The sequence below is a fragment of the Myotis nattereri genome (assembly GCF_964212035.1).
Source record: "Myotis nattereri genome assembly, chromosome: 13".
NCBI classification, from domain to species: Eukaryota; Metazoa; Chordata; class Mammalia; order Chiroptera; family Vespertilionidae; genus Myotis; species Myotis nattereri.
This window is the reverse complement of record NC_138088.1, coordinates 28,918,834-28,990,922: the sequence shown is the minus strand read 5'-3', so window position 1 is coordinate 28,990,922 and position 72,089 is coordinate 28,918,834. Positions and strand designations below refer to the sequence as shown.

General features: G+C 38.6%; 2 protein-coding genes across 3 annotated transcripts; one reads left to right on the top strand and one right to left on the bottom strand.

The window, feature by feature from the left end:
* Positions 1-20,364: 20,364 nt before the first annotated feature.
* On the bottom strand, positions 20,365-49,279 carry IPMK (inositol polyphosphate multikinase). The gene is made up of 6 exons (XM_081104474.1): positions 48,794-49,279; positions 36,121-36,206; positions 30,646-30,742; positions 27,969-28,141; positions 23,571-23,652; positions 20,365-21,613 (listed from the first exon to the last, which is right to left on the bottom strand). The coding sequence occupies exons 1-6, from the start codon at positions 48,981-48,983 to the stop codon at positions 20,991-20,993; spliced, it is 1,251 nt and encodes a 416-aa protein (XP_080960600.1). The 5' UTR covers positions 48,984-49,279; the 3' UTR covers positions 20,365-20,990.
* Positions 48,844-71,775, top strand: CISD1 (CDGSH iron sulfur domain 1). Of its 2 annotated transcripts, XM_081104476.1 has the most exons (5): positions 48,844-49,000; positions 50,190-50,377; positions 50,590-50,853; positions 58,819-59,024; positions 71,373-71,775. In XM_081104476.1, the coding sequence occupies exons 3-5, from the start codon at positions 50,829-50,831 to the stop codon at positions 71,460-71,462; spliced, it is 321 nt and encodes a 106-aa protein (XP_080960602.1). In that variant the 5' UTR covers positions 48,844-49,000; positions 50,190-50,377; positions 50,590-50,828; the 3' UTR covers positions 71,463-71,775. The 2 variants fall into 2 exon arrangements, with proteins under 2 accessions (XP_080960602.1, XP_080960601.1); XM_081104475.1 differs by lacking the exon at positions 48,844-49,000 and having other exon boundaries at positions 49,812-50,377.
* Positions 71,776-72,089: the final 314 nt, after the last annotated feature.

Below are 72,089 nucleotides of genomic sequence, written 5' to 3'. Positions count from 1 at the left end.
GGCCCATGCACACCAGCACAATTCTCTTCCATCCAGTGGGCCGCCGCCGCCACACCTTCTCCAACAAAATCTGACACCCGCCCTTCAGGGTGAGCCCCCTTCCAAGTTTGCATTCCTTGGGCACTTTCTCTCGACCCAGGGTACCCTATAAGGTTTTCTTATATTTATAGCAGTGGTTCTCAACCTTCCTAATGCCGCGACCCTTTAATACAGTTCCTCATGTTGTGGTGACCCCCAATTTCATTGTTACAAATTGAACATAATTAAAGCATAGTGATTAATCACAAAAACAATATGTAATTATATATGTGATTTCCGATGGTCTTAGGTGACCCCTGTGAAAGGGTCATTCAACCCCCAAAGGAGTCGCGACCCACAGGTTGGGAACCGCTGTCTTATAGTGTCTCTTTCATCATAATTTAATACTTCGTTGTATTATACTTCCCCTGGTTAAATCATTTTATGGTTTCTGTCTCTTGATTGGACCCAGAAGAATACACCCTGCCAGAGTTGGAGTCATAGCCTGTCAAACTAAGAAGCCTAGCGGCAAGACAGGAGTAAACAGACCTGGCCAGTTGCTCAGTGGTTAAAGCATCCGCCTGCACACCAAAGGGTCACGGGTTCGATTCCCGTTCAAGGGCATGTACTTTGGTTGCAGGTTCAATCCCCAGCCCTGGTTGGTGTATGCGTGCAGGAGGCATCCAATCAGGGTGTCTCTTTCACATTGATGTTTCTCTCTCTACCTACCTCCTCCTCTCCCTCCCTTCCACTCTCTCTAAATATCAATGGGGGGAAAAATCCTTGGGTGAGGATTAATAACAACAACAAAAAAGAACAGGAGTAAACAAAAAAACTCCCTTTGCGGAAGCTGTGGACTGAACCACGTCCCCCAAGGTGCCTGGTCACTATTTAGTTACGTGCAGGGGTTCTGTGTTGCTGAGCGGAGTAATGAGTTGGGAGAGAAATGACTTGTTCAGGATCACAGAGAGACTATGGGTTAAAAGAAATGAAAGAAGGATGGAGCATAACGGAGCTGTGAAGGTAAAGAACAAGTCAACAAACACAGAATTTGATTATTCTGCTGTGCCATGTAAATCCTCACCCATGTATCCTCAGTAGACCGTTCCATTCTCATGAACGCAGGAGAAAGGTGGGTACTAGTATATCTGAGGATTGCCCCGAGCTGAATCCTGCCTCAAGGCAGGCTCATGGGAAGAAGAGAGTCTGCCCTCGGGAGCCCTGCTGCCCCGGAATTCCATAAACCCAGATTCCCAATCCCTGTGCAGAGGCAGTGGTGAGCTACACCTGGGGGATGGGTAGGCTGCCACATGGATCCCCTCAGTCGTGGTTTTTGTCTAATTCCCACCGGAGGATATGTTTTTATTGATTTTTAGAGCAAGAGGAAGGAAGGAGGCAGAGACGAAGAATGAGAAACATCAGTGCAAGAGAGAAGCATCGATTGGTTGTTTCACATATGTGCCCCGACCAGGGATCAAACCCACAACCTAGGTATGTGCCCTAACAGGGAATCAAACCGCAGTCTTTTGGTGTATGGGATGATGCTCCAACCAACTGAGCCAACCAGCCAGGGCTCCGCTCAGGTTTTGATTGGAGCCTGAAGCAGCCAGAGCCTCAGGCAGTAGCCTCTGGTTGCAAGGAGCCATATTCAAATCTTGAGGGGTTGTAAGAGGAGCGAGACAGGAGTGATAAAACAGAGCTCTGCCATCTAGCTTACCAGCTAAAATGAAGTTTTAGAAACTTACCAAACGGCAGCACTTCAGAGATGAGCATAGTTTCAAAGAGTACAAAATAAGAGCAAAATGAGTAGGTAAGTTGAATTGGTGGAGAACAGAAAGATGTGGGATTTTTTAAAGTGATGTTATACACCTGAAACTAATACAACATGAAATTAATTGTAAACTGCAATTGAAAAATAAAATTTGAAGTTCCTTTCAGAAAGAATTAATGGTATTATAGGAAGGGAGGAAAGACACGAGCAAATGAAAATTAGGTGAATTTTGGGCAGTGTTGTTCTGTGAAAGCGTTATAAAAACATGAGTTCTCACCTGCCTGGCATGGCTCAGTGGTTGAGCATCCATCTATGAACCAGGAGGTCACGGTTCAATTCCCAGTTAGGGCACCCGTTGTGGGCTCGGTCCCCAGTGTGGGGCGTGCAGGAGGCTGCTGATCAATGATTCTCTCTCGTCACTGATGTTTCGATATCTCTCACTTCCTCTTTGAAATCAATTTTAAAAAAACATATTTTTTAAAAATTAAAATGTGAGATCTCCAAGTCTGATCTATGTCATGGGGTTTGAAATAACAAACCAACAAACTTTAATTTGGGCCTGAGGGACAAGCAGGACAGGCTACTGAATGCTTCTATGACGACTCAGAAGAGAAGCTGTGAGATCTTTAAAAGACTTGCTTTGCCCTAGCTGGTTTGGCTCAGTGGATAGAGCGTTGGCCTGCGGACTCAAGGGTCCCAGGTTCGATTCCGGTCAAGAGCATGTGCCTTGGTTGCGGGCACATCCCTAGGTGGGTGTGCAGGAGGCAGCTGATCGATGTTTCTCTCTCATCGATGTTTCTAGTTCTCTATCCCTCTCCCTTCCTCTCTGTAGAAAATGAATAAAATATATTTTTTTAAAAAAATACTTGCTTCCTCATTGGTGAAGGGTTGGTCTTACCTGCAGACGTGTGTGCCTGGCATGTGATGCCTCTTGACTTGCTCAGCCCTAAAAGCTTTCCCTGAAGTAAACGCCTCCGGTTCTGCCCACAGTCTGCAGCCTGAGCTCTTCCAAAAATTTCCTGCATCTCTGTTTGCAGTAGGTTCAGTGGAGAGAGGTTCTGTAACTTGTGCTGGATCCTACAGCCAGGAAATGATGGAAGCAAACACAGAGATGCCTGTTAGCACATTACATCTGCCCTCCCTTCACCTCCCGACTACCTGCGTCTAGACCAGCCGTGGGCAAACTACAGCCCGCTGGCCAGATCCGGCCTGTTTGAAATGAATAAAACTATTGAAAAAAAAGACCGTACCCTTTTATGTAATGATGTTTACTTTGAATTTACATTAGTTCACACAAACACTCCATCCATTGCTTTTGTTCCGGCCCTCCGGTCCAGTTTAAGAACCCATTGTGGCCCTCGAGTCAAAAAGTTTGCCCACCCCTGGCCTAGACCCCTGCCCTCACTGTGGCCCTGGTCTTGTTTCGGGTGGTCTGCTTTAAAACCCAGCAGCAGCCTGGCCCATCCTTATCTTTACGGCACCACAGAGGAGCTGTCTTTTACATGCCTCGATCACAGACAAGTTCAGCCACTTCTTAAGCAGGCAGACACACAGTGTTACAGAATGTGACAGTGCTCCACAGACAGTCACCACTGGGAAATTTATTTCATCGAGTGGTAGCGAAGAAGCCGGTAAAATGAAAGCCTCCTGCCCAGAGTGCTAGCTGTCCTTTTAAACAACAACATCCACCTCTATTTGCAGAGAACAGCATGTGCACCCATCAGGACACCTGACTCATTGCCTCTATTGCAGTCTCTGGATTAGTCAGAGAAGTAAATAGACTACGATGCTATCAGAGAACCCTGAGTCTTTGTTACCCTGAGGTGTGCTGGCTACTGATTATCTCCATTGATGCTCAAGGTAGGAATGAGATACTCACTCCTTTTCTCTGTTGGATCTCCTGGGAGACTTTCAAATAGATAGCAAATGGTGAGTCCAGCACAGTATGTGCCCGAGGCACTTTCCAGAAGCTCATTTTCAAGAGAGAACTGAATCTATTACTAGAGGCACACCCTAGAAATATGCAATGTCGAGCAAGTAATAGAAAAAGATAAGATGAAAATTAATAAGATCCCCCCAAAAAAGGACAAACCTGTTGATTCAAATAAAATAGTCATGTCAGGAAACTACACACTTGCTGAAAAGAGACAGACCGTGTGCCTGCTGGGTGGCTGTGGTGGCTCCACCTGCACCAGAGCCCTCTGTGTCCCTCACATGCCTGCCCTCTAGACAGTCTAGCAAGGAGCTGGCTCAGCGGGCCTGGCTGACACTGACGACACTAAAGTAACCAGCTCGCTCAGGTGTGGCTAGTGAACTCCCCAAACTATTGACCTCTGGGCTCCAGACACGCCCTTCTTTCAGCAAGGCCCCTCTGTGACCAGAAGAACCGGCTCAGTCCATTCAAGCTGCTAAAATAAAATAGCACAGGCTGGGTTGCTTATAAACAACAGAAATGTTTCTCACAGTTCTGGAGGCTGGAAGTCCAAGGTCAAGGCCAGCACGGTCAGGGTCTGGTGAGGGCCTGTTTTTGGGCTACAGATGGCCAACATTTTTACTTTTCACTGTGTGGGCTAGCTCTGTAGAGCCTCTTTTATTCTGGCTCTAATCCCATTCAGGAGGGCTGTGCCAGATTTGTGGCTAATCCCAAAAACCCACCTCCTAAATACAGTACTTCCTCAAATAACGTTGTTGTATTCAGTGTTGTTTCCTTATAACATTGAAAAGAAGAAAAAAAAACCACTTCCCTCCGGGGTCACCATCTGTGTGGCGTTTGCACATTCTCCCCATGTGGGCGTGGTTTTTGTCTGAGGACTCTGGTGTCCTCTCACATCCCAAAACTGTGCACGTGAGGTAAACTAGTGTCTACCTTGTCCAATCTGAGTGAGTGTGGGTGGGTGTGAGTGGCCCTATGGTGGAGGGCATTCTGTCCAGAGTGGACCCCACCTTGCGGCTCCCTGAGCTATCAGGGCAGGCTCCAGCCACCCGTGACCCTGAACTGGAATAAGTGGGTTGGAGAATAATGATTCATTCATCTTTCTTAAGTGTATGTACAGCTCACATTTATTTTAATGTTGACCATTAGGAGGGCTTTGGATCTTTATTTAGAAGTTTGGTGATGCTTTTGTGACTATAAATATGCCCTAGGAAATTAACTCATGCTTATATCAATTAGCCTGTAGTAAAACTGGCTTTGTTATGTGTCCTTTCGCTTAAAGTCTCCATTTCCAAGAACCTATCAGTGATGTTAAGCACAGACTTACCGTACTATCACCTTGGGTATTAGCTTTCTAACATATGAATTTTGGAGGGCCAGAAACATTCAGACCACAGATTTCTCTCTAGATATGTGAAGTGGCACCAAGGCAGGATTCTTCTCGTGGAGCACATCCTCAAGGTGCATCTGGCTGTGCCTAAACTAAGCACCCGACACTCACGAGCTGACCGTTGCTAAATCTTCCCCAATAATCCTCACTTTGTCACAAACCTTACCCATTGTGTTTGCTCCAGACTGATGGCATGACACTTATCTGACAAAACTCAAGAGGAATGAGTCTCCTCCCTTTATAGTAGTTTCTATTCCAAATAAAGTCAACTGTAAGGAGTCAGAAGGATAGAAAGGAAAAGCCCAGTCTTTGGAGTGAGACAGATCTGGGATTGAGTCCTGGCAACATGGACTCTGTATCCTCAGACCATTCATACAACGTCCCATAGGTAATCCAGAGATAATAATGCCTATTAGGTTTTTTAACAAAACCTAAGAAAAGTTCATTTCCTTTCTACTTCCTCTTATTTCACTTCTACCCTTCAGCCTCTTTCTTTCCAGACTTAGCAGACTTAATTTCAACAGAAGTTTAGCTATGTATAGAAGTCAAGTCATTTTCATAGGATGAAGATTTATCACTATTGAATTGCAAAGAAAAAAAATGCCTCATATGTGGAAGGTAATTCATAAGACTATTTCTCCAGGTATACTACTCAGTAGCAGTAATATTTATTGAAAGATGTTTAAAGAGCCCAAGATAAATACTCTGAAAATAATAACAGGCATTCTATGAGTGCTAGCCAGTTGAAATAAAATTAGATGTGTGACAATTGTCGATCATGCCATTGTTCATGTAAGCATCTGCTCTTTTGAAGAAACAGTGCTCTGCCCGGTGAGAAGTATGAAAATGAACAAGATTCAGTCTTTGTTTGCCCACCTATTTGATAGATATGTTTTGAGAATTAAAGTAAAACGACACATATGGAACATTCGTAACAATCTAAATAAATAGGGGATATAGTAGTCATATGAAAAAATTTTGTGTCCCTCCAAAATTGTTTTATTAGTCTTTTTGCCACAATAACTGAAAAAAAAAACTAATCAAGACAACCTATAAATGCAATTTCTGTAATTGTTTGAAAAAACAAAATTAAGTATCAGATGCTTGTCAAGATAAATGTGAAAAGAACACCTATAATTCTAAAATTATGTTGTAGATTTATAACATAATCCTCTCAGAAACTGATATAACAAGCAGACAAGATTAAGGCTATTATTCTTCAATTCAGACTATTTACTCCAACCATATTGCAATAAAATTAGAAATTAATGCCACAGATATAGCTATTAATATGTTTCATATGTTTGAGAACCAAATAACATATGACCAAGCAAGCCATGGGGTTAAAAATAAATCCTAAAGGAAATTAAGATCTACTAGAACTGAATAAAATGAAACACTGTTCATGTAAAAACATGTTTGACATAGCTAAGAGAGACTTAGGAAAAAATTACTGTTTTACATGTACTCATTAGAAATGAATAAAGGTTAAAAATAGACATCTTTGTTATTTCTTTCCTCCTTATCTCTTTGGATGTGCTTTTTCTTTTTCAACTCATTTAGTTCAATGCTGTGCTTGAATGACTATTAAGTACATGAAAAAAGATGCTCAACTTTGCTAGTATTCAGAGATAAGTAAATGAAAACCATGAGATAGAGGCTGGTTTGCTACATGCATCCGAATAGCCCAAGTTAGTTGGTACTATAGTGTTTGCAAACCTGCCATCAGAAAAAGAAGGAAGTGGAGAAGAAAAGGAACCCTTCCTTTTAAAGGGGCATGGCCTGAAAGATACATACCTAACCACAGCTCACATTCTGTGGACCAGAAGTTGGTCACATGACCACACCTCACAGCTTTCCAAGTGTCTGGGAAATGTATACTTCGTTGCAAGGCTCCCATTTCCCAGGTGAAAATTGAGGTTCCTATTACTGTAAAAAGAAAAGAGAATAGGTACTGAATGGATAGCCAACATGCTCTGTCACATATGACATGCTTAAGTGAAATTTTTAATTCTCACACTTCCCCCAAAATTTGTATGTCGAAGCCCTGAGCCTTCGGGAGGCAATTAGGGTTAGAAGATGCCATGGGGGTGGTATCTGCATGACAGGATTAGTGTCCTTCACCAGTATCCTGAGGTTTCAAAACAGGCTTGCACTGCTGAGTAATGGTAGTTTCAGAACCAAGGACAGCGCCCGTGCCCCACCTCTCCCTTCGTTTCTATCTACACCTACAGGAGTTGTGTGATCAAATTTCCCCCAAGTCACAGGTTAAGTCAGATCTCTCACAAATCACTCTAAGAAAATAATGCTAGTAATATAAAATAATAGAAGCAATACATGTATTGGTTTTTTTTTTAATTCTCATAACAACCCTGTAAGTTTCCCAGCTTATAGTTGAGAAACAAATTCAGAAGGAGGTCAAGTGGCTTGTCTAAGGTCACATGGGTAGTACATATTAGAGCCAGAATTAAAATCTAAATTAGGCATCTATTATTTTTATTGAATTTGACATCTCTAATTACATAATTGCTTGCCAAAATTATTCTCTGCATAATTTTTCTGTAATAAAGCACTGTTTTCTAGTAACACTATCAGAATTATGTGCACTTTACCATATGAGACCGTTAGTTAAAATATAATTAATCTTGAGATATTGAGCTCCCATGAAGCCAGGTAATAGGTGGAGTCCCAAGCAAGGAGTCATACTTTAAGACTGAGGCAGGCCCTAGCCAGTTTGACTCAGTGGATAGAGCTTCGGCCTGCGGACCAAAGGGTCCCAGGTTCAATTCTGATCAAGGGCACATGCCTGGATCAAGGGCAGGCTGGGTCGAACGTGCACAAGGCAGTCAATCAATGATTCCCTCTCATTATTGATGTTTCTAGCTCTCTCTTCCTCTCCCTTCCTCTCTGAAATCAATAAAAATATATTTATAAAAAAATAAAAAGACTGAGGCAGGATCCCCCACTTAATCACTGCCTTCAATCTTACCCTGTGAGTTACTGCCACCAATAGGGAGGAATCCAAGAGGGGAATGAAAGTCAAGGAAAATTACTATCTTTCGGAGACTTTGCTAGGCATTTTTGCAATGTTTTGAAATTTAATATTTACTTTTAAAAACAAAGTATTTTCCATTATAAATACATATTCAAGAGGGAAAAAAAGCCAAAAGGAAAAATTCATTTTTTCAATACCCAAAGATAACCACTCTATTTGTGTTTATTCAACCATAGTCTTCTCTATAAAGTTAATTGCAATAAGTGTGGGAACAAGTAGGTCAAGGTCCTGACCCCTTCCCCTATCCCTGCTTCGAACAAAGTTGTTAATTAAGCATTGCCCTTGGCCAGTGTGGCTCAATTGGTTGAGTGTCTTCCCTGCACCTAAAGGTTGCCTGTTCTGAATGCAGAATCTTAGAGGGAAGGTGGGGAAAGGTGGGTGGGTGGGAAGTGATCAACCAAAGAACTTGTATGCATATATGCATAATCCCTGGACACGGACAATAGGGCGGTGAAGGTCTGGGGTGCGGGGGTGGAAGGGACTTGAAGGGGTCAATAGGGGGAAAATGGGGACCTACGTAATACTTTCAACAATAAAGATTTTTTAAAAAGAAGAAGGAAGAAAGGTTGCCTGTTCAGTTCCTGGTCACAGCACATGCCCAGGTTGTGGACTTGATCCCCAGTAGGGGGCGTGCAAGAGGCAGCTGATTGATGTTTCTGTCTCCCTTCCCCTCTCTCTAAAAATCAATAAAAACATTTTTTTTTAAGTTAAGCATTGATTAGCTAAACATATTGGGGCTTCAAGTAAACTCTCATTTGAAGAAAATGTATCATTAGTTTTTTAAATTAAAGCTTTAAATTTTTATCAGGTAAAGATTTTAGCTGAACTTGTGGATATTTTTAAGTTTAACTTCAATTGTAAACCATAAGTATTTGCAGCTGATCTATTGAGCCCCTAGGAAGAATCTCACATATGGGAATTTCAGCAATTCTAGTATCAACTTGCTATCTACTTAAACAACACTAGGTGGTAGCAGGTGATTTTTCTTTTCTCTTCCTGTAGTAAAATCATTGTGTGTGACTGTGAGTGTTTTCCTCCCTCTAGGCTATTAAGAACAGCGAAAAACTGGAAATAGGCTTGGGGGAAATTTAGGGGGGTGATAGAAAAGTTCTAAAATTGGATTGTGCTCATGACTCGCAAATTTAAATCACAAACTTACTAAAAAGCCTTGAATCACAGCGAATAAAAGTATAAAAAGAAAAAATTGCTAAAATAAACTTTTCTATTCATGGTATATTTTGAGAGCATTCTTATACTACTTTACATATTCAGAACAAAAGCTCTCCACTTAGCTATAAAATTTTAAATTCATTTATATAATCTGAAATGCTTCAACCACTGTACTTTTATTCCTTTAATCTGCATCTTTTCAAAGTTGCATGACAACATCAGAAAATCACCATAATGCTACATGTAACTAATTAACCAGCATAATACATATTTAGTGTCGCTTTTCCTGAATTATATACTACTATAGAAATTGCAACAACCTGATTTTTAGTTCTAGGTCGGATGAACTTGTAATAAGCTCTATGAACTTGCACAAGTTACTTAACCTCTCTGGCTCTTTACCTAATCTGTAAATTTGGAATAAAACTTTCTCATAGAGATTTTATGGGGATTTACTGGGTTTGACATCAATAACATGAGAAGTGGGGGGGAATGTTACTGAAACTACATGGCAATTACGCTTCTCAAAGAGTGTTATCATAATTCTCTTTAGTAAAACTAAATCTCTGTGCTCTATTTACAGATACTATTGGGAAAGAGGAAACAAACAAAGTCCTAATGCCTTGGCCAGTGATGTTAAGTTTACAATCTGAAGTAGGCAAATAGCCTCTTATTTTAAATAAAGACACAGATATAACAACTATTACAAATTCCAGGGGTTGGGGTGGAGGGACTAAAGCACTTGAGTTTAAGACAAGGATGTTTCATATTCTATTCTTATCTGTTTGTTATTGTATCGTAACCAAGTTTTTCATTCCCAAGCCTCCCCTAAAATCCGCTATACAAACAAAAGCCCTGTGTGAGTAGTTTCAGAGAAAATCAAGGCAAAGAAGTTGAGTCCCACCCCTGGCTTTGTGTGGAGCAGAAAGAGCAGCTGCAGAGACAAACAAGATCAGAGTCTTAGGAGGAAGACCATCTCGGGGCTAGCTCTTACTGAACACAAGCCTTGAGAAGCACATTGAACTTATGATTTCACAGAAGTCTTGGGAAGCACATTACACTGTTTAGATCCCAAACTAAAAGAACTGGGTTATAGATGGAATAATATGTAAATTATTAGTACAGTGGCTAACACACACACACAATATGTATACAGTTGAGCCTAATTATTCATGGTTCTGTACTTGTGAATTCACATATCATTAAAATTTATCTGTAGCCCCAAACAATACTTATGACATTTTGCAGTCATTTGCAGACATGCACAGAGCAGCAAAAAATTTGACTCACCCAATACATGCGTTCCAGCTGAGGCTGACCGTGGCAACGCTCTGCCTTCTTGTGTTAGCTCTCATAATATAAACATCTTTTGCAGTTTATTTAGTGCTACATTTTTCACATTTTTGTGCTTTCTTTTTTGGTGATGCTGCTGTTTAAAATGGCCCCCCAAGTGCAATACTGAACTGTTGTTGAAAGTAGCTAAGTGAAGAAGGCACAGAGGCATGACACAAAAAATACCTGTTAAACAAGATTTGTACTGGTATTAGTGATAGTGCTGTTAATGAAGCAACAATATATATTAACTAGGGTGTCTTTAAATAGAAACACTGCAATTCAATTCTGACACAGACCACCCAGGATTAGTATCAGACTCCACAGGTTAAAGGGCACAGTCCCCAACAACACTGCCATTTCTTCAGATGTCAGCCACAAGTTTTGGGGGGCTCCAGGCCATCCGCACTTCTGACCAACTGGCTACAAATTCAGGGGTTCCAATGACCGCCTCAGATTCAATAATTCATTAGAATGACTCACAGAACTCTGGAGAGCGCTACGGTATGATTACAGTTCTATTATAAAGAAGAGACACATAGGGCAAGGTCTGGATGAGAATGTATAGGAGAGGGGAAAGAGGAGAGAGGAGGGAGGAGGAGGGAGGGGGGAGAGGGGAGGGGGGAGAGGGAAGAGGGAGAGATTTACAGACCCTAATTGGAGTGGGTTAACAGAGACTAGGAGAACTAGAGATAAATGGAGGAATTTGCTGAAAAGGGACAAAGAGAATGGGGTGGTAGATGAAGGGACAAGGAGGTGAAGTAGAATTTTTGGACTGGGCAGGATGTCCCTGATTCTTTGCCCAAGGACAGAAGGTGGTATAGTAAAGGTGGAAATTTATTAAAGAACAAGTATAGACTCCCATGTGGGGAGGGGGAAAGAGTCCACAGCACAGACTACCATGTGGGGAGGGGAAGAGTCCCATCGAGTTTCTTTGCCCTACGGCTTTTAAGGCCACAGATTCTTGTACCTTGCTATCCCCTCTGATTGGTCACTATTCCCTTGGACTGGTTACTATAGTAACTCCTGGGCTTAAACGTTGAACCTCACATGGGACATGTGAGGTCCTCCCCCTACCCCCCTTCCTTATTGTTTTCCTGTTTTGGGGGAGCTTTACTCTCTTCTGGAGGAAGGGCTTCCTTCCCTTTATTTTTTAAATATAAACCTTTTGCTGTTCCCAGCTTCTTTAGTCTATGGAAATGTAACTGTTGCAGCTTTTCAGCTGCCATATTCTATGAAAATACACCTTCTGCTGCTCTGTACACCTGTGTTTCTTCTATGGTCCCCTTAATTTTTAAAATTTCTAAAATTTACTAAAACCTGTCTTTTTCACCCCTAAAAGGTCCTGTTTCAGAGGAAGTCAGTTTAAAAGATGTTTAAGTAGGGCTATTACAATATGGAATATCTCACCTGTATATTGATGAAAATAGTACAGTAGGAGGAACAAATTCAGGTTTCAGGAGGAGACACAATTGCATCAGTGATTTTTTTAAATATGTGAGTGTGTGTCAGATCTGAGGGCAGCAATAGAGAAGCTGACCTCAAAGAGAATCTGGCAACGTTCACCCATTCTAACAGTAGAGAAGAAAAGAATGTATGGGTCTAGGTAGGAGGTAGATTGGTTGATACATGTGAGGGGGAAGTGATTGATATAAAATTTACTTTAACTGCTACCACTGTCTTAAGGAAAAAGTAAAATCATGAACTAAGAGCTGAGGGAGGCAGTGTGGTGATGGGCTGTCTGAAGAATGGAGAATTGATGTAGGATTGCCTTGACAGTATTGAGAGATCGCTTGGAGTATGAAGTCACAATTTCAAATGGGACCAGTTGGATGGCTGCATTGTATTTTTCTCTAACCATTTTTAACTCTAATGTACAGATATTGAGCTGGTGGAAACACTGAAGGTCATCGGTGTTGGGAATTTGCCGGGTGAATATGATGGGAGGGAACTGGCAGTGTGTAGCTGTGTGTTTAGGAGTGACCATAATGAAGGGTCTGGAATCCAAGTTGTGTAAGGATGAAATGAGAACGTGAAGATGATAGACAAGGCAAAGTTAGGATCAATGCACCCCAGTTCCTAGTGGAGGAAGGAAAAACAACAACAGTTGACCTACAAGTAGTAGAGAGCGGAAACGAAGTACAGGAGGCAGCAATTAGTCATGCCTAGGGAATGATCATAACAATGAGTGGTGGCCAAGTGGGGGTGAAAACAAAATCGTAGGAAATGGAGTGGTCAGGGACTGAGTAATCACCAATAACTTCAAAAACTCCTGACTGTACTAGTAAGCAGGTGCCTTATTTACATAACTAGGCGCTGTGAATAGATGACTATAATAAGGAAGGAGAGCAGGTAATTGACAGGAGTTTGCTTTTGCTTTGTTTGGTTTAGGGAGGGAGGCAGGAATAACAATGTTTCTGGAAGTAGCTGCAGAACACCCATCACCTCTTGGCCTAAAGAGATTTAGGTATGGGGGAAAACAATCAACACTTACCTTCAATATCCTCTCCTGAAAATAGAGGGAATTGTGCAATGCCATTTGGAAAGACAACTATAAACAGTTTGAAAACACTGTGATACTTGAAGTTATTTATAGATTTTGTTATGTGGAGGTTCCTAATATGTTATCTGCTATGTATGGCTTAATTCAAAAGTATATAAATATCATACTCAGTCAAATACGTGAGTCCTTTTGTAAAAGCAAGGTCTCTACAAAAGCTGTAAAGAAAAATAAACATTAAACAACCAGGAAAAGCTACATCGCATATATTTGTGAATTTACGGAGCACATGTCTGATTAATCATCCTACTTGATGGTACACAGAATTACCAGGCCTGGAAACTAGAAATTAGAGATAAACCCACTATCTGCTTTGGATAAGTCCAGCATGCGAGATGCTCTCATTCTATATATATATATATATATATATATATATATATATATATATATATATATATATATCTTAATTTTTTTTGTTAATCCTCACCCAAGGATATTTTTCCATTGATTTTTAGGAAATGTGGAAGAGAGAGGGAAAGACAAAGAGAAACATCGATGTGAGAGAAACACATCAACTGGTTGTCTCCTGCACGAGCCCCTGCAAGGGCCCAGCTGGAGAGGAGCCTGCAACCTAGATCCATGCCCTTGACCGGAATCAAACCCAGGATCCTTCGGTCTGCAGGCTGAGGCTCTATCCACTGAGCCAAACCAGCTAGGGCTAGATGTTCTCATTCTTAAAAGAAGACTTACTAATTTTATATTTCCCAAGAAATATAAAACAATAGTATCCCCTCTGGAGAAAATGGAAGGGCAATGAATAGGAAAGGGAAATTATTAAGTAAACAATCTTCCTAAGAATTTTCACCCTCACTAGTATATTATATACCAATAATAGAAACATATAGTAGGAAGAAAATTACAATTAATGAGTTAATGTGAAACTCTGATATGGGAAACTTAAATCCAACTAAACTGACAATAAAACAGTACATTCAAGTTCAAATCGTATTTTAAAATTAGTCTTTGTACCTAAAAATTGAGCCAAAACTACTAGTTCAGTGAAAAGGTGTTTTAATATCAATTTAAGTGGTATCTATCTATAACACATAATAGAAAGTATATGGCTTTGCATAATTTTTGTCATGGAAACATGTTTGTACACACTTGGGAAAAACATCAAATAACATCCAAGTTAACAACCACTCCCGATTATAACATAGTAATATAATTGAAGATGGCAATACTGTGAAACTACCCAGTGAGTCTACCTAGAGAAGGGAAGGGGTGGAAACATGGATGAATTTTTTTTTAAAGATAAAGAATAAGAGATTTTTTAAATTTGCATATGCTGCTGTCCTGCTGCCTGTTTTGATCAGCCGAATTAAATACCCACATTGTGTCCCTTGATCTGACATTGCTGCCTGATTAAATCATGACCATGACAAGCCAAGACTCAATTCTCTGGTGCCTTATGCAAATTGGTCTGAGATTGGACATGTTGTTGACTGCATTGTGGCCTCCTTGCATCATGCCCTTCTTCAGTGTCCTCCCACACTGACTCTGCATTGGGCAATAGTAGTAGCAAAGCTGACTCAAACAAGGTTGAAACCTGTTTGCATGTTCAAGAGTCTTCTCTTGGAACTCTACTACCACTAGGGAAAATGTCTGGTCTAGCCTGCTGAGAAGATATGTGACATCACCCCAGCCACCCTAGACTAGCTCACAACCCCCTCCCCACACAGCAGACCTGCCAGATAATTGTAGAAACATGAGTAAGTCCAGCCAAGATCAGCAGAACCCAACTGACTTGCAGATCCACACACATTATAAAGAATGGTTGTTTAAGCCAGGAACATTTTGAGGTATTATGCAGCATTAATTGCTGACTGAGTGGTCAGGCTAGCTAGCCTTACTTACATTGTCCTCTCTGCCTCTGGCATAACCTAGATGTGTTAGGTTCAACTATAATAGGAAGTGGAAAATGGAAGCACCCTGACCGGTGTAGCTCGGTTGGTTGGGTCACCCTGTACACCGAAAGGTGGTGTGCTCATTTTCCAGTCAGGGTACATATCAAAGTTGCAGGTTCAGTTGGGGCTCATACAAGAGACAACTGATTGATGTTTCTCACTTCAATATTTCTTGCTCTCTCTCCCTCGCCTTCTCTCTAAATAAATAAATAGATAGGTAGGTAGGTAAAATGGAAGCTAATGCCCAACTGGCGAGGATCAGTGGTTGAGCATCGATCGACCTATGAACCAGAAGGTCATGATTCCATTCCCAGTCAGAGCACATGCCCAGGTTGTGGGCTCGATCCCTCGCAGGAGGTGTGCAAGAGGCAGCTATTCAATGATTCTCTCATCATTTGATGTTTCTCTCTCTCCCTCTCCCTTCCTTTCCAAAATAAATAAAAATATAAAATAATCTTTTTAAAAAGAAAAATGAACAAATATTTATGTAAAGGTTAACATACTCTTTCATTTCCAATGCAAATGATTCTATTAACATCTTAATCATCTTTGAATCTGATTCTTAAATATACCTAATATGCCAATATTTGAATGAATAAGTTATTTTTAAACTACATTTGTTAGTATATAACTAAAGAAAAAAAGCTCCAATGCAAAACATTTTAATAGGTTGTCAAATATACAGTTATTAGAATTATCTAAATATCACTTATAAAAATTGGTATATCACATTAGATGATTCTATAAAATAAAATCACACATTGACAATAACCCCTGCAGTCCAAGAATACCCCCATCAATAGTACAAATTACAAATACATTAAGAGACATTTAAACCAAAAAGTAACTCTGACTAGACTAAATACATTCATTCATCAAGTACAATAAACTTAGCATAGTCACTAACAACACAAGTTTAGGTGCAATTTCACATGCTTTCACAAATCTTCCAGTACAGCTCCCATAGTAAAGTGTCTTTGTGCACGCCATTTTCATTTATATTTAGGTGCATCATACATCATCCTTAAGACTATTTCACTTCATAATTAAACTTGTTAATATATATTGTAAGAGAATACCAGGTTAAAATTTAGCCCCAATGATGACAAAGTTTAACAATTAAAAAAATTCTTGAGAGTATATTTTAATTTGTTTAATCGCATGAATACTATTTCCTCTTACTAGATGCTATCAAAATAATTTAAACATTAATTCCTCAAAAATGGAAACTCCAACCTCCCTAAAATATTAACAAGCATTTTAAGTAACAATAAAATTATCCTGTAAGTCAAACAGTAAATTTCACATTCATTGCCAAATTTAAAATACCAGTGATTTGAAGATTGAGGCCTAAAACATTAGTACTAAATTATAAAATACAATGTAAAAAATGTGCAGTAAATTGCTTGTGAAAATATAATGGGATATTTCTCACAGTAATGTTAAAGCACTACTCTAAATGGACAGTCTACGTAAACGTACCTTTACCAACAAGCAAGAAAACTGAAAAATTAAGGCCTTTATATGCTATATTACTATCTGAACTCAAAGCCAAATAGAGGTTACAATACTGCAAAGTACTATTTTCAACCTCTCTAACATTGTTAGTTGCTTCATCTCAACTCAATAATTATTACCTTATCTTTACACAAACTCAAATGCTAGTTAACTTTATATCTTGAAATAAATATTTCTCTGTATCTCTATTTTAATTCAGTCCCCAACCCCACGCCATCTAGACAGAATGCTGGAAATAGGGCTTTGTCTGATTAGTTCACAACTGTATATTCAGGGGCTAAAAATGGTTAGCATATGGTAAATATCCAGTATTTTTGAACCTATATAATAAAGCCTAAGTGACGGATATGGCAGAATGACCAGAACCACCGGTCGCTATGATGAGCACTGCCCACCAGGGGGCAGATGCTCAACACAGGAGCTTCCCCCTGGTGGTCAGTGCACTCTCACAGGGGGAGCACTGCTCAGCCAGAAGCTGGGCTCACGGCTGGCGAGTGCAGCGATGGTGGCGGGACCCTCTCCCACCTCCATGGCACCGCTAAGGAGCACTGAGCCGAGCAGTAGGAGGAGCAAGCCGAGCAGTAAGGAGCAGCGAGCAGGCAGGCGGTAAGGAGCAAGGAGTCCCGGACTGTGAGAGGGATATCGCAGACTGCGAGAGGGCGCAGGCCTGGCTGAGAGACACACCCCCTCCAGTGCACGCATTCCGTGCACCGGGCCTCTAGTGAACTAAGAAGAAGCCTGACCTCCATGGGCAACTCTACCTGTTTTCCCAAAGCATTAATAGGCAATTTACCTCTTTGCACAACCAAACTAACAATTTTTTAAAAGAAACCGATATCTACGCTGTGATAACATAGAATGTAATGGAAAGACAACTGAAGCTACACATATATCAAATCAAGGTTAAAGGCACTGGATCAGAAAGATTATTACAAAGCATGGAAAATAATTTTTAAAGCAAATCAAGTTTTAAAGTATCAAATGTTGAACTGCTATGAGAAAATGGTACTAAAATAATGCTTTAAAATAGTTGACAAAATTTCTATAATTTCACACATAAAATTCTTTCATTGTTTTACCATTTTCTTTCATCCTATGTGTGTTCTATATTCCAAATCCTAGAAACAAATGTTTTCAGTTGCATGAAACAAGAAAAATGCAACTGAGTTATCTTTGAAAATTAATTTTTTTCTTCAGTTATGTTTTAAATTTGATAGACATTATAGAGATATGAAGAACATCATCTTGAAAATCATAAAACAGTAAATTATACTGTCAAAATAAAATTTAAAAAGTTCTTACTCAGTTGAATAGTCGAAAGCCCCACAATAGCAAAATGTAGTGTAAGAGGCATAGTAAGTACAATCTTTCCATACACATAAAGAATAATGAATACTGAATTGAAAATACCACAAGCTCCATGTTAGAGGTATGTAATATACACATTTCACAACTGTTTCTTGAAAAACTATTTAGATAAAATATTTAGCATTTATCAATTTTTTTATTTGAACCTATGCAACTTCCATCCATATTAAAATATCAATTAGTGTAAATACTTTCTTATAAAACTATTATACAATTTCAATTTTTATTAGAGAAATGTAATATTCACTTCCCATAACTTCTTAAAGTTCTTTTTATTAGTGCATTCTGTAAGAAATACACTAAAACCACTGTTTGTGTTTTCTAGTGGAAAAAAAGTGATAAATCTATTAATTCAAACTATATCCTTATTATGATTACTTCTTAAACATTTACATGTTTAAATATGCTTGGTGAATAGTGATCATTCTATTCCCGCAGTGGTAAATTTCAGCATAATGCTAAATGACTGGACTAGACAGTAAAATAATCACATGTAGATTACATAAACAAATACTTATTCTGCTATATGTAAGCTTACTTATAAAGTAACATAAAACAAGCATTAGATAACAGTGATAAAAAATGTAAACAAACAAATGTTAATCCCTTCCCTGAAAAACAAAAGATAAAAGGGCTTCTTGTTTTATTAAAATAAACAAAATATTATCTATTTTATAAAAAAGGTAAGACACTGATTTTACAAAACTATATTTCCAAATATAGGTAAAGAAAATCTGGAATAGTTGACACACTTTATTGAGATAAAATGTGCAAAAAAATCTGATTAATACTTAAATGTATTAAATTCATTTTACATAGGCTGATACCATTCCCTACAAAAAAAAACTTCTTGTTTTGTTCAGATTCAAAATAGTGTCTAATTATCTGAACTTAAGATTTAATGAGCCACTATCCAAATAACAACAACAAAAAGTCTATATTGTAGGAAAAATCAAGTAAAACTAAAACATTTCTATTAATTATTACTTGAAATTCATCCCCACAAAAACAAAAAACAAAAGCTAATACCCATTTAGGCAGCAGAGAAAAATATGAAGTGCCTATATAAAACTTACAAATAAAAAAATTAAAAACAATCAAATTTTGCTATAACAAAATGCATATGAATTTCAAAGTTATTCGTGTTTAATAGATTTATTAAACTTAGAATTCACAGAGCATTTGGTACTTCTGTTTGTGCTCAGATATTTTGCAAAGTGCCCTCAGAGGGGCTTGGGAAGGTGACATAAACATAAAATTGTGATACTTTCCTCCATACTAAAAAAAATTATTGGATTTAAAAATTTAATTTATAATTCTTAGGAGAAATTGGGGGGAGTTGGGGTGTGGGGTTGGGACACACTAACAGCTCTAAAACATTTTCCAAAGAATGTGGCAAGACTATTAACTACTTAGATCAGTGATGGCGAACCTTTTGAGCTAGGCATGTTAGCATTTTGAAAAACCCTAACTTAACTCTGATGTCGTGTCACATATAGAAATTTTTTGATATTTGCAACCATAGTAAAACAAAGATTTATATTTTTGATATTTATTTTATATATTTAAATACCACTTAACAAAGAAAAATCAACCAAAAAAATGAGTTCACCTGTCACCTCTGACACACGTGTCATAGGTTCGCCATCACTGACTTAGATGTGTTATTAGTGAATCCAAATGCAAGCAATGGGAGCATAAACATCTAACATATTTGCAAACTAACTTTAAAGTTTTCAATAATAACTGGTTATTTTTAAAAACGTAAATATGAAACGGATAATACAGACTCTAATTTATCCAGGAAAAATAGCATTATCCCCCATCTATAAAATTAAATCATAATTTCTCTCTTGAACATAATATAAAACTATTTTGAGTAACAATGAAACAGAAGCATGGGTTTAGATATGCACCACTCTCTATGATGTACTGATTTACACAGTATGTTTAATAACACAATATTGGATGTTGTCCTTCACTGCATATTAGAATTTTGAGAAACATCATTTTTAGCAACATAGCTTTACTCTACTGTTATAACTAAATGGACACATAAAAATATATAAAATTTTTAAAAATTCAAGTTATTTTAAGGAGAAATAAGACCAAGTTTCAATCACCCACCTTTTTGAAGCTGCAGTTATAGGAGAAGGCATAGAGTTTATAACACTTTTCACAATATAGTAAATATATATTCCAATTTGCCCATAAATGAAAGATTTTAAAAGAAAAACATGTTTCTTCCAAGTAACTTGTATCTTCTTGCTCTGGCAAGAATAATTATTAGTGCCCTTAATGTCAAGATTTTTGTTGTTGTTGTCTGTTTCAATTACCTTTTTCATGAAGTATAAACATGTTGAAATATGAGTAATAAATAAAAATTAAAGGGAAAATCTGCTTTTGGAATAAAATAATTCAAAATCATTTCACTAAGAAGCACCTTTAGATATGCTGGTCTAAATTTTAATATAAAACCTAAACAGTACTTATTTCTGAAGTAGAATTTTCTCCAGTTTTAATAACTTCAAAAAGTAATACTAAGGACATCAACCTGTGCTTTCTAGATTTTTGAAAATATTCTCATAATGTAAAGAGTTTAGATATGGCTCATTGTCACAGTTGGGTGGACAGAGATTTCATGATAAATTGGCTACAGAAAACTAAACTCTTAATGACTGAATGTTTTGCATTTTGCTTGAGCCAAATAGATGTTTAAATCATGTACCACCACATTCCCTGCTTAACATTCCAAAGTTTCTTTATTCTTCATAGTTTTCTAATGAACAAATAATTAGTTTTCCTGAGTAAGATTATAAAAAAGTTAACCCTTCTACCAAAAGTGTAAAGACAAATAAAATGCCGACTCACAATACAAATTGTTTACATAGCATTACAAGTGCAGAGATACTGACTGCTGCTTTTCACAATGATTGCCCCACCCCTTAAAAAGACTGCAGCAAAGGATTCAATTGTCCAAAATACTCTGAAGTACAGTAATTAAATTCTTCAGTCCATAAACATATCCCTCATCTATTGTGTTGCTAGGGAAAACATGAGCAAAATCTATCATTCGCACTTCTACTTCCGCAATCTCTTGGCAACCAGTGGGAAGATGGTAGAAAACTTTTTCCAGTTGGGAAAGTACATTTCCATTTAAATGTTCCTGTGACAAGCTTTTCCACCCATTGTCTTGCTCTATATTTTCAACTTTCAATGAAGTCTGACTGTGATGCTTTCTTGAATACATTTTTCTGTGACGTGCATACATCTTGGACAAGCTTTTGCCTACTGAAGCCTCTATTTTTCCATTTGTTGTGGAACTTAACACTCGAAAGTTATTATTATACTCCAGTACATCTGTGTCCGAGAGTTGTCCTTTGGACAAAAACTTTTCTGCCAAAGTTCTGTCATTTGATTTTGTAGTAGTTGGATGAGATGAACCTTCATAAACAAACAGTAATGAACTTGCATAAAAGTTAAGCTGCTTCTGGCTTTCAAACCACTGCAGAATTCTCTCAATCTTCTGAATACTGGCAGCAACAGCATCTTTTCTTAAGCAGAATCCATTATGAAAAAACCTGGAAACTCCTATAGAAAGGAAAATACAGTATCACTGTGCTATATTATTACAATTATAATGTAATCATAAAACAGCTACCACTTGGGAAGTAAATTCATCTTAGATATCATTTTTTCCCCATCATCCCTTGCAATAAACTGAACTAGGAGGAATTCTAGTCTGACATAGAAACCTGAACTTCAAACTTAATTTCCGGTGAAGATGCTGGTAAACATTTAAGTTACACTTATGTAAAGTGAAATATCCTTTAAACAAAACTATTTCTTATAGATAGACTGGTAGTTTAGTTCTCTCTACATATATTCTCTTAAGGAATGTATTCCAAAATTTATTTCATTTGCTATTTTGACGGAATTTTATAGACAGATTACTTGTTTATCAGAACCACATGTAAGAGCTCATCTAAAACCTAGAGTCAAATCATAACCATTTTTAATGGTGTCAACAGCCCATTACCAAAATACCAAGTCATAACAAGCACTATAGTTTTTGTTCTCAGTAATATTGATTAAATCAGTCTTTCCACAAGATAAACATTAGAGATTAGCACTATTCCAGTTTGAGTACATTATCCAAATTAAGACTTTTAAATGCTTTGACCTATCAGATTATCTATGCCTCTTAAAATTATTCATGCCTATTTTATCATATTTGGAAATTTATGGGTATGTACAATTTTATTTTTGCCTTTAAATAGTTGTTCCCCTACTCTGAGACAGAAATTGCTAAAAAAAATATATTCACATTAGCTTGGGAAATATTTTAATAAAGAACCAATCTGCATGCCCAGCCACAGGGGCACAAGTGGCTGAGTGTCGACCTATGAACCAGGAGGTCACGGTTTGATTCCTGGCACAAGCCTGGGTTGCAGGCTCGATCCCCAGTGGAGGGTGTGCAGGAGGCAGCCAATCAATGATTCTCTCTCATCATTGATATTTCTATCTCTCTCCCCCTCTCCCTTCCTTTCTGAAATCAATAAAAATATATTTAATTATTTTTAAAAAGAGCCAATCTGCATATTATCTTGCTATTGGCTGAGGCAAATACTAATTGTTACGATCACAAGATAGATGCCTGTTTTTTACACATAAAATAAAAATTTTTCTTCAAACTCTTTACATTACACATAACCTGTTTCCCACCTTAGGCAGAGCTAAGAATAAACTTCCAATAGACTATTACTTCCAGAAATTTAGGATATCATTGTTTTTATTTTGTCCATAAATATTTTACAAGTATATATATTAACAGACTTTAAACTACTCTTCATGCCACTAGTTCATTCATAATGTAGTTCTAGAATATACACAGCTCAACTATAAAAGAGAAATTTAAATAGAAAATGACATGCTACAACACACACTTTAAAGTCTCTTATGTAACAAGCAGTTTTAACATACTAAGACCTATATACTATGATTTTTAAATGTGTTTTTATTGATTTCAGAGAGAGGAAGGGAGAAGGGGAGAAGGAGAGAAACATTGATGTGAGAGAGAAACATCGATTGGTTGCCTCCCACACACACCCTAATCAACCAGAGACCAAACCTGGATATGTGCCCTGACTGGGAATCGAACCATCAACCTTTTAGTACATGGGATGATGCTTAACCAACTGATGCTGAGTCACACCAGCCAGGACTATATACTATGAATTTAAAGACAACCTCTAGTTCCAGTACTTGGACTAGGTGGTTGGTTCACAGATGTTCATTTTTATTTAAGAATAGTAAGTAAGTAAGCAAATAAATAAACAAACAAACAAACAAACAAATAAAAAGGTAAGATACACCTAAGGTTTTGGTGTATGATGAACCAGAGATTATGTGTGAATGTAAATTTCATTTTTTAAAAAGTTTATTGTGAATTGAATCATTATTCCAAGAGAAAATTGAAATAATTTTAGAATTATTTTGGTATTTATGCAGTAATAAAAGCATTGAAATCTGGTTGTTCAATCCTTACCTTCCTTTAGAGTTTCTTTTGTTAAGCTTCTTCCATAGTGCTGGTTTTGTGTCTCATAGCTATCAGAATGAACATGATAAACCTGTCAGAAAAAGCAGTGAATATTAAAAATGAATACTTCTTGACTGTGTGGAATTTATCACAGCAGTGGTTAAAAGTGGAAAGATCTATTCATATGAGTCATCCTAATGAAATGAAGGGGGGAAAAATCATGTCGTTATATCAATAGATTCTAAAAAGGCATTTAATAAATTTACATCCACTATCGATGAAAACTCTTTAAACGGATAGATGAATATTTCCAATAAGAAAAATTATCTACCTCAATCCACCAAAGGTCAGCGTCAACTTAAGTTTAAAGTGGAAATAAAAAAAAAAGCATCTGTCCTAAAATATAAGAAGCTTTCAAAAAATGTGTTCTACTACAATGTCTTTTAGCATCACTACTGTCTAATGTTCTATAGCCTCTAGCAAATGCAAATAAGACAAGAGAAAGAAATTAGAGGAATAATAATTTGGGAAGGAAGAGATAAAATATTACTCTTTATAGGTAATGGACATATACTGAAAAACTAATAAAAACTTGAAATGGTGACTGAGTACAAATTAGTAAGCAGAAAATGAGCTTTGATATACACAAATAACTGGTTAGAAACATAATGGAAAACTCCATTTACAAATGCAACAAAAGAGAAATAAACTAAATAAAGGTACAATCTATATAAAGACATTTTAAACAAATTCCTAAGACAGACACACAAACACACACCCATGGTCTCAGAGAGGGAGACTCAATATAAAAGATATCAATTCTTGTACCCTTATGTTCACTGTAGCATTATTTATAATAGCTAAGATTTGGAAGCAGGCCAAGTGGCCATCAGTGGATGAGTGAATAAAAAAGCTGTGGTACATTTACACGATAAAATACTACTCAGCCATAAAAAAGGAAGGAAATCTTATCCTTGTGACATCATGAATTCACATATTATGCTAAGTGAAGCCAGTCAGAGAAAGACAAATACCATATGATTTCACTCATATGTGGAATCTAATGAACAAAATAAACAACAAAACAAAAACAGACTCATAGAGAACAGAACAGCTATCAGAGGGGAGGTGGGTTGTGGGGCTGAGTGAAAAAGGTTAAAGGATAAAGCAAAAAAAACCCCAAAACCCTCAGACACAGACAACAGCATTGTAATAATCAGAGGAAAGGAGAGTGAGGGAAGGTGGGAGAGGTATAAATAGTAATGGAAGGAGACTTGACTTGGGGAACACACAATACAATATACAGATGATATATTATAGAACTGTACATCCAAAACCTATAATTTTGTTAACCAACTAGAGGCCTGGTGCACGAAATTCGTGCATGGGTGGGGTCCCTAGGCCTGGCTAGTGATCAGGGCCAGGCCGATTGGGGCCTGAAGGCCCTGGCAGGGTTGGGAGAGGAGGTGACAGTCGCCGGGCCAGGAGTGGAAGGAATGGACGCCGGATGCCAACACTGCTCTTGGCGCCCTGCCACCGTGTGGTTCCCCGCCTCTCCCCCTTCTCCTTCTCTCACTGCTGCACCATCACTGGGGCCTGCCGGCCGGGAAAGGTTGACCACCAGCCCCACCACCACCCACCCTGGTTCCCCGTTCCAGCCCGGGGCCCCGGGTAAGGGACTGTGAGAGGTTGGCCGGCTAGGGAGGTTTGCTGTGGGAGCACACTGACCACCAGGGGACAGCTCCTGCGTTGAGCATCTGCCCCCTGGTGGTCAGTGCACGTCATAGCAACCGGTTGTTCCAGTCACTCAGTCATATCGGTCGCTTAGGCTTTTATATATATAGATGTTACCCCAATAAATTCAATAAAAAAATAAAAAATTTAAAGATGTCAATTCTACTTAAATTAATCCACAACTAAAATAAAATAATAATAAAACACCAACGATTTTTATAACCATATAAGCCAATCTGAAGTTCATATAGAAAATGACATATCCCAGGAGGGCCAAATCATGCAATGCCTTTTTTACTTATCTTGTATATGTACCCTAAAGCAGTGGAATCCCACTGAAGAGTTTTTAATAGGAGAATGCCATGATTGTTTTACAATGTCTGGAGAACAGATTGAAAGAAAGAAAAACTGAACTTGAGAGATCAGTTAAGAGACTAGGGTCTGTAAAAGGATAATGGTGATAATGGGATTTGAGATGCTGGGGAATTAAGATCAATAGAATGGCTCTGAGAGGTAATGGTGACTACAAGGTTTCCAGTGTGTAAAACCAGTGCTGCCATTTATGAGATAAGGAATAATCTCAGTATTTGTTGAGATTTGTTGTGGTTGGTAGCGAGATGAGTGTATCGCTTTTTTATATATTAGTTCTAGAAGTTTTTAAGTCATCCTAGTAAAATGTCTGGTAGGGTTCTAGCTATCCAGATTAGGAGATCAAAGAAAAAGCTGAGGCTACAGATATGCCTTTGGGAGTATCAGTGTAAGTGGAACTGATCCAATAAGAACAAAGGACACTGCTTAGGAAGAAAGAGAAAATAAAGACAGTAAAATGGAACAGAGTGGAATACCTCAACACCTAAAGAATAAACAGGGGGGAAAAATTAGCTGGCAAAGAAAACTGCAAAGTAGCCTTTGGAAACACCAGGACAGGGTGTAATATCAAGGACACAAAAAGGAATATTTCCAGGAAAACGTAGTCAGCCTTCAAGGCTGCTTTTCAAAGTGCAGTAAGGTTAGTAATGAAAATGGCATTTAGATTTAGTAAGATGAAGATGTCATTAGGGACCTTAGTGAAAGCTGATCTGGTGGCATAGTAGAGCAAATGCCAGATTGGAGGCTGAAAAATACTAAGTGGGAAGTAAGGCAATGGAAATAACTATTTTGATTGTGAAGGGGAGGCAAGTTAAACCCAGTGGTGGACAGCAGAGCAAGGTAAAGGTAGGTTTTGATGATGTCGTTTTTTAAAAATCGAGAGTGATCTGAACATATATAAAACAAAAGGAAGAGTGTCAGGAAAGAGACAGAAGTTGAAGATATAAGACAAGAAAGAATCAATAGTATTAGGTTCCTAAAAAGGTGGAAGGGAATGAGATCCAGAGGGCATAGGGAAGGGCTGTCCTTAGGACAGAAAATTCATCAATGTGAGAGAAAGGAATAAAGGGGAAATGAAAGCACTTGTCGGTTAGGTATGCACATCTGTTGGCAGGAAAGAAAAGGAAATCCTATCTAATGGCTTTCATTTTTTCTGAAGCAGAAGGCAAGGTCCTCTGAAAAAAGTGAAAAGGAAAGTGGGAGGGTAAGATTTGAAAACAGCGGATGTTTAAATAGTTGCTCCTGTGGGATGTTTATTTCTTGTTTGTTTTAACATTATGCCATTAATCCTTTTTCCTTTTCGTGTATACCCACATTTAATTATCGTTTTCTAAATGAAACAACTGCATCAACAATTCCTTTGATCAGAATACCAAATTCAACTGTGCTGTTATAATTATCACATTAACATTCTAACCTCTATTTCCAGAGCCCTTGTAGCTCCCACTCTTGCCTTTTAGGAATGTGGCACATGAAGAAGCGCCAACTAGCCTCCTGGAGGATGAGAATTCACATGGAAAAAGGCCCATCCGAAAGTTAGAATAAGCTCCACCACATAAGTGAGGTCATTGTAGGCCACCTAGCCCCAGCAGAACCATCAGATGAGTGCAGCCACACATGGGATCCTGGGTGAGATCAGCAGAACTGTCTACTTGAGGCCAGCTCAAATTGCCAACCCACAGAATCATGAGCAAATAAAACAACTGTTTTAAACCACAGAGACCTAATTATAGTTTCCCTTTTCCATTCAAAAAATATAGAAAAATTACTGAATATAAAAACATAGTACTTTCCTCATGGCAAAATCATAAACAATATAACATTAACTTACCACGGCATTTATATTATAGCTAAACTTCCATCTATAATGCTTCCTATTTATTAACTCTCCTATTTAAAACTCAAAAGATCCATATATCATCTTTTATGATGAATTTCAAACTACGCCATTATGTTTATATAGGTAGCAATCATTTATCAAACTTAAACTTCACACTTCTAACCTCTATTTCCAGAGCCCTTGTAGCTCCCACTTTAAAACCTCTTTAAAACAAAATTACCAGAGTTGGACTCTTGAGGTTCATCTATTTATTTATTAATCACATACTATATGTCACAATCATTCCAGACACTGACCATATATCAGTGAACAAAAAATAAAAATATCTGCTCACATTGGGGAGTTGCAGAAACCAAATTTCAAAATATATCATCTTATATATTAGTATTATAATTACATCTATAATTTTCAAGAAAAGAACATGTAAAGAAAAATATGTGTATTATACTAATAATCACTCTTACCCTCATGCCAAGCACCAAGAACCCAATTTCTTCCATTAATGGGTACTTGCTGACCTGTTGCTGAATCTTCTCAGATGAGGCAAAAGGATCATAGCTTTTTCGCCCTATCTTTACATCCATTATACAGGGCTTATTAAATTTATGGGTCACATCTTCCAGTTTTAGGTATAAATCTGTTATGAAAGAAAAACTTTAATTAGTGATAAGCAAACATATTACCACTCAAATAACTTCCAGGAGAAACAAAATGAGGACAACTTAAAACTGAGAAAAAAAGTTAAAACAACTCCAGAGTCAACAATTAGTATAAATATCACAGAGAAACACTTGCAGGAGGGTGATTAAATAATATTCAACCATTAGCAAAAGGTATGAAGTAGATGTAAGGTTTCCAAGGACATTAAAAAGGCACAATGAGAGCCCTGGCCAGTGTGGCTCAATTGGTTAGTTGAGTGTCGTCCCTTCAGGGCACATGCCCAGAGTTTGTGCTCAATCCCACAGGGGGCGTGCAGGAGGCAGCCAACAGATGTTTCTCTCTCATGGATTACTGCACTCATGGATTACCGAAGAATTTCTATAAACATTTACACGTATTTATTAGAAAGTCTGAGGACTATAAAGGAAATAGTTGTGGAGACAATAAAACCCCTTCTAAACAATCTTTCAAAACTGAGTACTCAATTACAGTATCTAGATATCCATTTAACACCATCCTCAACAACCTTTGTTAATCTTTAGAAGTCACATTCTTGAGGAATAATCCTATATAATAAAGAGCTAATATGTAAATGGTCATCACACCCTCCAGCCAGGGGACCTGAGGCCGTGACCCTCCCCCCCCCCCCCCCCCCGGGCTTGATGGGGGTGGGGCCGGCCAGGTCTGGGTCTCACGTGATTTTGAGACACGCGCCGGTGGACGGGGACTTGACTCTGGGTCTCGCGGCACACCCCAGACTCTGACAGGAGGGAGATTTTCATATACATTTTACTAATTTCCTTTCATCTCTGACACTTCTATTATAGAGAAAGGGCAAAGAGCAATATTAAAATATTTCCTCTAATTAATTCCCTTTTAATGTGCACGAATTTTGTGCACCAGGCCACTAGTGATTAAATAATGTTCTAAGTTAAACATTAATCAGTAGCAAAATTCATTGAAATCTAGGTATCTTACATTACAATGGAAATCTCTATAATCACAATGACGTGTGAAATAATTTAAGCAACATGCTGATCTGAATCAGAAACATATACATTTGGGACTAATAGACAAGAAGGAAGGAAGGGGGGGACAAAAAGGGGGGGGGGGGAGAAAGAGCCTAGGCTACTTTTCCCCACTCCCATACAACGGAAATATAGCAAATCCTAAATACCCAGGGGAACCACTGATTTAGTATTACCTAACTAAGGATACTCACAGGAGAATACTATGATTCCCTATTGATGAAACTTGATACACAGTCCATAAGTCAAAGGAAGAGAAAGAACTAAGGAAAAGAATAAGCTCAAGCTGGAGCCCCCTTCTTTCCTGTTCTCAAAATGCAGTCCAAGTACTATCTTTTTTAAGTACATTAAAAAAGCTTGTCGCTTTTAAAAAATATATATATATTTTTTTATTGGTTTCAGAGAGGAAGGGAGAGGGAGAGAGAGAGAGAAGGAGAGGGAGAGGGAGAGGGAGAGGGAGAGGGAGAGGGAGAGGGAGAGGGAGAGGGAGAGGGAGAGGGAGAGGGAGAGGGAGAGGGAGAGGGAGAGGGAGAGGGAGAGAGGGAGAGAGGGAGAGAGGGAGAGAGAGAGAGAGATCAATGATGAGAGAGAATCATTGATCTGCTGCCTCCTGCACGACCCCCATTGGGGATCAAGCCCACAAACAGGGCATGTGCCCTTGACTGGAATCGAACCTGGGACCCTTCAGTCCACAGGCCAACACTCCCAGCCAGGGCAAGCTTGTCGCTTTTTACAAGCACATCACTGAACTCCAACATAAACCTTCTTAATCAAAATGTCTGGGCGTTTAGCCTATTAATATGCATTTTAATAAGCCCATGGGATATTCTTAAACTCAGTCAAGTTTCAAACTCTTACCCCATTCACCAACCTTCTTCAATAGTTACACAGTCAAGCTGCTTGTTTAATTAAATTCTGTCTGCTCAAAGGCCCAGAAGTGGCAAATACTGCTTCAAGTATTAACTAATATTAAGAGAGAAATGTTGTGCCCTTACATAGATCAGTTTGTCCTCTATAAAACTTACTGGTATTTTTTTAAATATTGCAATTTAAAGCCCTGAAGTGTGGGACGAAGAAGTGGGATATGAGACAGGGAGGAAGTTATGCAAGGAAAATATATTTTCTGATGTTTTCTCCTATTCAAAATGAAAAAAAAAAAAAATTGCCCAGAAATTACAAAAAAGTGAACATCTGTAAATTAATACAGTATTAAGTACTAGCATATATATTTTCATTCAATTATAACAGACTGATCATTAATTTGTATATACCATTTAAGAAACTGGTTGTGAAGAGCAAAAGTATTAATAAGTTTCTTTAATGAAGTAGAGAATTATTAGAAAAAAAATCACACATGTATTCAGTGTTTATAATACTAGGCTCACTTTTATATAAACCTTTTATAAAACCACTCTCCTGAATTAAGAATAAAAGTTTTTATCTAAAAACTTACCATTTGGTGCAGTGGGAGGTGACCAGATGCCGTAATATTTTGGCAAATATTTTCGTAGCTCTAAAAGAACACCATCGGTACAATCAGCAGCATAAACCTGAAAGAGAGAAAGAGAACTTGCATATTAGTTTCTTATACTGTTTTACAAGTGCCCTACACTTTTCTCAAATAAAATAATACTGTTTATCATAATATATCTAAAATTTTGAATAAGCAAAAAAAAGAGTACACTGTGTTTCCAGTGAAAAATTATGTATTGTTTAGGTTATCTAATTCTAGCCTTTCACTGTCCTTGAACTATTTTACAACAAAATAAGCTGTAGATAACCCTTAGCAGATGCAAAATAATTCTTACAAATAAATTCTGGCCAGGGAAGGTTCTCAGAACTTTCATGGAAGGTGGGAGTTTAGTGAACATTCCTAAATTCATTTCAACTTCCCTTTATTTCATATAAATGTGTGCTTCTTTGACTTTTTTTTTGAACCAGTTTTAACATCTGCCTAGTTCCCTCATTAAATAATAAGTTTAACAAAATCTTTAACACGTACATATTTGATATCTGTAAGGAAATTGTGGTTTTACCTTTTTAAAAAAAATATCCTTCACCTCAACGTAATTCTAATCATTGCTCACTTAATTTGTTGATATATAAGCAGTAATAATTCTAGAAAATATTAGACATGTCTAGATGTTGGGAAGCATGAGCCTTGGTTGGAAAGTTTGTAAGGAGGACATGCTGATAAAAGGGAAGTGTGTGGAATTCTGACTTAGGGGAGACAAGGGAGTGTCGAAGACAGTGCCCCTAATTATTCCTTGACCTTCCCAAACAAGCCTGCGCTTATGCAGACCCCCAGCTGAAAAGCCAGGCCGCCTCTATTGCCCGCCTCGTTAGGCCTTTATTGGAATTTTTATCTTTAGATACAATCAGTAGGGCGAGTAATCTTGGGAGGACACATGTTTACATGGTGCTCTAGGCCAGGGCATCCAGGGATTAAGCATAATTCCAATAAACATCCAGGGGTCTGCATGTGCACAACTGACCTTTAAACTGAGGGCTGATGTTTAACTGGAAGGCTGCTTTCTCCTTCCATAGCCTCCCACGCCCCTCACCCTTATCTTTTTCGCCAAGCTGTCTCTGCCTCTCCTTAGTAGCTGAGCATCTTTGGGAACATTTAAGGGAATGTGAGCACAATGCAGTGTTTTTACAAGTATGTTGTAGTATACACACTTTGTAAGTACTTTTTTTGTTGTTGATGAGGCAACCATTTGTAAAACACTCAAAATAATTCCACAGTTCTCAAGCAGTAGTCTAATCCAGCCGTGGGCAAACTACGGCCCGCAGGCCAGATCCGGCCCGTTTGGCTGTTCTATCCGGCCCGGGGAGCCGAAAGAGCGGAGGGTTCTCTTGCTCTCCCCTCCGCTCCTTCACCAGCAGCAGTGTTAACATGTATTAGTTCACACAAACACTCCATCCATGCTTTTGTTCCGGCCCTCTGGTCCAGTTTAAGAACCCATTGTGGCCCTCGAGTCAAAAAGTTTGTCCACCCCTGGTCTAATCCCTTTCTCACTTTTAGTAGGTAATTTTTCAGCTTAATCCACATTGTCCTCTCCATAGAGGAGGGAAAGAGATATGGGTCTGCTTTACTGAGAGCCAAACAGAGCTCAGACAAAGTCTCCACTATGGTTAAAAATATGCCCCTTGCCCTAACTGGTTTGGCTCAGTGGATAGAGCGTAGGCCTGCAGACTGAAGGGTCCCAGGTTCGATTAAGGTCAGGGGTATGTACCTTGGTTTCGGGCAAATCCCCACTAGGGGGTGTGCAGGAGGCAGCTGTTTGATGTTTCTCTCTCATTGATGTTTCTAACTCTCTATCCCTCTCCCTTCCTCTCTGTAAAAAATCAATAAAATACATTAAAAAAAAAATGCCCCTTTCCAGGAACAAAGAAAAGAATAAAAGGGAAAAAGAAGGATGGAAAATGCCTGGCCAGTGTGGCTCAGTGCTTGACTGTCAAACCATGCACCAAGAGGATGCTGGTTCGATTCCTGGTCAAGGGCACATACTGGGGTTGCAGGTTCAATCCCCCATTCCCATACAGGCAAATGTGTCTCTCACATCTCTCTCTCTCTCCCCCCCACCTTCCTCTCTCTCTAAAGATCAACGGGAAAAGATATCCTCGGATGAAGATTAAAAAAAGAAGAAGGATAGAAAGGAGGAAAGGAAGAAAGAGAAACAGAGACAGGCATTCCCAGCATGCGTGGCTCAGCGGTTGAGCATCGACCTATGAACCAGGAGGTCACAGTTCGATCCTCACGATTCCCAATCAGGGCACTTGCCTGGGCTTCAGGCTCGATCCCCGGGAGGGGGTGTACAGGCAGTAGCCAATGGATGACTCTCTCTCATCATTAATGTTTCTCTCCCTCTCCCTTTTTCTCTGATACACACACACACACACACACACACACACACACACACACACATATGAAACAGAGATAGGCAAAAGGCTCTGATAAATTTATAGGTAAGTTCTATCAAGCCTTTAAGAAACAAAATCTTTTATGTGAAAAATTCTTCCTCAAAATACAATAAGAAATGCTCCTCAACTCATTTTATCCAGCTAAAAGAATTTGGAATCAACCAAAGACAAAATTTAAAGAAAATAATAATTCAATCTCATTTATGAGCATGGCTGGGAAAAATCTGAAATAAAACACTAGCAAACAATATTCGGTAATTCATATTATTAAAAATAAAAAAGACATTATAGTAGGTTTCATTTCAAAAAATGAAAGGTGATATAGTATTAGATAGCTATAACGGCATTTATGACATTAGTAGACTAAAGGAGGAAATTCATGCTAATTTCAATAGATACAGAAAAGGTAGTTCAAAAATATTCAATATCTATTCATATCATACTTTAAATTGTTTCCTGAAATAAAAATGGAAAGGATGCTATATATTTTCCCTTTCCACCTCCACAATTTTCTTCCCAAAGAGCTGACCTGAATCAACTGCATCAGTGGGATCCCTTGCCCTCTGGTCATTCTCTTACTAGTGGGAGACAGTTGAGGTTGGATTATTTACTTCTCTAGTTCCCTCCTTATCAGTTCATACCTTCTCATAAAGTTACCTTCCCTGGGTTCCAGTAACCACTCCCTCTCCTTGCCCTTAGAGGCCCAGGGATGCTATAGCATTATCTTAACTCTGACCACGCCTAGGTAAACAATCCCTTTATTAAACTGACAGAATACATAATTTATCTCTTGTCAGAACCTTGACTCACACAAAAGGCAATTTCCTTAACCTAGGAAGAAGTATCTACCAAAACTTTAGAAGAAGACATATTTTAACAGGGAAATGTTAAAAGCACTTTTGTTATATGAGAGGAAGATACCCCCATCATTGCTTCTATTGAGCCCTGAAATAGAAGTCCTTGACAGAAGTATATGGATTCAAAAAGGACAAACAAAACTTCCAATCACAAAATATACAATTATCTATAGAGAAAACAATTGAAATTGTTAGGGAATCTCAGATAAATATGAGTTAAAAAGAATTCACCAAGATTACTAGACAAAGAACACTAGATAAATATCTATTTTATTCTTATATATTAGCAATCATTGGACCACTTAATTCAAGAACTACCATTTACAACTGAAACAAAAAATAAGGTACCTAGAATAAATCCAACAAATTACGTACAAGACTTTTACCGAGTAAATATAAAATACTTTCTTCAAAAAATAGACATTATGTAACAGCTAAAAACATATATCCTAGAACTTAGACTGCCTACATTCAAATCCTGGGACCACCATTTACTTTAGCATGATCATGATCAAATTATTTAAACTAATCATGCCTTAATGTACACATGTATAAAATGAAGCTAAGAGTACCTATCTCATAGGTAGTTGTGAGGGTTAAATGAGTTAATAATGGTAAAGCATGTATAACAGTACTTGTTTTTTAACTTTAGCTTGTATCTTTTTACTTGTACCTAAAGTTAAGAGCTAACATCATAGCATTTAGAAGAAAATATAACTTTAGATATGACACCAAAAGCACAAGACCAAAAAAAAACGAAAAAAGATACACTGAATTTCAATATTTAAAAATTTTAAGCTTCGAAGAATACTATGAAAAAAGTGAAAAGACAACCCAAAGAATGGGAGAATATATTTGTAAATCATATATCTGACAAGGGACTTGTATCTAGAATATGTAAAGAACTTCTATTTACAATAATAAAAGCATAATATGCTAATTAGACCGGACAGCCAAACGACCTTCTGGTCGAAGCGGGGGCTGCAAGGGCCAAGCCCCTTGCACGAATTTTGCACATCAGGCCTCTAGTGACTAAATAAAAGACATCCTAATGAAGAAATGAACAAAGGATCTAAACAGACATTACTCCAGAGAGGATTTAGACCTGGTCAGTAAGCACATGAAAAGATGACCAACATCATTAGCCATTAAGGAAATGCAATTAAAATATACCACAATGAGGTAACAACACTTCACACTCACTTGGATGGCCCTTAAGAAAGAAAACTAAGAAGTGCTGGTGAGGATGTAGAGCAATTAGAACCCTCATACATTGCTATGGAAATGTCCAATGGTGCAGCCACTTTGTTAAACATTGGACAGTTCCTCAAAAAGCTAAATGTAGAATTATCATATGACCCAGCAATTCCAGTCTTAGATATATACCAAAAAAAAAAACTGGAAACAGGTACTCAAACAAATATTTGTACATGAATGTTCATAGAAGCTCTACTTACAAAGGCCAAAACGTAGAAACAGCCCAAAGGTACATCAATGGATAAGTGACACCAAAAGCACAAAATGTGGTAAGTGTAATGGAATATTACTCAGTCATAAACAGGAACACAGTACTAATGCACACTATAATACAGGTGCACCTTAAAAATATGAGACCAAAAAGAAACCAGAAACAAAAGGTCACCTATTGTATAAACAGACTGGTGGTTGCCAGGGATTGGGAGGAGGGAGGAACAAAGCATCATGCCTTCAGAGTTATAGGGTTTTCTTTGGGTGATGAAAATGTTTTGTAACTAGACAGAGGTGGTGCTTCTAGTCATATGGTTCATTAGATGTTAAGTCTGTCCCTTACCACCCTGCTTTGGAGATTTACAGTGCACATCAGCACTAGGCTAAGAAATCCTATCGTGAAAACATTTAAACTCAGCATTTCTGAGAAATATAAACAGTCTCTCAGGTGTTTTTCAAAATGTAGGTGACAACCCATTAATAAAAATCAATTTAGTGGATCGGAATAGAAAATACTAAGCTGGATCAGTAAAGGTAAGCGTTATATTTCATTAAGCTTTTGTTTCAGTCACACACACATTATACTAAGACATGCTATCAAATATATTTCTTACTAAGTCACCACCAGAAAACTGAAAACCACTATGAATACAACAAACAAATCTTACCTCACTTACCATATTATAGAATTCTAACTCTCTTGGGCCCCTTGGAGGTGGCTGTAGCTGTTTCAAAACTGTGCCATCTGGATGTTGCAAGATACCTATAGAACAAAAATTAGATACTGTATTTCTTAATGCTTTTGTAATAGTGTATCTTGCATCCTAGAATAGATTTAGATTTGTTCCTGAAGTTAGAGGTAAACGACTTTCATAAATTTAAGGGAAATTTTAACATTCAACCAACATGTTTCAGTGCTTGTTCTATGCAAAGCACCAGAACACAAATTTTAAATAGCTTGGTTTTATTGTCTCCACAACTATTCCCTTATAGCTCCTTCAGACTTTCCAGGAGATGTTAATTTATAGTTAAACAAGAAGCAAGTTAAAAGCAGTAGCAAAAATCAATCTCACTTTTTTAGAGAAAAAAATGTTAACGATGGACCAATATGAATCTTCTACTTTGTAATTTCTTATAAGTTTCTCTCATTTGTTATAAGAAAGCACATTTTTTTTCTTGATTCAGATGTACTGTGTATAGTTGCAAAGATAGAATGAGGGCATCTAGCCAACGGGAAAGTGGGGCACCAAGTCAGAAGCAGGAAGGGGCACCTTTTTATAATCAGCCCACTCAAATAAGGAGCCTTTTTCTAAAGTCATGTCCTAGCACTGGCCCTGTCCCTATACCATGAAGACTCATTCCCAAAAGTATGTTAAAATCTTAAATGTTCATATATTGAGTTTTCATTAAATCATGTTAGTTAGAATATAATACCAAGTCCAAATAAATCTATTTAAAACTTTGATAAAATATGCCACTTAATTTCTATTGCTGTTGCCAAGTGTCAGGAATTTTTAATCATAATAAAAATGCAAAAATTAATCAACAGAAGCAGAGAGTCTCAATTTAAGATTGCAGTAATTAAGTTGTTTTAATACCTGGATATAGAATAGGTAAATATAAACCCATGTGGATAAGATTGGTTGGTAAGCAGTCAAAGGACCTGGAGACTTTAAGAAATAGTCTAATATAACTGAAAATTAGTGAAGAGAAAGTCTAATTCTGAAGGTTAGGATATGTAGAACAAGAAAGACCTTCACTCCCATGATTGAGAGACATTTTCTATGAGCCAATGAAGAGTGAAAGATAAAAAGAAACCTTGATGAACTCAATTCCAGAAGGTGGCAAACATGGAGCATTCAGAAATGAGAGAACCATGGCAGCTTCTCTTCCTTGGGACAGGCACCTAGTCTACATACAGGTGCACCTGCCATTAAACACATTTTGACAGGCAAGCAAAAATCAGCTTGACTATACACAACAATGTGTGGTAGCAGGATGGATTAGAGACAATAGTTCTAACAGATTGCTTGGTCCAGCAATTCTCCCACACTACTCATTCTGCAACACATCCCATCTAATTTTTCAGAAAAAGTAGCCATGTAAGAGAATATGGTAATCCCAGGCATTCGCCCTGTGAATGAATTCCAGAATCCAAAAATAAACCAACAGTATTTTAAACTGCAGACAAATCCCTCCCACCTGAAAAAGTATCAAGATTTTAAAAGAGGGGGGCGGAGGGGGGGGGGGGAGAGGAGAGACTGAGCCAATAACAGAAATACTAAATCTAAGACTGTAGCCCAGCATTAGCTTAACTAAATTCTAGGAAGAATATGGCTTATCAGCCTCTTACCTTAACAGAGGAAAGGACTTATACTCTATGTGGGGGGAAAAAATTCCCTGCTATTCTTTAAATAAAATGTGAAAAAATCCAATAAAAAAAATCAATAAAACGTGATGCATAATCAAGAGAAAACAAAGTCAACTGAAAAACACAGAAGTTGACAGATGACCAAGTAATTTTAATCAGCAAACAAAGATGTTAAAATGATTATAAACATGTAAAAAAGTTATAGGAAAAAATGACTATAAATGCTGAATAGATGAGGTATTTCATCGATTGGGAAACACTACTTGTGTTCAGGAGAGAAACAGAAATTGTAAAAAAGATCTAAAGCAGAGAGTTAAACAGGATTACTGGGGGGAAAAAATCCTTTGGCAAACCAGCCTCTCTAAACATAAGATTACTAGAGGCCCGGTGCACAAAATTCATGCACTTGGGGGGGGGGGTCCCTCAGCCCAGCCTGCACCCTCTCACAGTCCACAGTCCAGGAGCCCTCAGGGGATGTCCAACTGATGGCTTAGGCCCGCTCTCTGCCTAAGCTATCAGTTGGACATCCTTAGCACTGCCGTGGAGGTGGGAGAGGCTGTGAGCCTGCCTCAGGGCTTCTGGCTGAGCAGCGCTCCCCCTGTGGGAGTGCACTGACCACCAGGGGGCAGCTCCTACATTGAGCGTCTGCCCCTTGGTGGTCAGTGCGTGTCACAGTGACTGGTCGTTCCATTCAACCAATCAAAGCGTAATATGCTGTTTGGTCAATTTGCATATTAGCCTTTTACTATCCTAAATAATAAACGCCTAATATGCTAAGTGTCCGGTCGTCCGTTCAACCAATCAAAGCATAATATGCTAATGATATGCTAAGGCCACTCAATCAGTTGCTATCATGTGCACTGACCACCAGGGGGCAGATGCTCCAACCGGTATAGGTTAGCTTGCTGTTGGGGTAAGGACTGAGCAGGCAGGCTGGACATGCCCTGGGGCCCTCCTGTGGTCCCTCCCCGACCCCGACGTGCACCTGGCCTGTGCCCCCTCACAATCTGGGACCTCTGGGGGATGTCAGAGAGCCGGTTTCAGCCCGATCCTACAGGCCAGGCCAAGGGACCCCAGTGGTGCACAAATTGGTATAGGATAACAGAGGAATTTCAAGCCCACAGAGCACTGAAAGTGTATTAGTCTGCTCAGGCTTCCATAACAAAATACCATGGACATACGGTTTAAACAGCAAATATTTATTTTCTCACAGTCCTAGAGGCTAAAAGTCCCAGTTCAAGGTGCCAACCAATTTGGCTCCTGGTAAGAGCTGTATTCCTGGATTGTAGCCTTCTCACTTTGTTCTCACATTGTAGGGGAGAAGGGAATGAGGGAGAGGAGGAGTGGGAGGGGGGCAGGGAAGAGGGTGAGAGTGAGAGAGAAAACACTCTCTCATGTCTCTTTTTATAAGAACAAGAATCCCACTCGATCATGCCTCCACCCTTGTGACCTCATTAATCTTACTTACCTCCGTTAAAGCCCTATCTCCAAATACAATCGTATTGGGGGTTGTTTTTTTAACATATGAATTTTAGGGAACACAACATTCAGTCCATAACAGAATGTAATCATAACAACTACAAAATTCAAACTTGTTTCTACTGACTAAACTGGTTCAATCACCAACATTAATAGTCTAGCAGAACAGATATTTTAATTTCAGGCAAAAATACTGTTTGCATAAGTTGTTTAAATCCTACACATAATGTCTAGAATTTAATAAAAAAATGATAAGACAAATGAAAAAGGGTAAAAAATCACTGTCAAAAGATAATGCAACAAATAGAACAGTTTGAGGTGACACTGATGTTGTAATTATCAAAGAAGCTTAAAATAACCATAACTAATATGTTAAAGGTGATAACAGAAAAGGTAGTAGACAGATGCATGAAAAGATAAGGAATTTCAGTAGAGAGGAATTTTGAGTAAATAGAATATTAGTAATAAAAGACATATAACAGAGACAAAAATGCTTTCTATGGGTTCATCAGTAGACACAAAGTAGCAGAGGAAGAAATCAGTTAATTTAATGACAGGTTAACAGAAACTACTCAAATTGAAACACAAGAAGGAAAAAAAGAAAGAAAGTAGAAAACAATCAGAAGAAAGTACCCACAAAATCTGTGGAATATCAGTCTGAGAAAACTATCATTAGAATTCCACCCCCTGTTCCCTAAAACATGAACAACAGTATCAGACAACTTGGCCATACTGACAAAGAATGCTACATAGAACAGATTATATGTTTTTTCCTGGACAAATGGAACATCTACCAAGACTTACCACATGCTGGACGATAAAATCGAAAGGAATTAAAATCACATAGAGATTATTCTCTGACCATAATGGAAATAACAATAACATATTTGGAAAAATACCAAATAGAATAAAGGTAAATACACTTCTATTTAATCCATGAATCAAAATTCAGAAGGGATAAATATTAGAAAATATTTTTTGCTAAATGATAATGAAAACTAAACACATCAAAATTTGTGTAATGCAGCTAAAAAATACTGCTTAGTGCTTAGTGGAAAATGTGTCATTTTAAATGCTTGTATTAGAAAAGTAAAAAGAAGGTTCCAGCCTGGACGGCATGACTCAGTGGCTGAGCCTTGACCTATGAACCAGGCGGTTGTGGTTTGATTCCCGATTCCCGGTCGGGGCACATGCCTGGGTTTCGGGCTCGGCATTCAGGAAACAGCCAATCAATGATTCTCTCTCATCATTGATGTTTCTACCTCTCTCTCCCTCTCCCTTCCTCTCTCTGAAATCAATAAAAATATATTTTTTACCAAAAACAATTTTTTTAATGGTTCCAACCTAAAATGCTGGAAAAAGAACATATTGACCCCAAATAACTGGAAAGACGGGAGCCAAAATAAATAAATAAATAAATAAATAAATAAATAAAGACAATGGAGAAATGCCAATGAAATTAAAAGGTTCTCTGATAAACCTCTAGCTAGACAGATTAAGAAAAGAAAAAGCAAACATAAATTCCCATTACCAGGAATAAATAAAAGATAACAGTACAAATCCTACAAACATTAAAAGCATAAGAGAATTATGAACTTCACACCAATAAACCCAACAACTTAGGCGAAATGAACACTTTCCTTTAGAGACTAATTATTAAAATTGACACAAGAAGAAATGGAAAATCTGAGTTGACCCATGTCTACAAAAAACACTGAATTCAAAATTTTAAATATCCGGAAACAATCATAGGCTGAAATACTTCACTAGTAAATTCTATCAAACATTTAGAAAAAAAATAATACCAATCTTACCAAATTTGTTCAGAAAAACAGAAAAATAGTAAACAATTCCCCACATATTTTGTGGGGAAGCCAACATATTCTTGATTTTTTTAAAACCCCAACAAAGGCTTAAAAAAAATTACAGACCATTCTCTCAAATGAACATAGTCACAGAAATCTTTAATAAAACATTAGGAAACCTAATCCAGCAATATATACAGGGTAATTTATCATGACCATGTGGACTTTATTCCAGGAATGCAAGATTCATTTAAATATTTCAAAATTAGTAAGTATGTTGATGTTTTGAGGAGACAGGAGTCTCAATGAGAAAAAAAGGAGACACAAATACAGAAGAAGCAAAGAAGAACCCTGCAGTATTAGCTTTAAATTATAGGTAAATATAAACTCAAATTTTTAAGAATACAAAATTATGTACTTCTTAGTCCAATCTGCTGAGAAGACAAACAGCAACTACACACAAGGAGCAATGATATACCCAGTGCTCGATCTTAGTTTTAAACACCATTTACCCCTAAAGGAACCAGATTTCTTGAAGAAAAATTGGCTCATTCCAGGGCTGGGACAGGGAAAGTATAAGATGAACATCAAACATCTTATTATGGCAGAAAGTGAGAAAATGCTTTCAAAGAAAAAAAAAAAAGGGAAATGTTTAAAAGACACAGGAGCCAGCTTGAGAAAGCTCCCACTGCCCAAATCTGGGACATGAGCATCAAAATGAGCAGCAACAATAATGACTAAGACAGGGGTGGGCAAACTTTTTGACTCGAGGGCCACAATGGGTTCTTAAACTGGACGGGAGGGCCGGAACAAAAGCATGGATGGAGTGTTTGTGTGAACTAATATAAATTCAAAGTAAACATCATTACATAAAAGGGTACGGTCTTTTTTTTTTTTTTTTTAGTTTTATTCATTTCAAACGGGCCAGATCTGGCCCGCGGGCCGTAGTTTGCCCACGGCTGGACTAAGATCTATCCATGGAAGTTTGAAAAGACTACTAGTCAAACCTAATAATGAATGAATGAATGAATGAATGAATGAGAAAGAGGGGGGTAGGGGAGGAAGGAAGGAAGGAAGGCAGGAAGGAAGGAAAGAAGGAAGGAGAAAAAAGAAAGAGGAGACAAGGGAAACTAAAGGAAAATACCAACTAACAAATGTAACAGGAATGACTGAATATTACCATTTTGCAACTATCATAGCAATAAGTAAGTTGGTCAGATATTGTCAATGGATGCTTTTAACACTGGGTGAAAACTTTGATTAGGAACAGGATATTTAACAGTCTAAAATATTCCTCTAAATAATTACTTCATTACAATAGGAAAAATGAAAACTTTACAGTGGAAAATATGGCAGACAACACTTAACCAGGAAATCAAAGTTACATCCAGTAATGCAACTGACATTCTGTGTCTTATAATATGATGGTCCAAGAATACAACATAACTAATATATATTTTATCAAAAATGCATTTATCTGAATCCAATCATGAGACAACAGCCTGACAAACTTAATTTATAGGATATCCTAAAAACCCATATGCGCCCTAACCGGTTTGGCTCAGTGGATAGAGCGTCAGCCTGTGGACTCTCAAGGGTCCCGGGTTCAATTCTGGTCAAGGGCATGTACCTTGTTTCGGGTACATCCCCAGTGGGGGGTGTGCAGGAGGCAGCTGATTGATGTTTCTCTCTCATCGATGTTTCTAACTCTCTATCCCTCTACCTTCCTCTCTGCAAAATAATCAATAAAATATATTTTAAAAAAATAAAATAAAAACCCATATGCCTATACTGTTCAACTATTTCATGGTTATGAAAAATAAAGAAAAGATAAAAAACTGCTCCAAATGCCTATGGAGTCATAACAACTAAGTGCAATGTGTGATCCTGGATGGGGGTAAATTGCTATAAACGGATATTATAGGATAATGGTAAAAGCCAAATGTTGAATATTCTGAACTTGATAATTGTCTCATGATTAAGAAAACATTCTTTTCTTAAAAGAGACATACACTTAGTTATTTAGAGGGAAGGAATCATGATGCTTATAAGTTAGTCTTAAATGGTTCTGCAAAATCATTATCATACACCACAGAAAATGATATGTAGATTCAAAACAGATACAAAAGCAATATGTAGATTCAAAATCTTATTACGTTTCTTGTGAAAAATGATATGTTGATTTAAAATCTATAAGGAAATGCAAAGGTCCAGAAAAAGTCAAGATAACCTTGAAAACAAAGTGGAATGCTTACTCTTCAGTACATCAAGACTTATTCTAAAGCAACTTGAATCAAGACAGTGAGGTATTATTTCTAGGATTAACAAATCAGTGAAAGTAAATACATGAAAGTCCAAAAGCAAATCCAGATAACTGACTGAAAAGAACGGGGTATATGTGCACAATGGAATACAACTGAGTTATGAGGAAGCTGTCCATGAACTGATATTAGTGACTTCTAGGATATACTGTTAAGTTTAAAAAGCAAAATACAAAACAATATATAGAGCACACTGTTTTTTGTTTTGAAAAGAGAAATGAGAAGACCTAGATCTGCTTCTTTCTGTAACAAAAAACAGAAATGAAAAATCAAAACACAATAAACTGGTTACCTACAAGGGATGCTAAGGAATGGGGTACAGTGATAGGGAATGGCGTGACACTTCTGATATACCTTTATGTAAAGTTTGACTTTTTTAATAGGCTTTCAAAAATATCTAGCTAAATAAACTAGGAACTAAGTTTAAACAGAAACATGAAGAACTAAGTTTAAACAGAAACAAATGAATCCAACTGTACTTCAAAAGAACATGACCATAGAGAAGGGGGAGCTAAAAATAAACCCCCAAAAGCCCTAATCCAAATAACTTTTTAAGAGTTTCCAACCACATACCCTCGGTATAAGGGAAAGTATCAATATGAAATGCTGATTATTAACATAGAGGGAGTGGTAGAACCAGAAGAAAATACTAATTTTTCCACTAGAAAAATTATTAGGCAAGAATCAGTAATAGATGCCAAATCTAGGGGTAAAGTATGATGAAGAGCTGGATATCTGTATGATCTTAAAATTAAAACATTTCCCCACAGATGCTTATTAGTTGAAAGGGGGAAAATATTAACAATATACTGGAGAAGCCAGACCAAACTTGGGCCAGATGATCAAAATTAATAATGGGCAGGTGGACATTGTGAGCCTCCAGATGTGATACCTTAAAGAGGATACACTAGGCCCTGGCAGGTGTGGCTTAGTTGGTTGGACCTCGATCTGTGCACAGAAAGGTTGCTGGCTTGATTCTCCACAATGACACATGCCCTGATTACGGGCACAATCCCACGTAGGGGACATGCAGGAGACAGCAGATGGATGCCTCGCTCTCACATCATGTTTCTCTTTCTCCCTCTCCCTTCCTCTCTCTAAACATCAATAAAAAATGTTTTAAAAATAAATAGGATACACTTGTATAATATTCCAACCAGAAATGCATTACCTGAATTTCATCATGAGAACCCATCAGAAATCCAAATTAAAGAATATCTCATAAATAACTAGCCTATATTCTTAAAAAATGACAATGTTATAAAAAACAAAGGCTGGGGAACTAATACAAATTAGAGGAATCTAAGAGACATGACAACTAAATGCAATAAATGATCCTGAACTAGATCCTGTGAAGACAAAAACAAATACGATGAAAGACATTATTGGAACAGCTGAAAAATTGGAATATGGACTACAGATTAGATAAGAGCATTGTATCACTGTTAAATTGCCTATCCTATATAATAAAAGCCTAATATGCAAACTGTCCCCTGGACCCAGAAGTTCGACCAGGGGTGGGGCCAGCTGGCCCCTCCCCCCACTCCTCCCCCTCCCCCCTCTGGCCCCACTAGCAGCAGCAGCAGCAGCAGTTTCTAGGGACCCTACCTGTGCACAAATTTCATAGACTGGGCCTCTAGTATTTTATAAATGTGCTGTAGTTACAGATATATACTTAAGTAAATAGTTCAGGAAAAAAATAAATGAATAGTCAAAAATTCAGAAAAATGTTAAGTTCTCTGTATTATTCTTACAACTTTTCTGTAAGTTTGAAATTATTTTAAGTCAATTAGTTTCAGAGGATATTTAATAAAATAAACCAGTAAACTACAAAAGTTGTGGGTTTTTCCCCAAAAACAGTATCAGTTTGAATCCCTTTTCCCTGTAGACTACCTTATTCTATATCCTAAAGTGGACCAGGGCACAAATATGAGATATCAACTATTTGTTTAAATCTTTAAGGACTTTTGAAAGAAATTAATGGTACATGTTATATATTAAAACAAAAAGGACTTTATGCTAACTTGGGTGAAGTTTGGGAATTTAAATTGCTAACAATTACATATTTGTGAAACTTTCCTACAGAAAGAGTTATACAATATGCAATGTATACAAGAATGTTCAATACATAATAACAAAATGATAAAAATATAAAAATCCAACACAAGAGGAATAAATTGTGATATATCTACACTACAGAATACAACACAATTTTTTAAAAGAATGAAGTATATCCTAGGTACAAAAATATGGATATACTTACATGATGAAATACAGACGAGAAACAAAAAGTTGCTTATATATGTTGATAAGAAAAGTCTGAAATGTGTTATGTGTTTATGTATGTCCCCAGAAACAAAGGCTTGAAAGGATACACCAGAAATAGTTACCAGCTATTGCAGTTGAGAGAATAGGGGGAAAGGTACTACTATACTGTTTTACTCCTTGAAATTTTTTCCCTAAAAGATCATGTACTACTTTTACAATTAAAAAAAAAACAACAACTATTGTTCTTAGAAAAATTCAATGTACTTTGATGAAATAGGATGTGAGTGAAGAACATAAAATATAACTGATATCAGAACTATAAAATACTGTCACTTAACTATACCAAGATCTATTTTTCTGTTCAAGTACTGTTATGCTATTGGTTCCATGTTCTTAATTTTTAATTTAACAAAGGCAATGTCAATGTAAAAAACATCCAAACCGGTAGAGAATTTTTATGTGTTCATTCAAGCCAAAACTGATGACAATTGCTGGGAAGCAAGATTTCAAATACTCTGAAGAACGGCAATTTTCAGTTTCTTTTATGTATTTGAAATTAAGGAAGATTACATAAAGGAGGAAGAAAGCAAGGAGAGAATTACAGGACAGTTAACAAGAGTACGTGCTCTCTAGACTAGAGGGTGGTTATTTAAAAAAATGTGTTAATCTTAGCAAAAAAAACAATGGACAGGGCTTGCTTAAGGCAAAGATAAATCTTTTACTAAAGTTATACACCTATTCATGACCTGCCCAGTTAGGAATTTATGATCAGATTACACTGTTAGGTTACTTTCCTGAACAATTTTTTCATTCACACCAACAACTCCTTTTTGAAAATCACTAAGGTACCAATCCTAAATCGGAAAACTCTGGTTACGTACCAATAGTAACAAACATTTTAGACAAATATTCACACAAGGTTTTTAAGAAAGTTTATTCTGAGAATTTCAGTTGACAGCCAAACCAAACTATGACCTACATGATATACTTGACAACTCTTATGTGCTTTGTTATAGTAGAGAGACATAAATTCTTGAGCTCTGAATTGCTGACCATCTTGTTATGCATTTTAGGAATAGGGAAGATTGTCATAGTGTCCTTTCACTAACAATATAAGCAAGACTGTGTAAATAAATGAGAATTAAATTCATCAAATATTTATTAAATAGCATAGTATGTTTGAGGTATTGTGTACTGGTGATACAAAGACAGTCCCTTAGTCTTACAAAAATGAAAACAGTTTATTTTAAGTTGAATGGACTCCTTCCTCTAGAATCTAAATTACTCTCTTACTTAGGTAATTTGGGTGACAAATTCTTCAGTCACTGTTCCCAATGTAGTTGTAAGTCACATTCAAGGTACATTTGTAATGAGTCAGAGACAACTCTCTGAATAGGCTATTATATACTTTGATAAGCAGTGGTTACAGTCTTAAGTGACAATCATCGAAGATTGTGCTTATCTTGGGGTTTTTTTGCTTATCTCTTCTCCTTTACCCAGAAGTCAATCTCTAGGTACCCTTAGGAAACAATGATTTATTCGGGCCTCTAGAATAGTGTATTAGGAATATTATCATTACAATTATCAATATAAATCAATAGGTATACATCTATTAGCAATACTCCTTAAGTACTCTCAAATTCTCATTACCTTAAGTGACACAGGAGACTACAGGCTAAGCATCTTGAGAAGGCTGTTTCCTTACATCCATATACACACCTTGAGAATGATACTTATTTCCTTCTCTGGTGTACTAAAGGACCGGGCAATTTTCACATTACACTCCCCTCCGGAGTTTAACTGAGCCCCATGCACAAGGCTGTGGGGATACGCAGATCTGGTCCCCAACTTCACGGAACTCGCAATTGAGTGGGGAGAAAGGCACACAAACTACACGACACTACCATTAATGCCAACGTTCAACAAGGGAAAAGTAGGTAAAGATAGACGTAGTGGGAAGTGTCGCTCAGCGAGAAATAACCTGCATTCAAACGAGTGCCCGTCCATTTTCCACCATCTTTACCTCCAAGCACAATAATACACGGTGGGGAAAGCCGTCCTGAGGCAGGACCCTAGGTTTCTGCCTCCTAACACACAGCAGCTGTGTGACTCTAGGCTTGTCACTTAACCAGACCTAACCAGCCTCAGTTATTCTGACTAAAAATGACAGCATTACCTACCCGGCCTAAACCCAAAGCATCTTACCAGCATAAACCAAATTGTCTCCAGTGGCTTCCAGGTCTAAGACCTGCCTAACTCGCCCACGCATCCATCAGACGCCCCAGTTCATTGTGGCCCAGGAAACGAGTGTGAGTAAGCTAGGTGCGTTCGAGTTCCTACACTGAACTTGAAATCATCAAGAGAAAAACAAAAACAAAAACGGAGACAGGCCCTAACCGTGGGGGGGGGGGGGGCGATATTCCACATGCCATGATACAGCCTTATGAAAAGATGATCAAGAATAACGGAAGGTCTGACCCGTGGGCCATTCTAGCACAGCAGCGGGCTGTTGGTTCCTAACAGGAATCCGAGTTTCTGCTCCAGGAACCAAGCCTCCCGGAGAAATCTACCAGATTATCAGAAAAACCTCCCCAGGGGCAGGGAGGGATCCCGGATAAGACGAGCTCTCTCTCTCTCTCTCTCTCTCTCTCTCTCTCTCTCTCTCTCTCTCTCTCTCTCTCTCCCCCCCATGTTTTCCCCTACCCTCCAGCTATGCACTGCAAAAAGCACTAGATTAGCATCATCTGCATCTCATTCCTTCCCTGTTGCAATCGCTACCCGCTCATAATAAACAGACCTCGTGCTCGGGGGGGAGCATTTACTTCCCCATCCAGTCCAATTAAAGTTCCTTATTTTCTCCAACAACGCCGCCTCCAATCAACACGCGCCCTCCCTGCCCTGGGGAAGAGGCCAGGCACTCCGCCCTCTCCCCCGCCACCTCCAGCTGCCAGCCCGGCGCCCCACGCCCTGGGATCGCCCCACTTTTCGGGACCCCGCGCGGCCCGGGTCGCGAGGCTCCGGGGGAGGGCGGAAGAGGCCCGCGCGCGGACCAGGGGGCGTCCAGCCCGGCCCCGGGCTCCCGCAGCCCCGCGCCGCCCCCACTTACCCACTTTGTCCTTCCCGTACATGTGCCCGGCCACCTGATGCGAGAGGGGCACGCAGCCGTTGAGGAAGCGGAGCGTGCCGCCCGCCGGTTTCGGGGTGCTCTCGGAGTCCGCCTCGCTCGCCGGTGGGGTCCGCACATCTGGGGGGCCGGGCGCCTCGAGCCGAAGGGGGGACGGTGGCTCCGTTGCCATCACGGAAAGCCGAAGCGGTAGCGGCGGCGAGGGCAGAGGGGGAGAGATCGGGCGGAGGGAGCGGGCGCTGGAGGACCGGGGGTCGCTCAGGCTCGGCCGCGAGGAGGCCCGGGGGTTCCCGCGGCGGGTGCCCGCTGAGGCCCGGGGAGGGGGCCCATGACGCCGCGGAGGCGCGGGCGCTGCCCTCCCAACTGCCGGCGGAGCGCGGCTGCCGGCTCCCGCTGCTCTGCCGCCGCGGTCGCTAGCCCCGGAGACGGAACCCAGCGGAGGAGCGGCGGCGGCGGCGGCGCCCCGCGCTCCCTGGGGCCTGACGGCGACGGCGGCCCCACCTCCCGCGTCCCCACCTCCCGCGTCCCCGCCCCTCCGCCGTCCTCCAGTCCCCGCGGCCGCGGCGCGCGCGTCAGCGCCTCCCGCTTCGCCGCCGCGAGCCTCCGACTGCGCGGTCCGCGTTCGCCGCCGCCACTGAGCATGCCCGGAGGCCGCCGCCGGACCCCCTGGCCGGGGCGCGCACACTCGCTGTCCCCCACTCGCCACCCTCGGGTGGGCGTTTGGAGGCCGTGGCTGCGGTGGCGCTTTCATTCATTCGGGGCGCGTTTCAGCGCTCCCCGGGGTTGGCCCCCCGGCGCCGCGGGCTCCCGGGAGAGTTGGGCGGCCGCTGCCGCGCCCAGGGTGGCTGGGGAGGCCACCCCTTCCCTGCATCCCCTCCCTGCCGCTCCCACCCCACACAGAAACGATAGTCAGGACAGGCAGCGCCTTAGAAGACGCGCCTTCAAAACACCCTGCAAGTTCATCCTAGCCCAGTGGTTCTCAACCTTCTGGCCCTTTAAATACAGTTCCTCACGTTGTGACCCAACCATAAAATTATTTTCGTTGCTACTTCATAACTGTCATGTTGCGACTGTTATGAATCGTAATGTAAATATCTGATATGCAGGATGGTCTTAGGCGACCCCTGTGAAAGGGTTGTTCGACCGCCCTAGGGGGTCGCGACCCACAGGTTGAGAACCGCTGTTAGCCCCTCCCCGCAATTTGGTGCCCCTAAATGGCTCTTATAAAAAATTTTGAAACTGACACTGATTTCACACTGTAGATGGGAGAGAATGATCTTAATTTTTTTTCCCCAAGTTGTACTGAAAAAAAAATTCAAGCACATTTTTTTTTTTTTGAAATCAGCCTTTTCTCTCTCTCTCCCACCCAACCCCTTAGCACAGGTTCCAAGGTCCTCAACAGCTGACCAACTGCTTGGGTCAAAGGCAGAAGAAAGGGACGTGCCCCGGGAGCGAGGAGAGATTCCGTAATGGGGCTCAGCTCTTGATTTCTGTGTCTGCCACTGGCATTCTGTAAGAAAGGTGGACCCGGCTTCGCAGGTACCGGTCTGGACAAGAAATTTTTAGGTAAGATCTTAGATATCTATCTAATTGTGGCAAATGTCTCCCTAACACCTGTCCAGTGCCTGGGGAAACCCGCACACTGGGAGAGACGTAAAATCCGGCCTGGACTCCCTATTCCCGAAGCCCTGCCACCGGGCTCCGGGCCCCGCCCCGCAAGATTGCGCAAACTCAGTGGCGACCTCTCTAGCTCCCTTCCTCCGCCCCTCCTCCGGCAGCTGTCAAAACCGGACCGCGGACTTCCTGGAGGCCCCGGACGCCGCTCTGCGCATGCTCAGCAGCAGTCGGGGTGGAGAATACGCACGTGCTTACGGACTGCCGCGGCGCCTGCGCGGTAGCCGCGGTCGCTGCCCGGAGTCGGTGCCCTTAGGACGCCTTTCGCACCTTGACTCGGCCTGTCCGCGCTAGCCGGTTGGGGTTCAGTGTCCGGTGCACACGCCCTGCAAGCGACGGCGCCATGAGCCTGTCTTCCAACGTACGAGGTGAAGTGGGGCCTGGGAGCGGGTGAGGCTGGCGGCCTGCGCGCCAGTGCAGCCTCGTCAGCGCCTCTCCTGGCTGTTACCGCTGCTCCGGGCGGCCGCCGGCCTGGTCACCTTGAGATGCCCAAGGGCAAGCTCTTGGCCGACCTGCGGGCTCCCTGGGCCGAACGGGGAAAGCGGTGTGGATTGGCGGTATCCCCGGGCATATTTTGGCGTGGGGACCATGCAGCCATCTCTCTACCCAGGTCCGGATCAGGTTTCCGCTAACTAGCCAAACCCTAAAACCTGATGATCCCGCCGCTAGCTTTTCTCTCTGGAGCCCCCTCTGTGTTGTGAAGGAATAGGGCTTGGGGAAAGAAAAAACAGGAGAGGAAAAACAAACAAAACAAAAACCTGTTTCCCCCTTCTCACATTTAAATCACCGTGGAGTCTGAGCGTGTATTGCCGGCCACCCTGAAGGGATGCATGACTAATCACATTTTAGTTTTGCACATTTTTTTTTTTTAAAGGGAAGAAAGCCAATCCGAGATCTTAAGTTTTCCCAGTTTTTCATTATGCCTCTGGCATCTGGCGCTTCCTGGCTGTAGTCCAGGAGAGAAGATTGAAAGCCGAGCTCATGGAGCCTTTCTTTTCTTTTTTTTCCAGCCCTGCTCCCCATGTGCTAGTACCTAGCGTTTGGAAGTGTCACTTCGCAGAAGGTCCAATTAAAATTAAGAGACTTTCTGGAAGTCAGTTAATGTGCACTTCATTTCATAACAATTCTTGGTGGTGTTATAACTATTATAATACTGTGCACCAGCTACGCGATACATGTGATCGCTCTCTCTCTGCCCAGTATAAAATGCCACACCTCAAGGTTTGGTTACCTGTAACAGTAGTTAAGTAAAGGTAAAGAGATTGCCCAGAAGTTAATTAAAACGAGCCCAATTGATTTATTCAGTAAATATTGACTACCTAGAATGCCAGAGTCTGTAAAAAAAATTCCTACTAGTTTGAGCCCTAATTTTGTAATAGATTCTATACATTGAAGAATTCCTCTTCTGTTGCCAAAATTACTGTTAGAGTGAGGGTGACAACCCATGACGTATTTAAGTTACTAATGAGGTATATATAGGAGGTGATTATTTGTAAAAATTATGTCAAAGGAGACTCATCTTGAGTCTCAAATAGAGGCACCTCGGTGCATTTAAAGTAGGGATTGATTTTTGTATGTGTGTTTTAAACAAACATGTATTTTCTCAGGAATAAGACTATTGTGTAAAATAGGATACTCGTGTGACTTGAGCCACTGATCTAACCGTAAGGGAGTCTAAAAGTGACTTTCCCATTAGTTTGCAATTTTCTAAGGGGTAGGAAATTGCTTGGTGAAGAGGGTTATTAACTTAAAGTACGGTTGTTATGAGAAGTAGCTGTGGACTGACTGTCCCCGGTTCTGGTCAAGGACACATGCCAGGGTTGCAGGCTCAATCCCCAGTGGGGGGCGTGCAGGAGGCAGCCGATCAATGATTCTCTCTCATCATTGATGTTTCTATCTCTCTCTCCCTCTCCCTTCCTCTCTGAAATAAAAAATAAATAAATAAAAGCAGAACGGTTGCTATGAGGATTCTGGGAAAAGGCCCCATGCCTTTGTAAATCTTTTCTACCAGCACCTTCTTTCTCAAATATAGTTGTGTGGCAAAGTAAGGACAGAGAATGTCTCGGGAATCCACCTTGTAATGATAAGAGCTCAAATTGTTCTCTCAAGTTTTAAACCAAACCTATTAGTTTTTAGTAGATTGAAAATCATTTTAGATCATTTGATTTTGGGGAAGATGACCATGCCTCTTCTTAGTTAATTTAGTTAATAATTATAAAGGGCATAGAATAGTATTTGACAATGGTAACCACAATATAAGTATATGTATGTGTGTGTGCATACAAAATTCTTGTTTATATTCAGAAGAAAATAAGGAGTGGGTTATAAGTAAAAGTGATGGGCCTCAGGCCAGGACATGAATCTGGGAGAAGTAATGAGGATGAGTCACTGAAATTGATATTCAAAGATCCCACTCATTGAAATGGCTCTTGACCATTTGGTCTATTATACTAAACTTGTATTTCCTTATTGGGGTGTAAGTGACATGCTTATACCAAACTCACTTTTAATTTCATATCAGATATTTTATTGTAGTTTATTATAGTTTCTATCATTAAATGGCTTTTACTACTAAGGAGTCGCTAAGGACTCCTCCACATACTTGATAGACGAAGTTTGCTAAATATTTTGCTCCTTGAAACCTCCAAAACTCACTGAATCTGCTCTCATCTGTAATCCTTCCCCTTAACTGAGGTCTTTCTCCAGTTGCCATTTTCTCCTGCTTCCTTAAACTCTTGCCTCACTAATGAATGATACCTAGTGATCTAAGTCCTGTCACTCAGAGGTTTTCTTCTCGTCAGCCCAAAGCAACTCATAATTCACCCTCATCTTTAAAAAGAAAAAAGAGCCAACTTAACCAAATACAGGTGTTAAATGTATACACACTTTAACAGCTGATAGCTCAATTTTGAAAATGATATGGATTTTAATAAACACTGCTTTTATAATTATTCAAAGTGTGTGTATATACATTTTTTTTGGGACACCCTATATTTTAAAAGGCCTTCCTTAATCTGTCCCCGCAAATCACTTTTTTTCATACTTTGCTTTATCCTCAGATTACAAAATAGGTGTTCATCTATCTACCTTGTGTTTTATTATTCATCCCAAACCTTGAATGCTACAATGTGTGTAACCAAAACTAAATTTCATAAATTCTTACTCTCTAACTTTTATATCCTTGTTTATTTTACTAAAACTAATTCATTTGGATTTAATAAATTCCTTGAGTCATTTAAAGTAACTGTTTAATGGTTTGGCGTTTTGAGAAAGAATGTACAGATCTGACAATAAAAAAGAAGCTCCTATGCATTATAAACAAGTAACTAGGACAGTGATGGCAAACCTATGATACGTGTGTCAGAGGTGACACGCGAACTCATTTTTTTGGTTGATTTTTCTTTGTTAAATGGCATTTAAATATATAAAATAAATATCAAAAATATAAATCTTTGTTTTACTATGGTTGGAAATATCAAAAAATTTCTATATGTGACACGGCACCAGAGTTAAGTTAGGGTTTTTCAAAATGCTGACATGCCGAGCTCAAAAGGTTCGCCATCACTGAACTAGGAGGTTTGTGAGATAGAGGAAACAAAATTGTGGTGAGCTGATATTTCTTGGAGCTGAGTAAATGAGAGTTCGTTCGAATATTCTCTGTGTATGTCTGAAACATTTCATAATAAATGTTTTTATTTTTAATCTCAGGAACTATTTAAATTTCAAACTTTGAAACAATAGATTAATGTGAGGCCAAAGATAAGTTATTTGGTGTAAGAGCAAAGTGATGGTCTGATAGGCAGATGGAGCCGTAAAATCAAGTTAGCAATCTATCATTTCTTCTTACACAATTTATATTGAATACCACCTGTATGCCAGGCCTTGAGAGAAAACATTACCAGGTACAGCCTACCAATCTGGGGGAGACCAAGGGAGGGAAAGATCTAAACACAGCTCCCCTCCCCCTCTCCTGAGACGAAAGGAACATTTTGATTCTGTGGCAGTTGACAGGCTGGAGTGAACAGTTTGGGGCAGAAAGGGACTAAAGGAAAAGAAGCAGGGTGAGATTTCTGTGTAAATTAAAGCAAAATAATTCCCACACTAGAGAAAATCAGAGGAATGGGTTATAAATAATGGTGTAGGATTTTGGAACACGTTCATATTTTCTCTATCTCTAAATAATTCTAACGGATAAAGCCAGATATTATACAGTAACAGGCCAAGGGAAGAGTAAGGCAGGTAGGAATTATTTAAGAATGTATCTGTATTTTGTTCTTTATATTGGCTTACGGTATTTGTGTAGATAGAAAGCATTGTTAAGGAAGGTTGGATAAGCTGGGATTTGATCTAACTATAAGGAATACTGTACCTTGAGAGATGCCTATAGAAAAATGGAAGTGAACATAAACCAGAAAAGACAGCCGGGCCGGTGAGGCGCAGTGGTTAAGCATTGACTTATGGACCAGGAGGTCATGTTTCAATTCCTGGTCAAGGTACATGCCCAGATTGTGGACTTGGGATGTGCACGAGGCAGCCGGTTAATGATTCGCTCTCATCATTGATGTTTCTCGCTTGCTCTCTGAAATCAATAAAAATATATTTTTTTAAAAAAATAAAAATAAACCAGAAGAAACAGAAATAGTGTCAGGAAGTTGTCAACTGAAATGTCTTTAAGAATTAGATCTTAGCCCTGGCTGGGTAGTTCAGTTGGTTAGAGCATCCTCCCGGTACACCAAGGTTGTGGGCACATACAAGAATCAACCAATGAGTGCATAAATAAGTGGAACAGCAAATCGATGTTTCTCTCTTTCCCTTCCTCTCTCTTTAAAATCAATCAATCAATCAATAAAAAATTTAATTGGGTCTTGGTAAAGTCCCTGTTGCCTCTAAGGTTGTATTTATTCTTAATATATACTAACAAAGACTAAAAGTTACTTTGGTTTTCAATTCTTTCTCTATTCTAATTGATAGCTTTTGAATCCATCATCATTCTTATATATCTTCATATAGTTTCCTTTTCCTTCTTTTCCCTCATTGCCAGTGACATCCACAGCTTTTTGCCAGAAAAGGCTGTTTGAGGCTGCAATAATAAAATCATAAACAGCATTTTTCTTATTCTGAGAAATTTTACATTTGTCTTTAAAGAGATTAGAGAATTAGAATTTGGAGAGGAAGACAAGAAGAAATGGAAATTCTTTTCTTAATACCTTCTCTAGTTCTGTAATTCTAAGAAAAACTCACTGGAGCAAATACAAAGCCGTTTTCCTAGCAGGCGTGTTTGTGTGTGTGTGGCATTTACATAGGGTCACAGAGTGCCTGTTTTGATTCCTCATGGAACAACCACTCTTGGGTGATACCTAGAGCCAGTTCCCATTTCTTTCATTTACTATTGCCTCTGCTCCTTGTCAGTTATTCTATTATTTCTTCTCCATCAAAAAAATCCAGGGGAACTAAATGTTTTTAAAAAAATGTTTAAAAAAAAAAAAGGTTGCCATATGGATTAAGTTGGTAATCTATATATATAAAAGCCTAAGCGACCAAATGACCGAATGATCGGTCAACCAGTTGCTATGATGTGCACTGACCACCGGAGGCAGATGCTCAAGGCAGGAGATGTCCCCCGGTGGTCAGTGTGCTCCCACAGCCAACCTTGCGTGGCCAGCTGGCCAACCTCCCACGGTCTCTCCCCCCCAGCCAGCTGCGGCCCCTCCCCCTGGCTGGCCAACCTCCCACAGTCCCTCCCCCCAGCCGGCCAGCCCCCCCCCCCCAGTCGTCCCCAATCACTGGCCAGCCAAGAGACACCCCCCCCACATGTGCACGAATTCGTGCACTGGGCCTCTAGTATAAGATAAGAGAATAGAAGAATGTTTTAATGAGTAAAAGATATTCTTTTGGCCTATTATAAGTTTCAGGTAGAAAATCCTATCAGATTCTCTTTTTATATTGTGAGACAAATTAATACTAGTCAATTGGGGTTCTTTGGGTCTCAGGCTTTTTGTAATATGTAGGCGCCATTAAAATAAATCAGAGATTGCTACATGATTCACCTAAAAAGTAGAGTGCAATTAAGATCAACAGCATTTAAGGAATTGTGTTAGTCTTTCAGGATATTCCCCCTTTTAAATTTCTTCTAAAGATAATATTCAGCAAACATAACTGAACATATACTATATAAAGCAATATTTTAGCCCATTTTGTGATAAGTACATTAATATTCAGAGTGGCTTTCTATTAGCAAAGAAGTGGATTGCCGTAGCTCCTGACTTAGAATATTTTCTTAAGGAGGTTCCAAGGTAAATAATGCATCAAAAAGAAAGCTTATTACCTGGACAGTGTGGCTGAGTGGTTAAGTGTCGACTTGTGAACCAGGAGGTCACAATGTGATTCCCAGTCAGGGCACATGCCCGGTAGTGGGCTCAATCCCCAGTGTGGGGCGTGCAGGAGGCAGCCAATCAATGATTCTCTCTCATCATTGATGTTTCTATCTCTCCCTCATCCTTCCTCTCTGAAATCAATAAAAATATTTTTTAAAATTAAAAAAAAATCATGAATCAAGCTAGAAATTAGAGCAAAGTTTCAGCCCTGCTTGGAATTGCCATGGGGAAATACTGTGAAGCAGCACTAAAATTCAAGACAAACCTACACAAAATGTTCAGTTAAAACACATCCTTCAGTGAGGCCAAAGGTTTGAAGCTGTCAAATGACTTATTAACTTGTTTTCTCAGTCATGCAGCACCTGGGAAGAACATAGCATTAATGTTTATTTTATGGGATTATAGCGAGGAGGAATGGAAATGTTGGGGGAAGGAAAACAAACTAAATTACTTTGTAGAGAAAAATACTGTAGTTGAAAATAGAATACAAGGAGCATGTTAATTAGAAGCATTGGTAAACACTAGATTATTAAATAAGCTAAGAGAAGACCAAGATAAAAGAAACTAAGTGTGAGAATAGTTATTCTTTTCCCATAGAGTTCTGTAAGAATTAGTTCCAATTTTATGTAAGGCACTGGTGGGTACGATGGTAAATAAGACTTTGACTGAATAGTGCAAATTAAGCCATGCAGTTAGTTACTCATTATATGTTTTTATTTGGCCTTGGAATGTGTTTTTATACTTATCTCTCTAGGGCTTTATTTGATAGTCTGGGAACTTATTTCAAACACTATGAAGATCTAACTCAGGAAGTGCTGGGAAACAGTCCAGTGTGTTTATCCTGACCCCTGTTCAACTTTTTCCTGCAGTCCACTCCGTGCTGGGAATAGACAGCTGTCCTCTGAGGCTGAGGCTAACCAGACTATGCAGAACTTTCTCCTCTCCAGCAGTCTCTGGATATGGGGTAGCTGTTAAGTGCTTGGGTTTCTAAGGGCTCCTTGAAAAAGAAAGCTATGTAGAAAAAATAAATAGATGGCCTGTTGGTCAAGCAAATAATTGAGTAGAAAAATGTCATTAAACTTATTTTTTTTTATTTTTCAATTACAGTTGACATTCCATATTATTTTATATTAGTTTCCAGTGTATAGCTTAGTGTTTAGACATTATATAACTTACAAAGTGATCCCATGATAACTCTAGTTCTCACCTGGCACCATACATAGTTATGACAGTATTATTGACTATATCCCCTATCCTGTGCTTTATATCCCTGTGACTATTTTGTAACTACCAACTTGTACTTTTTAATCCCTTTGCCTTTTTCACCCAGCTCCTCAACCCCCAAAATGTCATTAAATTTAAAATGAAGTTTGTAGGAAATTTAGATAATCATCCACTGATGGATAATGAAAAATCGGAATTTATTAAATGAGAATATAACTGTAATTATATTACTCATGTTTAATATGAAACTAGTCCATTCTGATTTTTATTTTAATGAGACGGCACTTTGAAATTTAAAGAAACAACTTTTTAATGACTTTGGAGCCCAGAATCATGTCGGATTTATCCCTTTGAATGTTTACTATTAAGGGTGGTTTTGTATGTATTTTTTAGAGCAATTGGTATCTATAGACTCACATGTTATTTTAAATCTTTTTATGAACTCTTTAAAAATATTTTTAAGCCTTGTTTTTCTCTATCTATAAAGTGATTTTTAAGTTTCCCTCTTCTATTGTAATTTAGCTATCATTGCTATGGGCTGGGGAAAGTGTTAACAAAGTTTTACATCAGTGTGTTCTGACCATAAAGTTAATATTAAAAACCAGCTTTGATTATTGAGATGCTAAATGCTCAAAAATTGGATTTCCTGAACATTATATTAGATTATTAGTGTATATTTTATACATATTTATCAATAATTTTGATAATTATTCCTGTTTTTCTTCTCTGCTCTAGTTGAATGGATCGCAGCAGTTACCATTGCTGCTGGAACAGCCGCAATTGGTTATCTAGCTTACAAAAAATTTTATGTTAAAGATCATCGCAACAAAAATATGGTTAACCTACATATTCAGAAAGATGACCCCAAGGTCGTACATGCTTTTGACATGGAGGATTTGGGAGATAAAGCTGTGTACTGCCGTTGTTGGAGGTCCAAAAAGGTGAGGAAATAAGTCCTTTATATTAGTACCATTTTTAATGAAATACTTCTTTTTTTAAATTATTCTATCAAACAGGTATCACCAGATAATGTTAAGATAGCCAGCCCTTTTTAAAAAATTTTTGATGGATCCTGTTCTTCTCTGTTTTCCTTATACTCTTCAGGGATATAGTTACTAAAATGTATAACCACTGCCCTGCTGGTTTGGCTCCATAGTTGAGCATCAACCCAAGAACCATGAGGTCACGGTTCAATTCCCAGACAGGGCATATGCCTGGGTTGCGGGCTTGATCCCCAGTAGTGGGTGTGCAGGAGGCAGCCCATCAATGATTCTCTCTCATCATTGATGTTTCTATTCCTTTCTCCCTCTCCCTTACTCTCTCTGAAATCAGTAAACACACACACACACAGGAATGGTTTATTTATTTTATTTATTTATTTTTTTAAAATACATTTTATTGATTTTTTACAGAGAGGGAGAGGGATAGAGAGTTAGAAACATCGATGAGAGAGAAACATCGATCGGCTGCCTTCCACACACCCCCAACTGGGGATTTGCCTGCAACCAAGGTACATGCCCTTGACCGGAATGGAACCTGGGACCTTTCAGTCCGCAGGCCGACGCTCTATCCACTGAGCCAAACCAGTTAGGGCAAGAATGGTTTAAAATAACATGTATAACCACTATAAAGTAAAATTGCATCATATTCTTCTTGAGTTCAGGTGAATATAACCATATTCTTAGCCAAAGAAGAGAAAGAAATCTCTTTATTTAGCCGTAAAGATTTCCTCCTCAAGTGGATCTTAGCCTGCACACACAAAAGGATGTATGCAGCCTAAACACAGAAACAGAAGAGGTAAAAAAAATAAAAAGAAAGAAAGAAAGAAAAGAAAGAAAGAGAAGAGGTAAATGTTTTCTTGAGTTTTCAAACTCCTGGATTCTAGGAAAAGTTTTAGAAATTTCAAGAGAAAGTTTGGGAAAATTTGCCTTGAAATTTTTTATCTGGTAAACATATTGACCTTGTATCCTAAACTTTATTTAAGCTGCAGCTTCTATAGTTAAATGTCTAACATTCATCAGGTTCCGTTTGGAAGTGTCATCTGTGATACCTGCAGTTTTTAGACAGTGATGACAGCTACTGATCTAAAGATGGCAAATTACTCTTCTAAGGTCACCTTGAAAAGCTTCATACACTGACTGACTTTGTGAAGGCACGTTACATGAGGGACCTCTTCCTGTACTGGAGAGCCATTATCACAAATCAACAAATCACATAGTAGGCACTGGAAAGCATATTCCACTAACTCCCTTCTCCCAAGACAATTGATGTTGCATAATCCAGTGATACAGTGCTTAGATTATGTCATAGTGTCTAAAAATGCTTAATGAACATATGAAATATGAACCAAAAATTAATAGTGCTATTGCAAGTTGTATCTTAAGAGCACTATTCATTTGGAATGTGGGATTGTTCAGAAGTACCAGTGGGGTTGCTAGGAAATAATCCTCAATAATATTCTATAGACTAGATCTGGTTTGTTTTTAAAAATTATGCCTATAATAGGTTTCATTGCTTTTATTGCTCATCAAAATATAGAAAGTAATACCTGTAGAAATGAGGGCATTTCTAAATCAGAGTTGTAGTAGTTCTTTAGTCAGTGATGATTTTAAATAGTTCATTTAATGTCTACTCTATATACACGCATGGCAAAAGTAATAAAACAGCAGGTATCATAGATGTGTATAGTGGATACAGTACAAGGGCTTTAAATAAAAAGAAGAGTTACACTGTGGGCTAGAATTTTCTGGGAAGGTATAGTGATATATATATGGAAGTTAAATTGCCCAGAAATGTTGGTGGCAGTTGAATAGACTAGCAAGTATTAGAAACTCTATCAAAATCTTCTGGAAAGAACTCATATGAGCAAAGGTGGGATCAATGAAGAATCTAGTCTTGTCCTTGCACTGTCTGCCCCCAGAAATAAGTCCAAATTGAAGAGAGTCTTGAGTGTACCAATGTGAGGAGTTTGTGCCTCCAGACTTGGGGGAGCTCCTTGTCAGCGATTTCAGACATAAAGTTAAATGACTTATACCAGGGTGCTAGCTATGGGACTGGAAAACAATGAACAGATAGATACACGAAACATTTGGAGGGAAGGATCAGCCAAATGCAACGATGATTTTTGTCAAAGATTGGGGGAGTTCAGCTGACGCTCACTGAAGTATCTAAGCCTTTGAGTTTGTAGAGATGGTGCCATTAACAGAAATAAGGAATTCAGGGTGAACAGCTGGTTTCCTAGGACAGTAATAAGGAGTTTTATTTTAAAGAGTGAACTTACGGTGATGTTTGAATGGAAATGTACAGCAGTCAATCTGAAAATGTGGGACTGAAGTTGAGACATCAGGGTTAGAGATAGAGATCAGCAAAATTGATGAGTCAGGCATAGGAATGCAACCAACCAATCCTGGATACAGATAAAAATCAAGGGCTTAGCCCTAACTGGTTTGGCTCAGTGGATAGAGCGTCGGCCTGCGGACTGCAGGGTCCCAGGTTCGATTCCAGTCAAGGGCATGTACCTTGGTTGCGGGCACATCCCCAGTAGGGAGTGTGCAGGAGGCAGTTGATCGATGTTTCTCTCTCATGGATGTTTCTAACTCTCTATCCCTCTCCCTTCCTCTCTGTAAAAAATCAATAAAATATATTTTTTTTAAAAAATCAAGGGCTTGCTCTACACGGTTTGGCTCCGTGGATAGAGCGTCGGCCTGCGATCTGAAAGGTCCCAGGTTCGATTCCGGTCAAGGGCATGTACCTTGGTTGTGGGCACATCCCCAGTTGGGGGTGTGCAGAAGCCAGCTGATTGATGTTTCTCTCTCATCAATGTTTCTAACTCTCTATCCCTCTCCCTTCCTCTCTGTAAAAAAAAAAAAAAAAAAAAAAATCAATAAAATAAAAATATCAAGAGCTTAATATGAACTCTTAGGGGATTTTCTGCATTTTGGGAAGAGGAATAAGAGCCAACAAAGGAGGTTAAATGGGCCAGAGTTAAGAAGAAAACTAAGAATATTACGGCTTCACAGTGGAAAAGGGGAAAGTTTCAAAGATTTGGTTGTTGGCATGTGTGAAAAGTCAACCAGGTGAATAGACTTAGTCAATTAACCTTTTGGTGTCATTTCAACAGAATAATTAGAAGCTGTGTCCAAGTGATTTAAAGTATGAATTTTTAATTAAAAAAAAATGCTATTAGTCAAATCTTCAGTAAATGTGAATGAATGAAAGAAAAAGAAATGAGATGACAGCTTTAGTGGACTCTAAAGCTTAGCTTTGAGGTCAAGTAAAGTGTGTTTACCTTGGTTGGGTTTTCCCAGAAGGTAAAGCGTCAATAAAGCAAATATATTCTTTCATGGACTAAGATCTCAAGTATTTCAGGAAGAATCATAAATAGACAGAGGTGGTGATTTGAATGTTTATTAGACTTTATTGTTCAACATAACATTCCAGGATTATTCTTGCATCATACAATTGAGAATTTTCAGATGGATAAACAAGGGATTACCATTTCCCATAGCTGGACTTTAAGGAATGCCAGATCAATCATTTTATTTTCAACTTTCTCAGTCTTTTTTGTGTGTTTACCTTTTATGCCATTAATGATCCTCTTTGCATCTAGGATTTATCACTTTGGAATTTTCTCTGAATCTTGGATACTTTTTATTCCCAAAGTGAATATTACTTTGAATATTACTCAAGTTAATGGATGGTCTTCTTCAGGCATCTTTGGAAGCTCCCCGCATTCTTGAGGTTCCTAAGGTTGTCATAACACACAGGTGCCAAGTCACACATTTACATGTCAATGCACAGACTTGTAATTAATACCTTTGCTTAGATAGATGTTACATTCAGTAATTTTTTACATTCAGTAATTTTTTTACTTATACAACCCAATTATTTTATCATAAAACGTAAATGCCTTTTTTACCTATTTCCAAAAAAGTTATATGTAATATAAACTTGAATATAATCCTAATTTATTCTTAAGGTACAATCGCTGGTTTGTTGTATGTATGTAACGAGTGGTTTTCCCAGAGCTAATGAATCAGATCTGTTGGTAACGTGTAGAAATTCATTTTTTTAAAAATATATTTTATTGATTTTTTACAGAGAAGAAGGGAGAAGGATAGAGAGTTAGAAACATTGATGAAAAACATCAATCAGCTGCCTCTTGCACACCCCCAATCAAGGTACATGCCCTTGACCGGAATCGAACCTGGGACCCTTGAGTCCTCAGACAAACGCTCTATCCACTGAGCCAAACCGATTAGGGCTAGAAATTCATTTTTTAACACACTTCATTCTCCCTCTTCCCCCCAGAATTGGTATGCCCTCTGCTGTTTCAGAAACTGGCCTGAATAATATTTCATAATATTTCACCGAAGGGCTCTCCATATGTACAATGAGTAGGAAAGGAACCAATAGAGAGGAAATGATTAAAGTGACTACAGGGGAAGATGCTATTTCAGACAGTGATGTCTTGAAAGAGAGTGGAAGGAAATGAGACTAAGCCCAGATGTAAAACTCAGCCTTAAAAAGGAAGATAGTCTTACTTTCGAAACAAGATGAGGGAACCTTGATGTAAGAGAGAAGAGTATGCAACATAGTCTTACTAGATTCCCACTCCACCCCACCCCCACTCACCTCAGGTAGGTTAGTTACATCATTTGCTGAGTTGTATTGTTGTAGGCAGAGAGAAACGTGTTTTAGTACTCACTGATTCCAAGTCAAAGGATGGGAGAAAATGAAGCATTAATTTAGAGAGTTGTAGCTAAATATTTAAGAAAATAGGTAAATTTAGGATTTAGTTCAATTCATAAGTGAAAAATGAAACTTTAAAGACAATTAATTGAATTGGAAACCAATATTAACAACTGTATATTACAGAGTCTGCTGAAACAAATTTTCCCCCTAAAATCACCCTCATTTTTATTAATGAGCCAAATTAAGATCAATTTATTTACTACATTAAGTTTAGTTTCCATTTGCCCTGGTTATTTGCATAAACACAATAAGAATAGCAATTGATTATATAGGCTCTTTTTTAAATTTTTATTTATTTATTTTTAAAATATATATTGATTTCAGAGAGGAAGGGAGAGATAGAAACATCAGTGATGAGAGAGAATCATTGATTGGCTGCCTCCTGCACGCCCCCTACCAGGGATCAAGCCTGCAAGCCGGGTATGTGCCCTTGACTGGAATCAAACCCAGGACCCTTCAGTCCACCGGCTGACGCTCTATCCACTGAGACAAACCAGCTAGGGCTAGGCTCTTTTTTTAAAAAATTGTTTTATCATTATTATTATTATTATTGATTTCTGGGAGGAAGGAAGAGGGAAAGATAGAATCCTAAATGATGATAGAGAATCATTGATGGGCAGCCTTCTATATTCTATACACCCCCTACTAGGGATTGAGCCCACAACCCAGGCATGTGCCCTGACTGGGAATCAAACCCTGACCTCCTGATTCATGGGTCAAAGCTCAACCACTGAGCCATACCTTCAGGGCTATATATGCTCTTTAAAATCTGCTTTGCTGCCAAAACCGGTTTGGCTCAGTGGATAGAGCGTCGGCCTGCGGACTGAAAGGTCCCAGGTTCAATTCCGGTCAAGGGCATGTACCTGGGTTGCGGGCACATCCCCAGTAGGAGATGTGCAGGAGGCAGCTGATCGATGTTTCTCCCTCATCGATGTTTCTAACTCTCTATCTCTCTCCCTTCCTCTCTGTAAAAAATCAATAAAATATATTTAAAATAAAATAAAATCTGCTTTGCTGGAATTTCATGATTGAGCTTTAATTAGTCTCCCAGAGCAAAGAAGCTGAGCCACCTAGTTGCCAGCAGGTTTCCCTGCAATACCTATAAACTTGGGTAAATTCCTCAAATTGAGGTCCCCAATGATCTCCTTGAGGTTCCAATTGTTGGGCTAGTGACCTGTAGCCCTGCTTTTCATGTTCCCAAAGCCTTGATCCTTTAAGAGGCCTGGGAGAGAGAGCAGCCACCCCTCTCAAAGGGAAGGGAGAGTCCCTGTTAAGTCATTCCTGAGGCTCTTACAGAAGTTGGTACCAAAGATTCCTGGTGACCTATATCTTGGCCAGCCAGACCAGACAGCACCTCGGGCCCTGCCAGCCTTTTCTAGGAATATTAGAGAGTGCCGGGTGTCCCAAGCAGATGAGCTAAGCTCTCATTTATCCAGGAAATGGTCCTGTTCAGAACCTCAGAAAGCAATTCCAATTGAAAAGTCAAAGTTAAAAAGGAGCCATCCTTTTTTTTCCCTGTCTTTAGTTATCTTGACCCTTATCTATAGCCTAGAGCAGCGGTTCTCAACCTGTGGGTCGCGACCCCTTTGGGGGTCGAACGACCCTTTCACAGGGGTCGCCTAAGACCATCGGAAAACACATATATAATTACTTATTGTTTTTGTGATTAATCACTATGCTTTAATTATGTTCAATTTGTAACAATGAAAATACATCCTGCATATCAGACATTTACATTACGATTCATAACAGCAGAATTACAGTTATGAAGTAGCAACGAAAATAATTTTATGGTTGGGGGTCACCACAACATGAGGAACTGTATTAAAGGGTCGCGGAATTAGGAAGGTTGAGAACCACTGGCCTAGGGTCTCTGAACCCTTAACCCTAGCTCCACCTCCAGGATTTCAAAAAGCTCAAAGTCAGCCTGAACTTAACTCCAGATACAAAAGAAGGAAGAGAAAGTGTCCTTCAAGCCAACTGAAATTGAAATGAAATGCGAGGACCATTTTGGACCTATGTAGGACCATTTTCTTTTATTTACAGCTTCAGGGTTTGAGTTGGGGTTTTTGGTGAGTGGTGGGCTTATTTTTGTTTTTGGAGGTGTGTGTGTTATAGAAAGTCTCAATCTATGAATGGTTTGAAAGTGGGTTGCACTGAGTCCATTTTTTCATAGAAAGAATATTTAACAAACAGAATAGGATATTTTCTGAATGTTGGTTAATCCACATAAGGACAGTGTTGTAAAATCTTAATCTGCGTTTATATGTTTTCCTATTACATCTACTATCTTATGATTACCAAAGGATGTACATAAAAATGGTGTAAAATGTCATATTCTTTCAGGAAGTTTCAAAGATCTCACTGCTTTTGTTTACTTTCTCAACCAAAGGAAACCTGTTTCTCTGAGTGATTTATGGTAATGAGCCAGAATGGCCCCAGGCAACTTCCTTGGGGAATATAATCCAAACTGTCCTTAAAAATACAAAGTTTGGAGAAGGAAGATAAAATTTTCTTCAGTTGCAGATAGGAGAGATAATTCAAAGAGGAGATGTATTTATTTCCATTTTGAATCACCCTAAAAACAGAAACATCATAACTTGAGATATGGGGCCCTTAAAAATAAACATATCTTGGGTTTTTTATGAAGACCGTGGTAATGTTAGCTTTCCAAGTGTTTTTTCTTTTTCTTATATATATTTCTTTCAATCTCTTCTCCATACTTTCTCCAACCCTGTTTTAAAGATACCTGAGATGAATGGATTTTTAATTGGTTTAACAAGCATACTAGGATATTTTCTGGACATACAGGAAAATCAGCCAATTTAATTCACAAGCTTTTCTCCAGGATATATTAATGAACAAAGACTAGTATCTTAGAACAAACTTTAGAATCAACTATGACCTAACCTTTTTTTCATCAAATATTGTATCTTTTTTAGTTTTAACTTTAAGTGTTGATACTATATGAACTGAATTAAATATACCATTTGTGTTTTTATAACTTTAGCTCTTTGCTTGACAAGTTTAATTTCAACATTTTAAATGAAAGAGGCTTAATAAAATTTTCATGTTTTCATTACATTAATATTTAATGCAAAAACTATACCTGCTCTGACTGGTTGGCTCAGTGGATAGAGCGTCAGCCTGTGGACTGAAGGGTCCCGGGTTCGATTCCAGTCAAGGGCACATGCCCAGGTTGTGGGCTCGATCCCCAGTAGGGGGCATGCAGGAGGCAGCGGATCAATGATTCTCATCATTGATGTTTCTACCTCTCTCTCTCTCCCTCCCCTTTCCTCTCTGAAACCAATAAAAATATATTTTTTAAAAAACTATTCCTAGATTATGTTTGAAAGCACTTACCTATCACTTATTTTCTTTCTCTTGGATAAAAAAGTTAAAAATAAAATAAGACACTTTCTGAAAAACATTGTTATGTAATTTACTTTTTGAATTTTAATGCCCAGTAATTACCATTCATTCATTTATACTATATTAAGGATCATGAAGTAATTTCAATAAATATATTCTATTGAAATGTACAAAGCAGCCCTAAGAAATTGCTAATCTTATTTTGAAAGAGCTCATTTTGACTTTGGTTGAAAAGAAAATGTTTAGTTGTTCATAACTTAAAATAAGAAATCCCTAATGCGTAAATATGATGGGAATACTTAACCTTCACATGAAGTTTGGCAGATGATTCTGACCTAAGTCAATAATTCCTGTGGTTAAGTGTTAATAGAAAGTAGTATTAAAAGATATCAGTGCCTCTGAACAAAATGGTTTTTAATACCTAGTTTACATTTTAAAGGCATAAAAGCATTTTTTATACACTTTAAAAGCATGAAAGTTTATTAACAAATAGACAGGTCCTACTACTCACTAATTTTTAAACAAATATTTATTTTTTACTTGTTTACTTTTAAGAACATGTGAAACATGTAAATTTCAGTTTTTAGGCAGAAACAGATTATTGTAAAAAGTATATTCTCTCACTTTTTTTTAAATCCTTACCCGAGGACATGCTTAGAGTGAGAAACGGAGAGAGAGAGAAAAACATGGGTTGGCTGCCTTCCATAGGAACCCCAACCAGGGATCAAACCGCAACCCAGGCATATACGTGCCCTGACCAAAATCAAACCGACAACCTTTCAGTGCACAGGCCAGCCAACACTCAACCAACTGAACCGTTCCAGCCAGACTATAGTCTCATCCTGATGTATGGCTTTCTTAATCTTTATAAGATTTTCTTTATTCTCTATAGATTTCTCTCCTGTTCTCGATTCTATATGTGGAGAAAAATAATTTGAGAAAATGAATTAACTTTCTAGTATTTTTAACAGTGACATTAAAAAAAATAAAAGTGAAGCATGCTACAGCAGTAAGTTATTTGAGGCTTTTTTACTTACTGATATTTGTTTTCCAGAAATATCTATATTTTTAAAAGGCTAATATGCTAAGTGTCCCTCCCTCCGTCCTCTGGTCCCTATTACATGCACTGACCACCAGGGGGCAGACACTTAATGCAGGAGCTGCTGAGCTGCAGTGACTTGACAGCAGCAGTTCTTGGGTGATGCACTCCAAAACCAGAGGAGGGAGCCCGATTCCTTGTGGGACCGCACAATTCCACCTTTGGCTGTGGGTTATGTTGTTGCTGGGGCACTATTGGCCCCAAATCTGGTTTACTGCACACTTGCATTTGCGTTCCACACCCTGTATGACAGCAACTTTGCAGAGTGCCCTCTTGCACTCTGGGACCCCTCAGGGGATGTGGAGAGACAGTTTCGGCCCGATCCCCGCAGGCCAGGCCAAGGGACCCCACCTGCCAGAGGGACCTGCTCACTCCGCAGATGGCTTTCAAGCCGTGGGGCCACCCCATGTGCAGCTGGCTGGGGAGGACCTGTGGGAGGTTGGCTCCAGGGCGTGTCCAGCCCATCTGGCCCAGTCCCGCCCTGCCGGCCACCTTCTAATTAATTTCCTTTCAATGTGCACAAATCTGAATCTGTGGACCGGGTCACTAGTGTTTTATAATCTGTGTGTGTGAAACTTTACAGTGACATGTTTTATGTGAGCTATTTATAAAAATGGAGTCTTTTACAATGTAAACTTCCATTCTCACTGTAAAATCATGTGTTTATCAAACATATGCCACTTTGAAATGCAGTTCTTTGCTGTAGAATACCTTTTAGTTTGATTTTTTTTTTTATGCCCTCTTTCCTCATCTATGCCAAAAAACCTGAAAGCTTGGGTTCATGTTTTTGCTGCAAGGACTTGTTTTTAATATGAGTAAACTGTACCATATCTTATTGACCTAAAAAAAGAAATAATGCAAGCTTCATATGTATTACATTATATTGCCCCAAGATGGAACTTATACCTGGATATAGAAGGTATTCTGAAAACCTTGAGTTTTTCTGTAATTTTTAACTAGTTTACTGCCTCTCAGAATTATATACAGATAGTAAAATTAAAATTGAATTTCATTAACATCAAATATTTTAATTTTTTGAATAGACACTGCTAATATCAAAGTTTAAGATTATATATTATCATTGTCTAGTTTCAGGTATCTGAAATTATATTCCCCTTCCCAGTGACTAATCAGGCGATTTTACTTGTAAGGCCAAGGCTCTTGTTACTATACTCTTCTAAACAGGCTCCTTCCATGCAATAGTGTACCTTATACTAAACATGAAACTCTAGATTAAATGGAACAGGTGCTAGCTATCATTGTGTGACATGAAGTAGAAGTGAAGCTATAAATATAGAAAGAGAGAAACAAAATAATCTAGTGATAATTGAGCCTTCTAAGTGTAAAATCCTGAGGAGACAACTAAAACACTGTTGAATCCTTATTTTTATTATTTAACAGTAGGACGGATATATTTGCAAAAACCAATGATACACATACACACACAGAGAGAGGTCATATATAAAAATATACCTAATTATAATAACCAATGACCATATAAGATAAATAATCTTGTCAGAAATACATGAGACTTGAGAATGAAAACTGCAAGAGAAATAAAATAGGATTTGGCAAAAACAAAATTCTCATGTTTATGAGGAAGAATAAATAGGTAGAATTTAAATAAAGTTAGGTAAAGGATAAATAGGAAAGGTTTAATAAAGAATAATAATATGGCTCGGTCAGCATGGCTCAGTGGTTGAGCATTGACCTATGAACCAGAAGGTCATGGTTCAATTCCTGGTCAGGGGGCATGCAGGAGGCAGCCAATCAATGATTCTTTCTCATCATACATGTTTCTAGCTCCCCCTTCCTCACTGAAATCATTAGAAAGGTATTTTTTTTAAAGTAATAACATAGAGGAAAACTAGCCCAATTTTAAGTTTATTTTAATCAGTTATTTTCCTAATGGAATAGGTTGATGAATATAATAATGTCAAACCTATATCTAGGCATTGTATATTTTATTTTGATAAAATTATGAAGAAAGGTATAACAGTCTAGGATGCAACCTCTAAAAATATTGAAGCAACAAGATCTAGAACAGCATTTTGCAAAGTGTACTGTACTCTATAGAACATTGTGATCGTGGATAAGTTAAAAATGCCCATAATCTAGTCAGTTTGGAAGAGTTTGGGGTAAAATAGAGTTTTTTTTATAGCAGGACCTTTGTAAAATAATAATGTATATTGTGAATCAAAATAGCTTTGTATGTGGGTCATTTGTGTGTTTTTTAAACACAGAATAAAACCATATTAGAATATATTGCAGCACTAACTTCTTTGGAGCATATTCTGGGAAACAAACAGTTTTTTGTCCTTTCCCTCCCACTGGACACCAAAAGACCAGCTATATCTAAAATGTGAAATCATGAGCCCGGCCAGCTTGGCTCAGTGGTTGAGCATTGACCAACGAACCAGGAGGTCACGGTTCAATTCCTGATCAAGGCATATGCCCAGGTTGAAAGCTCAATCCCCAGTGGAGCATGAAGGAGGCAGCCAATTGATGATTCTGTCTCATCCTTGATGTTTCTATCGCTCTCTCCCTCTTCCTCCTTTCGTGAAATCAATAAAAATCTACTTAAAAATGAAAAATGTGAAATCATGAAACGGAATGTGAATCTACCATATTTCCAGAAAAAAGTCTCCATGAAAGATGTTAAAAAGAGAGAAATGTATGAAAGGAAATGTATGATGTTAAATAGGCCTATTTGTATGAAAATGGGAAAATTAAGGGCATGAAAAACTAAGCAAAATAAAAAGGTTTAGGTGAAAAAATTGTATTAAGTTGATCAACAAGGGATCATATACAAATTGATCTTAAATAAGTGAACTTAGGCTCTTAAATAAATAGGCAATGGATATAGCCAGTTCACTAAAAAGGAATTATAACTAGTATATAAACATGGAAGGGTTTTCAAAATCCATACTCAAATATCACAAATAGGAATGCTATTTTATATTCAGTCATCATGATATATGTGACTTGAACGTCACCCCCACTCTGCCAAACATAATATTGACTTTGTGATTAGACATTTTACATTCTCTTTTTCTCTTCCCAGTTCCCGTTCTGCGATGGAGCTCACACAAAACACAATGAAGAGACTGGAGATAATGTGGGACCTCTGATCATTAAGAGAAAAGAAACCTAGATCGACAGTTTCCATGCTGCAAACCAAGTCATCCTGATTGTTTAATTAGAATGACTGCCACTTTAGTCTAATTCACCTTCTCTGGGTTCTAGATGTGGTATATTACAAACCGCAGCTTTCATATTCATGTCATTTGCCTTACTTGTTGAACCATCGTGGTGCACGTTTGTTTAAACAAAGGAAAAAGTGAAACTGACCTCATGGCCTGTGGGTTATTTTGGTTTTGTAAGGATCCGTTTCTTTGCATTTAATATAATCACATTAGAATGTAGTTGTATGTTCAAGTTAACATTAAATTATTCTCAAAATCGTGTATGTGCAGATTTACTTACAATTTTCAAGAAAAATTATCACCTTTTATTAGTTAACTTAGAAAGTAAATTGGGTGTGGTTAAGCTACATTGGTCTCTTAAGACTTAATGCAATCTAGGAATAACCTGTTATGACCTTGGTTTTCTTCTTGACAGTGATAGTGACACTGAGAAAATATGGCTGCTGTGTTTTCCCAGTTTTTAATCAAAATGAACTTTGAATGTTATTCTGCTTATTTAGAAATGGGCCAGGTCAATAATAAAGGGGTGGTAACTTCTTTGTACTCATCTTCATGGATATTTAATTGATCCATTA

Excerpts from the sequence above, each read along its gene's own strand:
- CISD1 (XM_081104476.1), top strand. The coding sequence starts at position 50,829 with ATGAGCCTGTCTTCCAACGTACGAG. Across the intron at positions 50,854-58,818 it reads CCTGTCTTCCAACGTACGAG|TTGAATGGATCGCAGCAGTT; the intron begins GTGAAGTGGGGC and ends TCTCTGCTCTAG. Across the intron at positions 59,025-71,372 it reads GTTGTTGGAGGTCCAAAAAG|TTCCCGTTCTGCGATGGAGC; the intron begins GTGAGGAAATAA and ends TTCTCTTCCCAG.
- IPMK (XM_081104474.1), bottom strand. The coding sequence starts at position 48,983 with ATGGCAACGGAGCCACCGTCCCCCCTTCGGCTCGAGGCGCCCGGCCCC. Across the intron at positions 30,743-36,120 it reads AGTTAGAATTCTATAATATG|GTTTATGCTGCTGATTGTAC; the intron begins GTAAGTGAGGTA and ends TCTCTCTTTCAG. Across the intron at positions 28,142-30,645 it reads ACCTCCCACTGCACCAAATG|ATTTATACCTAAAACTGGAA; the intron begins GTAAGTTTTTAG and ends CTTTCATAACAG.